This window comes from Lemur catta, chromosome 22 (genome assembly GCF_020740605.2).
Source record: "Lemur catta isolate mLemCat1 chromosome 22, mLemCat1.pri, whole genome shotgun sequence".
NCBI lineage: Eukaryota > Metazoa > Chordata > Mammalia > Primates > Lemuridae > Lemur > Lemur catta.
The window spans coordinates 3,948,838-4,020,926 of record NC_059149.1 but is presented as its reverse complement, the minus strand read 5'-3'; the positions used below and the strand labels follow the sequence as shown (position 1 = coordinate 4,020,926).

The window sequence follows — 72,089 nt, the reverse complement described above, 5'->3', positions numbered from 1 at the left end:
ACTAACATGGGATAGATTTCCCAAAGCAAGCTTGTTGGGTCAAAGGGCACGTGCATTTTTATTTTATCAGTTATTGTTTGTTTGTTTTCTAAATATTATAGCAATTTATACACTGACCATCAATGAAGGAAAGTACCTTTTTCCTTGAGTCGTTGCCAATATTGGATGTTGCTGTACTTAACATTTTTGTCATTCTAATAGTTGGTTGACTTATAGATTTAAAAAAAAAGGCTTTGCAATCCTCATTGCTTTGTAATCTAAAAGTCCCAACTACAGTATTATAGAATATTCTTTATTTTATTATTTTTATTTTTACAGATACATAATAGATGTCCATATTTCCAGGGTACCTGTGATATTTTGATATATTTGTATAATGTGTAAAGATCAAATCAGGGTAATTGGGATATTTGTCACCTTAAATACTAACATTTTCTTTATGCTAGGAACACTCACATTATTCGCTTCTGGCCGTTTTGAAATGCACAATAGATTATTGTTAAATATTCTTTGTTTTAAGTATAAATGTTTGCATATCCTTATTTTCCTGATCATATTTTTATTGCATTAACACTTTTATAACAGAACAGATATAGAAAGCAACCAACATCCCGTCATAAATATTTTTCAGATCTTGCTCCTATGCATTTGTGTTTTATAGATGTGGTTTTGGCACATTGCAATTTTGTGCTTTTAATTTTTACAAAACATTATAAGCACTTTCCCTCTAAATGGCTGCTTAATGTTTTATGGTTTGTATCTATACACTACGTACTAATTCATCTGCTTTTCAATAGGTTACTTTCTGGTTTAGTAATTAAAGATAACTGTGAAGTGAAAATATTCATAAATGCAAAATGATTCTTTGTTGAGCTGATTTTTCTTTGGATAAATTTCCAAGAACAGAATAGCATTAAGTGTATTAACAGATGTTGAGACGTATCACCAAATTATTTTCCAAAGGTGTTTGTACCTACTTATCCAGGCGCAAGCAAAGAATTAGACTTCTGAACGTCATTTAAAGATCTTTAAATAAAAACTCAGAAATCATTATTCTTAATGAGTGTTTCAACATTCTAAAACTATTCCATGCTACTAGAAACCAGTGGTTGTCCTTGTGGGTGGTAGTAATGAGAAGAGGAAGCAACAGAGTTCTGGGACCCTGGTCATTTTCTGCTTCTTAGGAACTGATTGCTGAGTGTGTTTAGTTTGTGAAGCTAAAAGAGCAGGACACTGAAGACTGGAGCACTCTCTCTATGTATGTTATATGTCAACAAATGTTCAAGAAATGCATTGTAGGAATTTCACAGGAACATCAGTCTCCCTGCAGGAAGACACACGAACAACCTGGAACATTTTGCCAAGCATCACTTGGTTGGAATTAGATGTCTACTTATGCTCACATATTTTTTTCATGTACGTCATCACAGCTGTTCCAAAGCACCAAGTCTGTGGATATTAGAAAATTAACCCAAGTCCAGGATGAACAACGTTCTTTGTTTTCTAAACTTTAGCAGCAATGGCACCATTAGGAAAGCGAGATCTATCAATTTGGAGTTTACTATTTCTCAGAATAAACTTATCTGGTGACAAGGCCCAGGGGGCGTCAAATGACTGGTCTAAGACACACTGCCAACTGGTGACAAGCTAGAACTAAACCCGGGTCCAGGAGTTACCATCACCAGGCTTTTTGCAACATAGCAGATTGCCTTGTCCCTGGTCTGAAATAAGCGTCCAAAAAATAGATATTCATTAAAGTCTTTCAGTGATTTCCTATCAGGCCAAGTTTAAGTTCTCTGATTCTGTTTTTCATTCTCTTCCCCAACGTGTTCCCAGCCCTATGTTTTTATTACTTCCCAACACACTTTCTCATCCTGGGAGAACTGCATACTTTTATGCTTTGCACCTGTTGCCTCTTTCACCTAAAACATCATCCCATGTTCAGTCTTTGTACATATTAACTTATTAGAAATAATACACACACTTAAAATAATACGCAGTCCTGCAAAGTCAGTTTTACAGATGAGGACTTGTTCAAGAGCATAGAGCTACTAAATTTTCATCCAGTTCAGTTGAATTTCAAAACCCATATTCTGAACCACTCCTCCTTGCCCTGCCTCTGTTCTTGTATCCATTGCAGGTGTCAACCTTGACAGTCACATGCACACTTGTCGGCAGTGAATCTCACATTTTCCCTCCCTTACAACTCCTTGAGCTGGATTTTTACCATTCCTGTTTACAGAAAGGTGAAATGACTAGCCTAAGGTCACACCTTGCTTACAGTCTATGCTGTGTAATTTAATACCCAATTCTCTGTTACCTATTGAGGACTTACTGAAGAACATTAAACTGGATGCTCTGGGCCTTAGAAATATCTTTCATGAATTGCTTCCTCTGCATGCATAAATTACTTCTGGTGGGTGTCTTCCATCTAGCTTGTAAGATCCACAAAAAAAGAGTTTGTCCTGTATTGCTTGTCAGCCTCTCATAGTGCTTAGTCCAGCCTTGGACCCAGAATTAGTAAATACACATTATTAGACTGATTACCTCAGGATCGTCTTGGTTTGGCTGCCAAGATAACCAGATGTCAATCAGCCACCAAACATTCTTATCCTGTGGTTTATTCCAAGGCCATTCATCTCCTGGGTACCCTTGATTCCCTTCTTGGAAAAAAAATTACTTTTAAAAAGGGTTTCTATTCAAACCAGCCCTAGGCAACAAGTATGAATTCCAACCTCCAAAAATGTATAAAAAATCATCTACTGGTTTGCCACCAGAAATCCTTTTCTAAGATGATAGTAAACACAAGTTCCAGGAAAAAAATACAACAATTTTTTAAGCATTAACAATTCAAAAATGTTTGCTATGTTATTTAAGAATAAAGTTCAATGACACCAAAAGCACAAATAAGAAAAACAGATATATTAGACTTCATCATAATTAAAAACTTTTATGCTTCAAAGGATACCACTGAGAAAGTGAAAGTACAACCTACAAAATGAGGAAAAAATTGCAAATTATATATCTCATAAGGGACAGGTATGTAGAATTTTGAATGTATTCTAATATCTACAATATGTAAAGAACTTCTACAATGTAATAATACAAAGATAAATAACCCAATTAAAAACTGGCCAAAAGATCTGCATGAACATTTCCCCAAAGAAGATATACCAATGGCTAATAAGCAGATGAGAAGATGGTCAACATTATTAGCCACCAGGGAATGCAAACCAAAATCATACTGAGATACCACCTCATACCCACAAGGATGGCTTTAAAAAAAAGTCAGATAATAACAAGTGTGATCGAAGTTGGGGAGAAATTGGAATTGTCGTGCATTGCCAAGTGGGAACATAAAATAGTGTGGCCACTTTGGACAATTGTTTCTAAATGTTAGGAACTGGAAGTTCCTAAAAATGTTAAGCATAGAGTTACCGTATGATCCAAAGATTCTATTCCTAGGTGTATACTCAAGACAATAAAAACTTATTTTCACATAAAACATTGTGATTGTTCATATTAACCAAAATGTGGAAACAATCCACACATCCATCAATTGACAAATGGTAACAAGTGGTATATCTATACAATGGAGTATTACTCAGCCATACAAAGGAATTAAGTACTAGCACATACTACAAAGTGGGAAAACCTCAAACACATTAGGTTAAGTGAAAGAAGCCATTTACAAAAATCCACATATTGTATGATTCTATTTACATGAAATGTCCCGAATAGACAAAACTATAGAAAATCAAGTAGATTAGTGGTTGCCTAGGAGAGGGCAGTGGGTGGTAGGGGGGAAGGGAGATTGAGAAAAATGGGCAGTGGCTGCTAAAGGGTATGGGATATCCTTTTGGGGTGAAAAAATGTTGTAAAATTGGTAGGGGTCATGGTTGAACAATTCTGTGAATACATGAAATACTATTGCGTTATATACTTTGAGTGCATTGTATGGAATGGGAATTAATTATATGTCAATAATGCACTTTTATAAAAAAATAAAAAGAATGAAATACAGTCTTAAAAACCTCAAAAATATTACAAGCAAATGTTTGATAACACATCTTTGCACTCAAAACAAGCTAAGGTATAATGAATGCACATCTTGCTTGTGGTTTATTTCTGTGAGTTTTTTCATATGTTATGTATGTGTGATATCTTCATTATCATCAGCAGACTAACATGACAAGAACTATAAACCAACCACTTGGAAATGGAATTAGAGAAAGTTGCCAGGTTCCCAGAATTGGAAAAACAGGTTGAATACACATTTGATATGTCACCAACCAAAGTTATGTATATTATTTCACTCATTGAAAGAAAAAAAAATATTCATTTGGAAAAGAATATGATATGACTAAGTGTGTCAGCAATATCTTCTGGAAATTTAACTCATCACAGTTACTGGATAACTGACACCCCAGTTAAAGGTCAAAACCCAGTTAATATACAACCCTATCTTTCCCGTCTGAATTGAGAGCGGACTCAATTCATCACAATGTGTGTGTCTGTGTGTGTGTGTGTGTGTGTGTATGTGTGTGTGAGTGAATGATTTAAGAAAAAGGAAACTTACTATGATGCTAGTAGTAATAATTTTAAGATTTTAGGAAATGAATGATATTTAACAATAAGAATAAACAAATTAATATTACACACAATATGGAAATGTCTCACAATCATAATATTGAACAAAAGAAGCCAGACATCCTGCAAGATTCCATTAATACAAAGTTGAAAAGAGGCCAGGCTAACCTCTGCTGTTGGAAGTCAGGATAGTAGCTCTCCTTTGGAAAACTGGGGCTGCAGGAGACAGGCTCGAAGTTCTGGGGTGCTAATGATGTTCTCTTTCTTGTTGGAACATAGTGTCCACATTTTCATTTGTACTGTGTCTGCAAATTACAAAGTTAGTCCTGCCCTTAGCTCTACTCATTGAACACACTTACAGGGTTTGGAAATCCAAGAAAAAAATATTTATAGCAGCTCTTCAAAGTGTCATGAAACAACAGTTAAAGATAGGGAGAAAAAAAAATCAATGGAAGTCAAACCAGTCTGAAGAGAGCAAGAATGCTTACGTACATAATAAGTACAGCAGTGCTGGAGCCATTTGAGTTTGAATCATAGCTGCCTTATGGTTCGGAAAGGTGAGAAAAAGCAAAATAAGATGAACTTGACCAACTTTGAACCTGAATACTAGTCTGTTATAAAACATTATCTTCTATGGTTTTCCTTTCCACCAAGCAGAAGAATAATTCATTTGATCACCAATTACTAATTAATCATGATGATTTATTTATTAGTTTTTAAAATAATGCTGTTCAAATATTTTGGTATAATGGGTGCTTTTAATTTTACAAGTCCATGCCTTGTCTCCATCTCTTCCACTAGATTGGTGATCATTAGCCTCTTAAATACCAAATATTCTTTTCTGCAACTGACATCCATATTCAACATCCTATAGCCTATCCTCTATATGATAAGGATGCAAACGTTGCTTTGAATTTTTGTTGTTGTTGGTTTGGTTTCTTTTTTTAATTATTATTATTATTTTTATTTCGCTCTTCATGGGGATACAAAAGCTCAGGTTATATACATTGTCCATGTCTCGCCCATCCCCCTGAGTCAGAGCCTCAAGCGTGTCTATTCTCCAGACAGTGTGCCTGGCACTCACCATGTAGTCATACCACCTTCCCCTCCCCCCACCCCCACCTCCCCAAGTCAGCACTTTCAAGCATGACCATTCCCCAGACAGTGCGCAACGCACTCATCATGTAGGCATACATCCATCCCCTGCCCCCACCCCCCATCTCAGTCTGATATCCAATTGGTATCCTTCCCTGATGTGCATTTAGGTGAGGATCAGGGAAACCAATTTTCTGGTGAGTACATGTGATACTTGTTTTTCCATTCTTTAGATACTTCACTTAATATAATGGGTTCCAACTCTCTCCAGGAGACCCAAAGAAATGTCGTATCACCGTTATTTCTTATAGCTGAGTAATACTCCATGGTATACATATACCACAGTTTACTAATCCATTCATGGATTGATGGGCATTTGGGTTGTTTCCACATTTTGCCATTGTGAATTGTGCTGCTACATACATTCGGGTACAGGTGTCTTTGTTATAGAATGACTTTTGTTCTTCTGGGTATATGCCCAATAATGGGATTGCTGGATCGAATGGTAGGTCTACTTGAATCTGTTTAAGGTATCTCCATAATGCTTTCCACAGGGGTTGCACTAGTTGGGAGTTTTTTTGTTTTGATTGTTTTATTTTGCTTTAAATTTAAACTTCCAAAGTTAACAGTTTGCCTTTCCTTAAAAAGGCTTAAAATCAGGAGCATAAGATCTTCCAATACTTTAATTTTTATAGGAAGACGATATAGTCTTCAGCAATTTAGACTTTCAAAATGATCCACAGTAATACAGTGGAGGCACAAGGGGTTGGAAGGAAGCTCGAAATTTATTGAAATCCAAGCTCTATTACTGAGTGCTTTTTAACTACCTTGAACTACAGCTAAAACATTCTTGAAACCTCAGCTTTAATGCATAAAGCCGAAATTTAATTACCTGTTATGGTGAAGACAATTATGAAGACTAAGTGAAATGTGGAAAAACCCCGAAAAACTATCTGGAATATGGGTCAAAAAGTGAATGAGAGTGGCCACTTAGACACCAAAGAATAGCTTATCCTATAAATGACTAATGCATAATATTCAAAAAATAAAAAACTTGACCTTCATATAAATATAAAATGAACAGATCAAACATTTCATTCAACTTATTAACTAATAAACAGTAATATGTAAAGACTAAGTCAAAGCAGAATCTGAGGAATAAATATAGATAGATGTAGATATATGTATATAGAGAGACAGGAATGAAGAAATGGATTTTGTAATATTAATAGATGTGAAGGTAGATACTGTACTCTTGCAAAATACAATATAATGGAATTAGGGTTATCCTGTCAAATTGACAGAAATCAATTGTACCTTTACCAGTAAAAATTCATTTGCATTGCTATCCACAAGAATAGTTTTCTACACATTATCTTTTATTCCTACAGAATTGTAAAATAGTCAACAGAAAAATCAATAAAATGTTGCATACTCCTATAGTATTTGATGATCCTCCAAGAGTTCAGTAGACTATGTTTTGTCCTCCACTGAAAGGACTCTTGCAATTTCATTCCCATTTCCAAGTTGTGGACAAATTTTTCCTACAAATTTATCTACTATGTATTTCAGCCTATGTGTCCATGTAGCTGAATAGAAACAATCTGAAATGTGAAGGCTCACACGCATCCACTTTAAATGCCATAGCAGGGCAATACGTTTGCTTGCTTTCTCTGTGTGTATGTGTTTGTGTGTTGTAAGGATGGATAGGTAGGTAGGTGAATTATTGTTGTAGAATATTATCGTAATATATCAAGTGGCGGGGATTATCACTTTCTCCTTCACCGCTTTTCCTTGCTGTTAAACTTTATTCTCATTCTACTAGGAGGTTGAAGTTACAGAGTAGAATATGGAGAAATAAAAAAATAGTACTAACCTCCTTGGACCTTTGTCTTCCAAAAGTGAAGCCTTTGAAGGAACATGGAGGCACCCATGAGTGACAGCAGCAGGCTTTAGGAGAAAGGGATTTTCCTGGGGAACTAGAAGAAAAGCTTCCAGGTTGTGAGGAGGGCAATCAGAAGAGAAGTCATGAGCAGAGGCACAGGTGGGCCGCAGTGCAGGGTCTTGCCCTGCTTCCCAGGCAGTGCCACTAAGAGGAGGGAGGCCCCCAGGCAAGGGGAAACAGCTGCAGAGGGAGTTTAGGTGGATGGGCTGTAGCCGGACATATAGGGATCTCTTATTCCTAGCCTGAGAAGGAGGGGGCAGAATGATCCCTTGCCTTCCCATGTGGCACAGGAAAAGCAGAGAGAAAGCTCCTACAGCTGAAAGGGGAAAGAGAGAACAATGAGAAGAAACAAATCTCAGTAACCACAGACATTGTCATTCTTCAAGCCTGCTGTTCCCAGAGCAGCCTGATTTCATGACGACTCCTGGTAACTAGACCAATGAACTGACATTATCTCAAGCACCTGGAGGAATGTCGGGGGGAGGGTGTGTCTTGAAAATTAAATTTGAAGACAAAATTATATTTTTTGCATATGAATTGTGGGCTGATTTATGTGTGTTACATTTAAGATTGCTGTGGCCAGAGAGATTCAGTCCCCCAGCAGACCCAATGCTTGTCACCTCTTATGGGCCACACTGCTGAACCTCTGTTATTGTCAATATCAGAAGGGCTTAGCCACAAGCCCTGGGAATCTTAGAAAATGTATTCTTCCCAGGACCCCAGAACAACCTCAAGATTTAACTCTGGGGTCAGGCCACCCTAGCATGGGTGGCATGAGGACTACAGCCCCTTGTGCCGAGCCCTCTGGGGCTCCCACCATCTGGAACCCATGCTACTCAGCATCACTTGGGCTCCTGGTCTGCTTTACAGCTGTGTGGCCCCAAGCAAATCACTTACCCTCTCTGGGTCTGACTCTTCTGAAACACGGGACTGAAGCTGCCCCCGACCCGGGCGTGGGAACTGGGTGTGGGCGTGACTGTACCGGCCCATGGGAGCAGAGCCCCAGCCCCTAGAGTCCAGCCCTGCACTGACAGTTCTCTTGAAGACCCCCGGGGCAGGGCGAGTCAGGATCTAGCGGAAATCTGGTCTTGCAGATCGCACAGAGGCACGGAGGTAACAAGCTGCACGGGGCCCTGAGCGCGGGCGGGGCCCAGGCCCACAACGTGCTCTGTGAACATTTGTGAGGCAAATGCAGTCCCCACATACAGCCCAGTTCACATCCCCAATTCTCCACGGTGGCAGCCAGGACAAGGACCTTGGCCTCCACTTTAAGGTGGGGAAACTGAGGTTCAGTAAGACGAATCCTCTGGCCCAAGGCACAGCCAGCTGAGAAGCAGGACCTGCATGCGGCTGCGGGGCCCCTTCCTTAGCTGTTCCCACCTCCACCCTGTGGCTCCCGCAAGGTGGCCACGACTAGCCCTTAAGCCCGAACTGGGACCCACCAGAGCTAACTCAAGTGCTATTGGGGGTAAGGAGGGGCCACCTCTCCTCAGCTCCTGGGACGTCTGCCTCTCACCGGCCAGCAGGCACCTCGTACACAGGCCCCAGCCCGCTGTGGTCAGCCTGAGTCACAGGCTGCCTGTCCAGGGTGGCCAGGGCCTGGCTGGGGGACGCTGCCAGTGTGAGGCTCCTGGGTGTGGCAGCCGCATGCCCAGGAACCCCCTCCCAGGGTCTCAGGTTCAGAGGTCACATTAACAGCCCCCTGGGGCAGGGTCCACCCCATGTCCAGGGCTCTCCGTGCATGCGTTTATTTTCGCACAGATTGCTGGCCCTCCCAAAACTCACAGATGGGGGCTGCGTCAGGGAGGGGAAACTGCCTGCACAGCCCCAAGGGCTGAGCCCCAGCCCGTCCACTCCGCTCACAGCCCCTGGGAACTCAGGATCATCTTCTAGCCCTGCCACTCAAGCAGAGCATAGGGAAGCCAGCCACAGAACCTGCTGTCCCCTCGAGCTTTGGCTTTCCCACCAGAGGTTCCCAGACTGACAATCTGCATGACCCAGGGGACCCCAGAGGAACCCCCAGGCCCACGCCCTCCCCCCTCCAGCAGGGGAGGACCCAGTGGGGTCAGCCGCTCCTCTGTGTTGCACAGAGCTCCCCATGCTGTGCAGGGGGAGAGGTGACTGGACACCAGCAGCCCCAGGTCAGGCCAGTGTCACCTCTCCCTGCTGTGGGACCTCTATCAGGCCACCTGTCCTCAAGCCTCTACTTGTCACCCACCTCCCTCTCTGTGCCTATTCCTGCGTCTCCCTTCCAAGATGCTCAGCTGGTCCCTGGCCTGGCCCAAGTGCACGTCCCCTAGGGAGCCCCCCAGCAGCCTTCTCCCACTCGGACCAAGCTGTCCCTGCCCGGGGCTCCAACACCACGCTGGCCCGCAGCGCTCACTCCACGTGGAGTTTATTCAGGCCACGTGTGCAGGTGTCTTCCATGTGCCCACCAGGCCAGCGCTGGGGACAAGCGGTCCAGCTGGGGCTGGGGGCAGGCAAGTGACCAGGGTGGCACAGAGAGGAAGCCCAGGGCTGAGGGAGGGGGTCTGGAGGTGCCTCACTCCAGGGCTGGAAGAGTCCACCAGGCAGGGGACAGCACCCAGGACTCACGGCTGGGCCCCAGTCAGCGGTGACTGCAGAGCCGCTGATTTGGCGGATTGGGGACAGGGACCAGCGGGAACGCAGCAAAGGGGAGGAGAGCGTGTCCCCGCCCCACAGCAGGGATTAGAACCGGCTGCAGCAGGTGCCTTCAGCCCGGGCCTCAGAGAGTCCAGCGCCAGGGCCGGGTGCGCTCCGGGCACGTCCCACCCAGCCCACGGGGCGACCTGGCCCGGGTCCCCCCACGGGGGGCGGCAGCGCTGACCCGGCCCCCCGGGCACGGGCTCTGCCTCGCAGCCTCCCGGGCACAATCTTCTTCCTAGCGCGGTCTCTCCAGAGGTCACTTAACATAGGTGACACTCGATTTTATGTGTGATGATTTAAAAAAAAAAAAACCCGTGAAGTGTTCAGAAGTCAAAGCCCGACAGGAAAACCCATCGAAACTGCTGCGCGGCGCTCCCTGGGGACAGCGGGGAAAGCGACAGGGGACTTTATCTCTCTTTTCATGGACTTGTGAAATTTTCTAGCACAGGTAAATCATATAGGGTACATCTGAGAAAAAAGAGAGAGAAACCGGGGAAGCAAAGGCAGCCTGGGGAGGGGCCGCCCGGCAGAGGCAGCGCGGCCGAGACTCCTCGGGCGGGAGGGGAGGAGCAAGTTCAAGGACGCTCTGCCGACTCCACCCGGCCCGGCACACAGTAGGTCTGCAGACACCCCCGGAAAGAAAGAGCGTCCTTCATCCTTCAACCAAGTCCCTAAGTGGCCCCACGAGAGCGAGTGGCCCATTTTACGGGCCAGGAAACTGAGGCTCGGAGACGAAGATCACTCACGGCGGAGGCAGGCTGTCACCACCCCAGGTCAGCTGGACTTCGGGCTTGGAGTGACCCCAGGCCCTGGGACACCCCCGCAGGCCCTGTCCCTTTAAATCAGCCCGTGGGGAGGGCCGTGCCGGTGTCCCCTGCGCTCCTCCCCGCTCAGATGAGTCACCCATGAGTCAGCGGAGGGCAAACAGGCTTCTCTTTCCACATGAAAACCCTGGGCCCCCGTGGCTGGCAAGCAGACTCTGTTTGTTTGGGGCTTTTTGACAACCCCCACGCCCACCCATCCTCCAGCCAAAGCTCTGAAGTCAACAGTCTCAACCAGATTCATCTGTGAACTTTTTTTTCCACCTTTTAAAATAAAATGTACTCTAAAGGCCCTGGGAGTCCTAGTCAGGGGAACTTGACACAGCAGCGAAGGCCAGGTGTCTGGTGGCACCTTCTGGGAGAGGAAGGGGCAGAGCCAGCATAGAGAAAGACTGGAAGAAAAGCTAGCAGGAAGAGAAGCCGGGTTTTGGGGCTCCACCTCCCACATTCCTGCCCAACAGGGCTTCCAGAAGTGCTGAAGGACAGTGGCAGGTCCTGAAGGAGGACTACACAGGGCTACCTTGTACCACTGCACAGGTTGTTCACTGTATGACTCTAGGACCATTATTGACAAAGATCACAACGTGGTCAGCTGCCCCTGGCATTGTGCAGTGTACAACCTGCCCAACTGTATGCATTAGTCCCTCCAGCAGATAATGGGCAGAGCCAGGCCTAAGACCCAGTTCTGTTCCTCTAACACTAAGATCACTGCCCCTTCTTTTATTGGCCCTGCTACCAGCAGACCCCTCGGTCGCCCAGTGGTCAGCTGTGAGCTAGGGATGGAGGAGCCATCAGTGGGTGCCCACAAGGTCCCAGGCTTTGCCAATCTGTTTGTAATGCTGGCCACAGTCTGCAGACCAGATGGCAGCCTCTTAGCAGGGTATTCAAGGCCCAGGCTGTCCTGGTCCCATTGACATCTGCAGCCGCGTGTACTCTCCCCTCTGCACGCCCGCTCTGGTTCCCTAAGCACACATGTGCCCAAATGTCACTGAGCCTTTGCACATGCAGTTCCTCTTCCAGGAATGCACTTCCCATCATCCCTCAAGGCCCAGGCCGACAGCACCTCCTCTGGGGAGCCCGCCCTGACTTTGCAGGCTTGGTGACCTATCTCTCCCTCCCAATGCTTGTCCCTCTGGACCATCCCCACGGCCCAGCACCCTTGAGCCGGGGCTGGCCTGGCCCACGCCAGGGGAGCGAGAGAGTGAATGACGAAGGAGGGAATGAATGTTCTCCAGAGACAGATGCAGCCCCAGCGGCCACCTCGACAGCTCCAGCCCCACCCTCCAAAGAGCCGGACTCTGAAACCCAGGAGCTGCCCCCAGGTCTAGTAAGTCCCCAGGGCAGCTCCCTATGTTTTCCTTCCTCTTGAAAACCTGCCTGTCCCCGAGTGAACCATGACCCCCCGGCCAAGAACATCAGCTTCAGATCCAGCTGTGGCTCCCCGCGGGTGGATGCTGCTGTCTGCCACCCTCCAGCCCAGAGTCCTGTCCCAGGAACACAGGAGGGGGCAGGCCAGCAGCCCAGGCCTAGAGCAGCTCGCTGCCTCCCCCCATGGCCACACCCAGCTGGCGGGCCAGGCTGGGCTCTGCGAGTCTGTGATCTCATTGAATTCTTGCAGCAATTCTGCAAGGCAGGAACCATTAGTCCATTTTACAGGCAAGGAAACCAGGTTCAGACAGACCAGGCGTTCTGCCCAGGGCATACAGCCAGGCCCCTTGACCCTGACCGTGGGCACCCCACAACCCCGTTGCTGCTCCTTGGCCAATAGGACTGGCTGTCCATCCCCAGGAGAGCCCAGCCTTGCCCCATCCTTGGTTTCTGGCTGTGAAATTCCATGCCCGGCTGCGCTGCAGCCAATCCCACTGAGGAGGCCACTCTGCCAGTATCTGGCTTATGCTTTATGAAGAGGGTGCTGGTCCTCTTGCAGGGTCCCGAGGGCCAGGCAGGGCTCTGCACTGCCCACTGGGCCATCCAAGCCCCTGGCCCTCCTCTTAGAGGAAGCCTTCCCTGACTTGACCAGGTCCAGTCAGTTGAGTGCTCAGGGCTCAGGCTCCTCAGTGCTGACATGAGGACTGAGCAGGGCCAGTGACACCAGGGCTGGCACCAGGCAGCTCCTCTCTGAATGCCACCTTCCAGCTCCTTCCGTGCCTTGACCACCTCTCCCTCACTCTCACGGCTCCATCTGTGTAAGTGCCCACATGCCAATATTTACATCCATTTGCACTAATGTCTCTTAGCCCTTACACCATGCAAAGCACTTTTAATTCATTATCCCATTGCATGTCCAGTGATCCAGTGAGGAGGGTACCGCTGTCATCACCATTCTGCACAGGTGAGGCAACTCAGAGCCCAGGAGACTTGTGGGGTCTTTCCATAGGAAGTGGCAGTGCTGGGACTCAGCCCTGAGCAGCCAGTCATGAGGAACAGAGCAGGGTCTCAGTCCTGGCTCTGCCAGTTTTTTGCTAGAGGAGGGGTAATGCACACAGTTGGGAAGGTTGTACACTGCACAACTCAAGGGAATTGCCTGCTACCCCTGCACTAGACCCGTGTTCAGGTTGGAGAACATACACACATGTCCTGGCCATGTTTTTGCTGCATCAAGAACAAGGGGTCTGTCATTTTATTCTATCTCAGCCACTATTCAACACCTTCAACAAAACCGAGCAGGGAGGTCACTGCCTTGGGGTGCTCTGGATGGAAAGCCAGGGGTGCCCGGGCTCAGGGCAGGGCCGTCCCTCTCTACCTGAGTGACCTGTGGCACCGCCCTGCACCTTTTCTTATAAAAAGCCATGACAAAAATACCCAGACCACAGGTTTAAGGCTTTGTAAGCCTGGAGCATAAGCCTAACGTGTCACCCTTGACCCTCATAAAACCTGGTGGCTTTTCTCTGTCAAAGCAGCCCTGGACAGGAGGTGCAGCCCACCTGGCAGGACCCTCTGGCCTGCTGGCAGGCCCCGGCCACTCCCTGCCCTGCACAGAACTCAGGCCTCCAGGAAGGCCCCGCAGAGCTCTGCTCGCCTCACCCGCCCCGAGCTCCCGGCAGCCTGGCGGCCTCCGTTCAGCCCCCAGTGGCCAGGTGGTCTCCTCTGGGTCCCCTTGGACGTGGACTTGAAGGAAGGGCGGCCTGAAACTGGGCCGGGCAGGGCGAGGCTCCACGGGCCTCGCACGGGAGGTTTCTGTCATCTGTCCCTCCCAGCGCGGGAGCGGGATTTCCCAGGGGATCCGCTGGCCATGGTGACCGCGGGCGAGAAGCAGAGGCCTGACCGCACTGAGCCTGCCAGCCACACCGGGAGTCTGTGCCTGGTCCTGAGGGCAGGGGACCTCTGCATCTCCTAAAGTCCCTGTGGGCCACTGGGCGGGGCTTCCGGGCAAGAAACCCCCGGGAAGACCTGCAGGAAGCTCCGCAGCACCTCCAGGTGTGGGCTCGGGGCGGTGAGGGTGCATTTCCTAGGCAAGCCCTGGTGAGGACAGGGCGGCTGCACAGCATCCCGGGTCCTGAGCCCCTCTCTGGCCGGACGCCTGGCTCTCAGCGGCCTTGGCCAAGGCTCTGGGCTGCCACCGCAGCCGGCACTGAGGCGGCACAGTCCTCAAGCCTCCAGATGCTGCAGCTCAGCCCTGCTGTCACAGGCGGGGCGCGCAGGGGTAGGGGAGGCGTCATCTTGCCTGGTTAGTCCTGAGTGCTGAATTCCAAGACATGTGCAGCCCCAGGAGGCTGCTAAGAGGATTAAAAATCAAAAGCCAACAAAACTCTCAAATAAATAGAACTGGATGATGCTGTCAGAACCTGCTTGGGATTGCACAATAAAAGCTGATTATTAAAATGCCACATTGTAAACTGCCCAGGGCTCTGAATTCTGAGGTAATGGCACACTTGCGGGCCTGTCTGTCTGCAGCTTAGCTGAGAGGCTGCAAGGTCACAGGGCGCTAGTTATATGCAAAGGGAAACCTCTTCCAAGTCAGATCCTCTGACACATATTTGTCTCCCTCTTCACTGTCCCACTGACGGCGATTTATCCACTCTGTGTGACAGCTCTGCCTCAGTGAGGAGAGGGGACTACGCAAGAGCTCCCTGGAGAAGGGGTGAGCCTCCACCTCGCAAGAAGAGCTGGGAGGGCTACAGGATGTTCACACTCCACAGGGGCGACCCACACATTTCACACCACCTACGGAGGCCAGGCCCCCGGCCAGGCTGCGCCCTGCGAGGCTCAGTCTGGGGAGCATGGCAATAACACAGACAAGTCAGGAAACAACACAGGGGCAGGGTGGGGCCAGAGGACACCCCGGGGTGCGCTTGGGAGGCTGCCAAAAGGCTTGCAGTCATGGTGGCCAGGGAGGGCAGCTCAGGGGTGTCAGGCACCCAGCCCGGAGCAGGATGAGGAAGCGACCATGTGAATGTGAGGGAAGGGAACCTCGGGCAGCGGGCACTGCATGTGCAAAGACCCTGAGGCAGAAGAAGGCAGGCGTGGCTTGGCACAGAGATGAGAAGATGGCATGAGACGGCATCAGAGGGGCGGGCAGAGGCCTTGAGGGCCAAGGTAAGTGTCGGGGCACCACTGGAAGGTGTCCTGCTGTCACGGGCAGGATGGATTGATCAAGGTCATCCTGGCTGCTGTGTGGAGAAGGCATGGAGTTGGTGAGGCCAGCGCTGCTGGGGCAAGGAAGAACCTGGGGACACTTCGAGGCTGAGCCAAGAGGACGCATGGTGACAGGAGGCAGCTGTGCGGGGTAGCAGAGGCTCACAGGGGACAAAGGCTTTCACCCAAGCACCGCGGGTGGTCCTCTGGGTTGGGCTGGGAGGGGTGGAGTTAGGGACCAAGGCAAGTCACCAGGCAGCTGACACGTGTCTCCAGCACAGGAGACACGGGGCTGGAGACGGCCCTGAGTCATCTGCACCTTGGTGGTGTTTGAAGGCAGAGGAGGGGGTCCCCTCCCACCCAGGAGCCCCTCCCACCTGTGGAAGTCAGGAGGGCAAGGGGGAGAGGGGCAAAAGGTACGGACCCCCATCGCACGGAGAGGGAGACACAGATGGCCCCGAGAGGCCACGGTCCTCTGGAAGGACTTCCTTCCAGAAATGCCCAGAGTGGGCAGCACCTTACGTGCCACCACGTGTAGACGTCACCAGCGACTTCTGGCCGGGCCCTGGGCAGGGCGAGCGGTGGGCACTGCCTGGGCCTCCGTGCGGGCTGAGGCCGGCGGAGCTGGAGCGGACCCCAGGCCTCGGGGGCCCTGTCCCGCCCCTGCAGAGGAAAGCCAGGGGCCCAAGAGGGCACGGCTTTCAAAGCCCCCAGACCGGGCCAGGCCTGGCCGTGTGACCTCAGACCCGTCACTTCACCCTTCCTGGCCTCAGTCTGCACGTCTGGGTGCCTGAGAAGGGACCCGACTTGCAGAGGGAGTTGAGATGGGCTGGCAAGAGGCCGGGCACCAGCAAGTCCCCCACACAGAGTGGATGCTGCACAAGCCCAGACCCGGGAGTCCGGGCTCCCTGTGCACCCGGCACCAGGGCCAGGGCTACACGGCACCCGCAACGTGTGCGTCACCCCTGGAGTTGGGCAGCAGCCCCAAGGAGCCCGTGTAAAGACAGGCAGCTGGCTGGCGTCAGATTCAAGGTCTCGGTATCTGGGACCCCATCCAGCCCTCCTTCCTGCGCCTGTGGCCCCCCTCCCTCTCAGGCGCAGCTCCCCACTCTCTCCCTGGCCCTTCAGGCTCCGGAGGCAGCCGGGGCTCTCAGGATCCTGTGCACCCACGTCTGCTCTGCCTGTGCCCTCCCCGTCCTCCCGGCTCTGCCCAGGGAGCTCCCACTCATGTTCCACAGCCCAGCACCGAGCACCTCCTCCGGGAGCCCGCCCTGACCTTGCACAAGGAGGCAGGGTTGGCAGCAGTCCCAGCTGCGGTACCAGCTTATGAAATGAGGCAGAGCTGCTCCTGGTCGCTCCCCAGGAGCCGGGCATGTGTCCGTGTGCCTTGAACAGCCTCCCCCTGGGTTCTGCTGTCCCCTGATTCCGTAGATGAGGAAACTGAGGGTCACTGAGTAGCCCAGCTGATGTCCCCCGATTGGTAAGAGGTGCGCTGGGGCTGCAGGTCTGGGAGCACAGAGCCCCCAGCCAAGACCTCCATGCTCACAGCCACGTCCTGCCTTTCGGAGCTACCGCTGCACCTGGCTGTGGCCGTCACCTGGTTTCCTCTTCTCGGCCTCCCTGTGTCTCTCCGATGGTGTGTCAGTCCTGAGGGCACAGGCAGGGGCTGCTTCACTGCCATGCCCCTGTCGCCAGCCCAGGGCCAGCCAGGCACACAGAAAAGGTGACTGTGGACTTCCTCCGCCTACGAGTGTGGCACCTCCAACCTTCCTGTCTGCCCCTGGGCCCTGGGGCTGGGGAGGCCCCTCCCGCCCCCAGCACAGCCAGACTGCAGGGGACAGCAAGGCCAAGATGGGCACACCAGGACCAAGCCCCCAACTGGGCAGGCTACCACAAGGTGCAGCGGGCAGTCATTAAGTTATGACGCCCAGTGCTGAGGCCTCGAGCCGCGCCACGCTCTCCAGCCCTCGGCCTCCGACCTCGTCCCCCTCACTCCTGCTGGGGTTTGAACGCGGCCCCTCCAAAATGCAGGTGTTGGCCGGGCGTGGTGGCTCCCGCCTGTCATCCCAGCACTCTGGGAGGCCGAGGCGGGTGGATCACTTGAGCCCAGGAGTTCAAGACCAGCCTGAGCAAGAGCGAGACCCCGTCTCTACTAAAAATAGAAAGAAATGATCTGGACAGCTAAAAATATACAGAAAAAATTAGCCAGGCATGGTGGCATGCTCCTGGGTCCCAGCTACTCAGGAGGCTGAGGCAGGAGGATCGCTTGAGCCCGGGAGTTTGAGGTTGCTGTGAGCGAGGCTGACTCCACAGCACTCTAGCCTGGGCAACAGAGTGAGACTCTGTCTCAAAAAAACAGAAACAAACAAAATGCAGGTGTCACCGATGTGACGGTGTTGAAAGATGGGCACTGTGAAGTGATTGGGCCATTCGGGCTCCTCCCCCTCGCAGATGGGATTAAGGCCCCAACAGGACGGGCTTCACACAGCATTTGGCCTTCCTTGGCTCTTGTCCTTCTGCCATGAGAGGCCTGCAGGCGCCTTGATCTTGGACTTCCCAAACTCCAGACCCGTGAGAAATAAACTTCAGTCCTTTCTAAGTTACCGAGTCTCAGGTAATCTGTCATAGCAGCACAAACGGCTGAGACCCTCCCATGACCCCCTGGCTGGCTCCCCCACATAATCATGCAGCATCGCATAGGATGCCCCCGGAGCCGCAGGGAGCCGGGGCAGGCCTTGTGTGCTGCCAGAAAAGAGGAGCTCTGCTGAAAATCTCAGGAAAGCCTGGGTTTTATCATTGGAGAAAACTGCAGGTTTCCTCTGCTCCTCTGACGGACCAACCTGTGAATCCCCACTACGGGGACAGTGTTCCGTTTTGCGCCCCTTTGGGCCCCAGGACCCCAACTGTGGGAAGCCTTGACCTGCAATGTCCAGTCTGAGCCCACTGGCATGACACTTATGGCCACTTATCGTCCAGTCCCTGCTGACCTGCCCAGCCTCGGGTGTCACTCCTGCCCCCACCCCCACCTAATCCCACACCAGCTGCTCAGAGTGACCCGCTCTTCTCAACACAGCAAAGCCCATATGCGTTTGCCCATGCTGTTCCCCTTCCCGGAATGCCTTTCCCGATTGCTGCTGGAAAACTTGTCCTCTCCGTCAAGATGAGGCCTGGACGTCCCTCTGGAGGCATCCCAGGCACCCTGGACACTTGATGCTCCCCGTGGTGGTCCCAGGGCTCCGCGGGGCCTGTCTTGGTGGCTACTGCATGTCCACCCCACTATCTGTGCACAGGACATGAGGGGCCTGACTCATATCCAGGAACCCGGGGCCCCGCACTGGGCATAAGGCAGCATCTGTCCGACCGACAGCAGAGCCTGCCTTCCTGAGAGGGCCCCCAAACAAGGAAAGGAACAGCAGGGTTTTCTAGCATTTTCCTCCATGCACAGAGTCAGCCTGGATGGCAAGATGCAACCCAGGACCAACTGCAGGTCGGGGAGGCTGTTCTCGGGTCTCAAGAGACTGAGGCATTTTCTACCCCCAACAGACTGTCCCTGTGGCACCCTAAGTAGTCCAGGGACCCACACAGTCGCTCTTCCCCAACAGTCCCCTGCAGACGTGCATTTTAGCCACAGAAAGAAAACACTGGTGTGGTCCAAGGGAGCATACCCGCTGGAGATTGAGGCCAGGAAAGTTCACTTTGCACCCACTACCCTGCCGGGGCAGGGACATGAGGCCCAGGGAACAGGGTTGCAGCAGACACAGACGCTGGAGAAATACAGATGAGGCCCTTCAGGGTGGTCAGGAGACCCCTGGACTTCACTTCCGACTCTAATTCTGTGACCTTGTGGACGGCGGTTCACTTTTCTGGGCCTCAGTTTCACCACCTGGAAGACCAAGAGCTGCTTAGAGATATCTAAGGGGCTGTCCAGTTGTGCCCAGGGAGTGGGGACCTCAGCGTGGCCCTAACTCTGAGCCTCAGTTTCCCCAGGAGAAGGCTTCTGTCCTCCCCGCTGAGCGCTTACCCGACGGGCAGGCGCCCTTCTGCGGCTGGCGCGGGGTGGCCGCCTGCAGGCGCGCACGCTGGCACGGCTGTGCCCGTCTGTGCCCGTCTGTGCCCGGGCCGCGCGCACCGAGGCTGTCCCCGCAGGGCTCGCCCTCGCCGGCGGCGCACACCAGACAGCAGCTGCAGAGGTCTGGCACGGAGCCCGGGGCACCGGGGCTGGGACACGCGACACGTCGCAGCGCGGGGCTCGGCGCCGCCGGGGGCTCCCGGGCCAGCGCCAGGAGCGGAGCCCGCGCTCGCGTGGGGGTCGGGCCGGAGCGGGCGGCGGCGAGGGGACCGGCCGGGGCCGGCGGGGACACCGATGCCGAGGGGCGCGGGGGCGTCGGGCCCGCAGGGGCGCGCCTGGGGGACGGGGACCGGGCACGGGAGGCAGAGGCCCCGCTCCCTCCTCTGGACACACGGTCCGCCGGCGCCGGCCCAGCGTGTTTGAAGGCGACTGGCGACCCGCCCTGCCGGACGACAGCGGAGTCCCCCCTCCTGCCCCGGCCCACCGGCCTCGGCTCGTCCTGCCCGGTCCGGGAAGCGGCGGCACAGACGGTGGTCCCCGCCCAGACCCCGGGGCGCACTCCTAGGCCCCCAGTCCCCCTAGGACCCATCGAGGCCGGACTGTACTCCCCGCTCCCGCCTCCGCCCCAGGGGAGGTGACAGCGCTTTCTGGCTTCCTAGCGCTGCTGGAACGACCGCCCGAGTCGGTGGCTGAGGGACGGTTCTGAGCCTTCCGGGCTTGGGCACAGCCGCCTGCGGGAGCAGGAGGCGTTTCCACTCTCACTGGTCCTCACGGTCTCTGAAGGACCCCCACAGACCCCGGGCCTGCCACCAGGGCTTGGAGTTTGGTGACAGTGACATCAAGTGACGAGTCAGAGGGGAGAGCAGACCCTCCAGAACAGCACGGGGTCGCATGGGGATGAGTCTCCTAAAGCACAGCCTGGAAACGTGTGAAGCGGTGGATCCTCCCGTGCTAGTCCGCACCTGCTTTGTTAGGTGGTGACTCACGAGACCCCGGGGTTCCGGCACCTGCAGTGAGTGCAGAGAGCCCTGCGCAGCCCTCGTGTCCCCGGGGCCGGAGCCACGGGCCCCGCTGCGGCTGCGCTGCCCGCACCGCCGAAGGAGTAAGTGCTGCACTCCGGCTGCAGTCGGTGTGGAAAACAAAGATTTTTTTCATTCACGTTCACAGACACCGAGGCTAGGAACTGAGGTCCCCCTCTGGCCCAGAGGAGGGGGCAGCTGGGGTAAAGGGTCTGGAGGGGTCTGATCCGCAGGGCCCCGGTGTCCAGAGGGCCTGGGCACTGCCGAAGGGTCAAGCCGGGGAGTGGCCCTGTCAGACAGGTGTGTCTGGGGAGGTCAGAGGAGGCAGGAGGTGGGGACCTCAGGTGTGAGCACCCATGGGGCCCAGAGAGCACGTGGAGTTGAAGGGCCATGGGGGGTGGGAGGTGGGGAGTGAAGGGGGCTGCGGCCTCCCCTGCTAAAAGGCCCTTTGACAAAGGGCTACAGGACCTGCATTTTGCCTCTAAAACTTTTTAAAGTGCATTTTGCTTTGAAGACGTGGAGAATTTCAGGCCATTTCTGGAAACCACCCACAATGCCAGGGGTTGGGGATCCCGGGGCTGGTCTGGACTGGGCCAACCTCAGCCCTGACCAGGGCTCCTGGTTCACACCTCTGCAGGGTGGGCTCAGGCCTGAGGGGCAGGGGAGCTGTTCACATGCCCAAGACACCTGCCCCTGGAGTGTGCCTGGGTGGGGCAGGCTCCCTGGGGGCCCTGTGTCATCCTACAGACACCCAGCCCTGAAAGCCAACACATTTCCGTCTCTGGATTCTCCAGGGCACAGAAAATCAGAGACCCAGGAAGGGCCAGAGCTATCATTTCTAACCCTTCATGTACAGTAGGGAAACTGAGTCTCAGAGAGGGTCGAGGACCGGTAGCTGCTGCAGACCAGTTTGCACAGCCCACTACAGTCTCCGTGACAGTAACTGCGGATTCCGGGGCTGTGAGGCAGTTGAGGTGCACTGCACACAGGACTCGACTCAATGTTCACTACGGCCTTGAGAGAGGGGTGTTGTGACCCATAGAGTAAGCTGGGGGGGTAGAAGGTCAGAGTGCACGGCAGGTTGGCCTCAGATCCAGGTCCACCTGCAGGTCACATCTGTGCTCCTCTCTCAAGACCACGCTACCCCCAACAGCCACCTGATTTGATGTGTGCGACCCCTGTGCAAGGGGGTTCAGTCTCCTTATACACGAGGGAAAGTGAGGCCGAGTGAAAGGATCCGTATGCAGTTTCCCTTCTCTGCTCCACAGCCGGGATGCCGTCCCCTGGGGTGGCCTCGATCTTTCCCTGGAAGGGGCAGGCCGGGCTCACTGCGGCCCAGTGACCGTGGCTGGTGCAGGCCCAGCACCCATCTCAGGAGAGAAGCTTTGCAGATGGCAGGGCCAGCGGCGCCCTCTGTCGTCCCCGCCCCGTACCGCCTCATGCCTAGCAGAGGGGACACCTCAGGGGCCCCCTTCCCACCTGGCGGAGCTGCTGCCCCACCCTCCCAAATCCAGCTGCCCCACCCTCCCAAATCTCTCCCTAGTCTCTCCTGGAGCCTCTGCCCCTGCAGGCCAGCGGCGCTCGAAGGCCTGGGGGCCCCGGGCAGTGCTCTAGGGAGGTGGGAGCCCTCCGACTCTCCGGACACAAGGTGCACAACCCCCTGCGGTCGGTCCAGGGTGCAGGCACTGGGCCAGCCCGCTCTCGTGCTATCTCAGCCCACTCTCCAACAACGCTGGGGGCGCCCTTAATTCACATAGAGCCATCTTTCATTTATTTACATTACCCCGGCCCCAATACTGAAAGTTCTCCACAAACAAGAATAAAACGGACTGTCACCTATGCTGAATGGAATGGAACCAACTCCCTCCAGCTGGGCCTCCTGCCAGGGCCCCCTCGTGCCCTGGACCCCAAGGCCCCATCCACCCCTCTGCCTCTGCCCAGGGCCAGACAGGGTACCAGGCCTGGGCCTCCAGGTGAGCTCTCCGGCTGCAGCCAGGCCTTGCCCTTCACCCTGGCCCCGGCCTGAGCCAGGCTTCTCCTCAGATGAGGTCGGAGCTCACGTCACTCAGGGGCCTTGCAGACCCTCGAGGGCCAACCTCAGCCTGCATTAGGACTCATCAGCCCCTGAGAGTGCCTGACTCGGAGGGTGGGCCCTGCTCAGACTAGGGTGGGGGGCTGTGACATGGGACACACTTTCTGCAGCCCCCTCCCCTGACACTCCCAACACTGGGGCCAGCTCTGCCCCTCCTCAGGGTGTTTCCGTCAGCTCTGGGAACAGCCCCACTAGGGGGATGGTATTAGACCCATTGCATGGACATGGGAAACTGAGCCAGGGGAGCTTACATGACTTGCCAAGGCCCCTAAGTCATTAGGTCATGGACCCAGGATTAGAAAACAGTTGGGTCTGACCCCAAAGTGTATGTTCTTTCCCCAATACCACACTGCTGTTCCAACCCATTTTATGGAAGGAAAAACTGAGGCCCAAGGAAGGGAAGCAGGTTGCTGAGACAACCTGGCTAATTGCCACATTGAGGGAGCCTCTGCTGTGCATTATGCACCTGTCCGGTACAGCCACCTCTAGAGAAGGTATTCATCATTTAACAGAGGAAGAAAGCAAGGCACAGAGAGGTTCAATCACATGTCCAAGGCCACACAGCGAGTGAGCAGCAGAATAGGATCGGAACCCAGGCAGGAGGATTCATGCAAAAGCTGGTTTGGAACCAGCTGAGGTTCCCACGAGGAGAGCTGAGAGCAGACAGAGGGCCCAGGATCAGCCCTGGCTGATGAAATGAGGGACCAAGCTGCCAGCCAAGCAAGGGTCCATCTTTTCCCTTCTTATAAGACAATGCTCTTCGGCTTTCACTATCTTCTGCCCACACCCCTCTTGGGAACCACCCTGACCCCACCCAGCCCCCATGGGAGGAGTCGCACTGAACCTCTTCCTGGACCAGAGTGAGCTCTCCCCCGCTGGGAGGGGACTTCCTGTCCAGCGAGGCGGCCACCCAGGCCGGCCAGTCCCTGCTACCTGGAGGACGGGGCCGCTGTCCCGCATGCCACGCGGCCTCCGTCCACTCTCTGAGGAGCCGCTAGCCCGGCAGCATCTGAGGCCCTTCATGCTCCTGGCAGGAGCTGGGGGTGGGTTGGGGGCCTGCACAGCTGCTCTGGCCACCCCGGCTGGCAGGAATAGGGAAGCTTGTCAGGGAGGTGGGCTGGGGTCTGGAGCCTTTCCCCCCACCCCAGGCCACACTGCTCTTCAGTGGGGGCAGGGCCCCCTGAGCCGTGTTCGCAGGGTCTCAGGGGCCTGGGGGACTGCAGACGGGCCGGGAAGGTGGTGCTTCAACACTGACGGGCGAGGAGGCCGCCTGTGACCCTCTGGGGCTCCCCTCAAAGTTTTAATGCTGCTCGTGGGGAACACGCCGCCCCTCCACAGTGCAAATGCCAAGCCTTCAAGCCACGTCCGGTGCAGCTTAATCCCGTGGGCACTCCCACGTCGCAGGGAAGGATGCTGAGGTTCAGAGAGGTGAAGCAACTGTCCCAGGCCCCACAGGCAGAGGCAGCAGACCTGGGCCCAGCCTCCAGACCCCTGGGTTTGCGGGGCAAGCAAAGCGAGGCGCCCAGTTGGAGGCTGGGGTCACATGCTCGGGGCTGGAGGGGACTACAGAGGGCATTTCACTCCATGCCCCATGAGAGGCTGGAGGCCCCATGAACATCCTCCCAATGGGCTTGCACACCTGCAGTGATGGGGAGCTCCCTCCCATGTTTCTCCTGCCACACTGGGCCACCTCTGTCGCTCAGCCTGGGCCCGGGGCAGGTCCTCCTGGTGCCTCCCCATGGCCACATCAAGTTCCGGAGGAAGCTCCTGGGGCCTTCCTAGAACAACTTTCCACTTTCCCAGCCCATAGGAGCCTGGTTCAGGAAATCCTTGGGACTGGACCCAGCTCTATTCAAGGGTGGACTCTGCTGATCTGTCAGCATACCCTGCCCTCCTTCCACAGCGATGGCTCCTTTAAGGAATGGGAGCCAATGCCACCTAAGGAGACATTTGTTGGCATTGTCTAGAGAGATGTTTCCTTCTCCTGCCCAGACAGACTCTTTCCGTCAGCATGAGAACCAGGGACAGCTGAGACCGGAAGTCATCTGATGACCTTGAGGGGAGACTTTGCCTGGGTGTGAAGCCACCTGAAGAGCGGAACTGAAAAGAGAAAGCAGCCGGGTCTTGAGCCTGGATCATGCTGTGCCTGAAGCTGTTATTCCGTGATTGACCCCGTAAATCCCCTATAATGTCGAAGTCAGCTTGAGTTGGATTTCCTGTGGCTACCTGAAATTTAGACTGCATACAGGGGCACTGTGCCCAGCCAAACCCTGACAATAAACACAGATTCATGAGGAAGACTCGGCCGGGAGTTTTGAGGGGCACCTGCTGCTTGTAGAGTGCCTGCTACGCCCTGGGAACTGTCACTGTACACCTATTTGAGTGTCCCCATTTTACAGGTGAGCTCACTGAGACTAAGAAGAGTGAAGTGACTCGCCGAAGGCCACACACCTGCTGCATGTGCCCTGCAGCCCAGACCCTGCCACCCAGGACAGCCAGAACTGGGGAGGCCACAGGGCACTCTGGGGCCTGGGACGGCGTCGAGGGGGAGCTCCCCCAGCTCCCACCTTACTGGGGAGCCCACTCTGCGCTGCCAGCCTGGCCAGCCCCCTGGCGTTCTCTGGGCAGCATGTGTCGGGAGGCCTCTGGGGGGCACTGGGTGTCCCTGCAGAGGCCCCGCCGTGGCTGAGGCCTGCTTTGGGGGGAACACGTGGTCTGACGGGCTCTGCTGCACACCAGGCCCTGAGCTGGGAGTCCCAGTTCTGCCAGCTTCACGGTGCAGCCGGCTCCAAACCCCGAGGGGTCAGCCTCAGCCACGTCCAGCTGTGTGATGTTGTCGGTGCCCATTCACCACCGGGACCCTCAGTTTCCTCCTCCTCAAAATTGGCCCGTGCAGCCCCTGCCCTGCCGTGCACCGCGTCTCTCTCAGCTGCCACCAGGCAACTGCTGACCGGGACGTGAAGAGCCTGGGCCCCCCCACCGCCTCTCAGCCCCAAATACCACACCTTAGGCCCCTCAGGGTGAAATGCCCTCAGCTCACATCCCTGTGGACTGTGGCCTCCTTCTTAAACACACAGCCCTGCACGCTTCTGTCACCCACTCCCCTGCCCCAGCCCTCCCCGCCCTCCCAAGCCCTGGGAGTCAGCCCCACCCTCACCTTACTGACCCCCAGAAGAGGCTGTTCCGGGTCCCCCCTGCAGGGACTTCCTCCTCCCTGGGCTCCCGGGCCCAGCTCCAGCTTGCCAGGAGCTGCCCCAACCCCCGATCCCCGTTTCCAACACAATCCCCCTCCCGAGTTTTAAAAATACAACAGTTCTTTTGAGACAAAATTCGTATACCATATAATTCATCCTTTTATGTGTATCGTTCAGTAGTTTTTAGTACATCCACAGATAAATGTAACTTTAAAACATTTAGCTTTAAAACATTTCCATCACTCCAGAAAGAAATTCCACAGCCATTATCAGCTCCATGTCTACTCCCTGTTCCCCTCGTCCAGCCCCAGGGGCCACTAATCTACTTTCTTCTGTCTCTGTGGATTTGCCTGTAGCAAACTTTGCATATAAATGGAATCTTACATGTGGTCATTGTGTGTCCGGCTTCTTTCACTTAGAGTAATGTCTTGGAGTTTCATCCATGCGGTAGCAGGTGTCAGCCCTTCATTCCTTTCTGTGGCTGAATAACATTGCATTGGTCCAAAACGGATAGAGCAGGTTTTGTTCATCCACTCATCCATTAATGAACTCTGGGGCTGTTTCCACTTTTTGGCTATTATGAATAACGTTGCTATTCATAATACAAGTGTTCATGTGAACATTAGGTTCTCAACTCTCTTGAGCACACACCTAGGAGTGGAACTGCTGGGTCATGTGGTCACTCAGTGTTTAACCATTTGAGGAGCTGACAGGCTATTTTCCAAAATGGTCAAACCATTTTGCAACACATGAGGGTCTGATTTGTCTACACTCGGGCTATCTCTTGGTGTTTTCCATTAAAATAAACTATTATTCTAGCCATCCTTGTGGATATGAGGAGGTGTCTTGTGGTTTGGATTTGCATTTCCCTAATGGCTAGTGGAGGTGAGCGTCCTTCCCCTGTTGACTGGCCACTTGCACGTCTGTCTGGGAGAGATGTCTATTCGGATTCTTTGCCTGTTTAAATTGGCTTACTTGTCTTTTTATTATTGCACTGTAAGAGTTCTTTATATATTCTGGATCAAAGCCCCTAAACAAATTGATACGGTTTGGATGTCTGTCCCCACCAAATCTCATGTTGAAATTTGATCCCCAGTGTTGAAGGTGGGGCCTGGTGGGAGGTGTTTGGGTCACAGGGGTGGAGCCCCAGAAGTGGCTTAGTGCCCTCCCCTCAGTGAGTGAGTTCTTGCCCTACTGGTTCACACAAGAGCTGGTTGTTTGAAGGAGCCCGGCACCCCCTCCTCCCTATGTCGCTCCCTCTCACGCCCCCTCCACCTCTGCCTGGACTGGGAGCTCCCTGTCACCCTCACCAGCAGCAGATGCTGGTGCGATGCTTCGTGTGCAGCCTGCAGAACTGCGGGCCAAATAAACCTCTTCTCTTTATAAATTATCCAGTTTCAGGCATGTTCCTTATAGCAACACAAATGGACTAAGACACAAACATATGAATTGCAACATTTTCTCCCATTCTGCTGGTAGCCTTTGAAGCACAAAAGCTTGATTTTGATGGAGTTCAGTTTATCTAGTTTTTGTTTTGTTGCTTGCACTTTTGATGTCATATCTAAGAAGGCTTTGCCCAACCCAAAGTCACAAAGATTTAATCCTACGATTTCTTCTGAGAGATTTATAAACTTAGCTCATACATTTAGGGCTAAGAGCCATTCTGAGTTAATATCTGTGCATGGTGTAAGGCTGGGCAACTTCCCGGAGTCTCAGGTAACTGGAACTTCATTTATTTGCATGTGGAACTCCTGTGGTCCCAGCACTGCTTGGTGAAGAGACAGCTCTTTCCACTTTGAATGGTCTCGACGCCCCCCATTACTGTGTTTTGTCCCTCCACTGTCCTGCTCTGTGTCCCTCTGCAACGATTCTGGTCCTTTCACTTCCTGGAGATGCCAGGCCTGGGCCTCCACTTTGTCCAGCCATCCGTCCTCAGCGGGCTTCTCTCCCTCCCCGGGCGGCTCATCCTCCCTTCTTCAAGCAGTTCTTGCAAATCTGTCCTCTCTTCCTCCTCCTCCTCCAGCTCTCCCTTCTCTCTCCCTCTGCCCATCCTGATCATCTGCAAACACCTGGGGAACCTGCACAGCAACTTCGTCTTCTCTCACCCCAGGGACTGGACCTTGCAAGAGTCTCCTGGCATAGCTTGACCTTGACGGCCACCGGCCTCGCAGGCAGCCCTGCGCATCCCTGGTGTGGCCCCTCCTGCTCCGCAGTGGCCTCCTAGAATCTTCTCCCGACTGCTTGCTCGCTCGGCTGGGGACCCTGCCTCATGCTTTGCTTAGAAAACTGGAGCCTTTGGCACCTCTGGGCCAGCCCTGCGCGTCTCCCCGCTCCCTCCCGGTGCCTCCCCAGGGGCTCCTGCCAAAGGGACCCTGTTACTGCTCCAGCCTGCTCTGCAGGCCCCTCGGGCCCAACCCCGCTGGGCGCTGTGGGCGGGCCCTGCCGGCTGCGTGGTCGCCCTGGCACAGAGGTGGCCCCGGTCTCCCCTCCCCTGCACGGGTGAGGCTCCCGGCCGCTCTCACCACGTCTCCCTCCGAGGTGCCCCTCCTGCCGCCTGTCCTGAGCTGTTTATTGTGAGGCCCAATAATTACAGTTACAGAAAAGTTGTGAAAGTGCCAAAGAATGCCACCTTCCGCACAGTGCCCAAATGTGCACCTTCTATCACATCTGCTGTGTCCTTCTCTGTCTCCCTCCGTCTCCCTCTCTCTCCCCTCCTTGTCCCTGTGTCTCCCTGCGTCTCTTGTCTCTCTCCCCGCTTGCTTCTCTGTCTGTCTCTCTCTGTCTCTTTGTGTCCGTGTCTCTCTCTCTCTCTCTCTGTCTCTTTGTGTCCCTGTCTCTCTCTCTCTCTCTCTGTCTCTTTGTGTCCCTGTCTCTCTCTCTCTCTCTGTCTCTTTGTGTCCCTGTCTCTCTCTCTCTCTCTCATGCACACACACACACAGAGACATGTATACTTTTTCCTGAGTTGTTTCAGGGTGAGTTGCAGACATCGTGCCCTCCATTCTTGAACCCTGTCGTGTGTGTCCCCCTCCTGGGAACGGGGTGACAGGGCCACGCTAAGAGGGAGAGGGGCTCGAATCACTTGCCGGTAACTCTTCGTGTCCCGGTGGGCCCAGGAGCGGGCAGTGAGGGGGGCTGGAGAGGGCACCCAGGCCGAGGATGTGGCCCTGGCAAGGGTTTGGATTTGATGCGACATGTGGCATGGCCCCGAGCGCTGGGGCATCAGCCACCTTGTGGGTGGGTGGACGAGGGTGGAGGGGGGTGGGGGGTAGCAGCGGGGGCTGAGAGATGGCGGTGGCATCCACCAGGGCTACGTCCCCAGCCGGCATTTCTGTGGCACCCGGAGGTGCAGAGGATGCCCCTTTCCCCTTAAATACCCAGTGGGGTGTATCACATTCCCCACCGTGGATGTGTCCCACGACAAGCCCGTCAAGCCGTGGCACCCAGAGGCTGCGGAGGAAGCGCTGGTCACCCAGGTGGCAGGCCTGTGCCCCCCACCCGTGGTAAGGGCCCCCGTAATCTTCCCGTACGGCGGGCAGGAAGCCCAGTCACCGAGGCTTCTCTGCCTGTGGCTTCCGGGCCTGAGGGTCCCCTGCCGCACTGTGCCTGTTGGAGTCTGGGTCACCAGAGGTCACGGCGTCCTTGCGGACTGAGCACTTCTGGTCCCCGGCGTCACCCCCAGGCATCCCCCTCCCTAGCACCCTTCCCACAGTCAGGGGCTGAGGTCTGCGGCCAGCCTGGCCCGGCCCGTGTTCCTTGGGCGGGAGCTAAGGCCCCTCGTTTGTCTCCTGTGGCTCCCCAGCCCCCAGTTCGCTCCTTCCCCCCTCCCCGGGATGCCCTTTTCACTTGTGTTTGCCTGGAAAGTTCTTCCCCACCTTTCCATGGGCATCGCCCCCCCCCCGGGCTGAGTCAGGCATCCCCTCTGCACTCACTCTGCCCCTGGGCCTCCCCTGAGCACCCCACGTGGCCTGTGGCACCTGCATTTTCCCTGCCACTGCAGCCCGGACTAAAGCACAGCCCCAGTGTCCCTGACCCCAACTCCGTGTTTGCCCTGAGCTCCGCCGCTGGGAGTGTCGGGCCCAAGGCAGGCGTGCTCGCAACAGGGACACGGAAATGGTCCCATGGGATGGGAAGAGGAGCTGCAGCCTGGCCACCTGGGCTCGACATCCCACTGGACACGTGGGCAGATGGGGACTTTCTCTTTGCCGGGGCAAAGGCTCCTGATTCCCAGGGAGGAGCCGGGTCGCTGCTGCACCACAGGGCAGTGAGGGCTTCGTCCGGGAGCTGGGGACTTCCTGGGGTGCCTCTTGGCACTCACATGTCCTGTAATGAAAGTTACTGCAAACATACGACGGAAAAGGTAGGACCACGGCAGACTGAGAGCCTTTGGGACCGGGGCGGGGCTGCGTCCCCTGAGCAGCACCTCCCGCCACGGCACCTGGAGCAATGTCCCACAGAATGCCCTGGAAGGACGCCATCCATCCGCCCTCTTCGGCTCTTCCCGAGCCCCTCACCCCACAGTCCGGGTCGGGGGTCCCTCGTCATGCACCTGCCTCGCGTCCGGGCCAGAAGCAGCCGGGGTGGGTCGCAGGCACCGCCAGCGGGAGGCCGCGTGGACGCCGCGGGTGTGCCCGGGCGCGACCCCCCAGCACCCCTGGCCCCCGCCCCGGGCTGGGCGCCGTCGGGGCGGCCGGGGAGAGCCGGCGGAGAGGCGGGAGAGACCCTCCGGCAACTGAGGGCGACGCTGCTCCCGACCAGGAATTCATCCCCGAGACTGTGCTCGAGGCTGGGCACAAACGCTCAGCCGCAGGCCGGGCCGCCGCGCTGTTCGTGGCACCGAGGGACCGAAACAGCTTACGTGCCTCGTGGGGGGTGTCTGAGGAAGCCGTGTCCTGAGTGTCCCATGGTGCTGCATGGGTGGCATGAAAGCTCAGCCCCAGTCACCACGTGAGACTGTGCCACAGGGCACGTGTCGAGTCACGGTATGTCCTCGAGTGAAGAAAGTAAGTGACAAACCCACAGGGGTCACACAATGCCAGTTTTATAAAAATTAAAAAGGACACATGCTATATGTCCTTCAAGCTAAATCTGGAAAAATATTCTCCAAAATGTGCACCGTGGTGGTGGGATTCTGGGTGGGTTCTTTTATTGATTGCTTTTTCTACATGAACACGTACTGAGGGTGTAAGTTCTAATAGTTATTTTATGTTGTTATTATTATATATTTATTATTTTATATTAACTATTTATTAATATATATTATTATTTATTATATGTTATTTTTTTCAGAGACAGGGTCTCACTCTATTGCCCAGGCTGGAGTTTAGTGGCATCATCATAGCTCACTGCAGCCTCCAACTCCTGGGCTCAAGCGATTCTCCTGCCTCAGCCTCCCAAGTAGCTGGGATTACAGGCACACACGACCATGCTTGGCTAATTTTTAAAAATTTTTTTGAATGGGTGGGGTCTTAATATGTTCCCCACACTGGTCTCAAACTCCTGGCCTCAAGTGACCCTCCCACCTCAGCCTCCCAAAGTGCTGACATTACAGGCAGGAGCCACTGCACCCAGCCTATATATTTTACATATAAAATAATTATGATATTAAGTTATTACAGTAATTTTTGTGAAACCATGGATAAGTAAAAAATTCGTGTTATTTTTGACTGTGAATTCCATATTCAAAACCAATGTGGCACAGACAGCTCGAAATATCAACAAAGTGTTTGGGAAGGATGTGGCTAATGAATGCACAGGTGGTCAATAGTTTGAGAAGTTTCATTCTGGTGATTTTTCATCTTGAAAATGAGCCACTTGGGAGACCTGAGACCAAGGTGGGTAATGATGAGCTGAAAGCTGTAGTGGAAGCGAATCTATCTCCACCTACACGTGAATTAGCAGCAAGGTTTGATGTTACTATTCCAACAATGTGAGGCATTTGAAACAAATCTGCAAGGTAAATAAGCTGGATAGATGGGTACTGCACGAATTAAATGAACATCAGAAGAGAAGTTGTCTCCAAGCTCACCTTTCTTTGCTGTCACGACATAAAGGTGAATCATTTCTACACCGTATTGCTACGTGTGATGAAAATGGATTCTTGTTGACAATTGCAAGAGTTCGGCACAATGTTTGGATAAAGATGAAGTGCTGAAACACAGTCCAAAACTGAATATTCATCAAAAAATACTAATGGTGTCTATTTGGTGGACCAGCACTGGTATTGTCCGCTACAGCTTTGTGAAACCTGGTCAATTGATGACAGCAGATGTCTACTGCAACCAATTGGATGAAATGATGAGGATGAGATTAAGCAGCCGAGATTGGTCAATAGAGACAGGCCAGTCCTCTCGCAGGACAATGCTTGACCACATGTTGCACAAACACTGCTCAAACTACAGAGGCTGGACTTGGAAACTCTCTGTCATCCACCGTATTCACCAGACCTTGCACCCACTGACTACCACTTCTTCCAGGCTTTGGACTACTTCTTGCAAGGAAAAATATTCCATTCTCAACAAACTGTGGAAAACGCCTTTTGGGATTTCATCACCACTCGCTCTCTGGGCTCCTTCACTGCCGGCATAAACCAGCTACTGTTAAGATGGCAAAACTGTGTGGATAGTTCAGGTGCATCCTTTGGTTAATTTTACTGCTTCTTATTTGAGATACAATAAACTACGCTTTTGATTCAAAATCGGACATTTCATATTTAGTGACTTAATAGTTATGTTAAAGTCATGAGTGTGTATGTCATGTGTGTATGTGTGTATGTGCAACATGTGTATGTGTGTGGCATGCATGTTTATGTGGTATGCAAGTGTATATTGCTTTGTCTCAGTGTTCGCAAGCATGTGTATTGTGTGTGCATATGCAAGCATATGGGTGCCTGCATGTGCAGTGTGTGCATGCGTGGTGTGTGTGTCCGCATGTGTAGGCATATCATGTGGGGGGTATGTATGTGCATGCCTGTGTGGTGTATGTGCACATGCACACATGGTGTGGCTATGCATGCATGTGTGTGTTCATTGTGTGGGTACATGTGTGTGTATTACACACATCTCTGTGTTGTGTGTGTGTCCATGTGGTACATATGTATTGTTTTGGGTGTGTGCATGCCTGCACATGTGTATGCATGTGTGAGTATGTGTGTGCATGCCTGTGTGGTGTGTGCATGCATGCATGTGTGTGTGTGTGTGTGTGTGTGTGTGTGTGTGTGTGTGTGCTGCTCTGTCTGGGAGTGTACTAGCATCTCCACGTCCATCACTGTCTCAACTGGGCAAACAGTCCTGGTCCCTGAGGCCCATTTACAGGGCCTGGGTGAGAGTTTGTCCCAGACTTGCTGGCCTGGTTTGTTCTAGAGGGAAAGGGGATGGGGAGGTGGGTTGCCTTTAGCTGGGCCCGGGGGTGGGGGGTGGCCTGGGATGCTGGGAGCTGGGAGCTAATTTACAGTTCCGGGAAGGCTGGGCTGCCGATGAGCCAGGGGCAAGAAAACTTGCTTTTCCATTTATCACCCCAGCTCGGAGGAGCAGAGCATGGAAGGGCCTCAGACAGCATGCACCTCTACTGTGCAGATGGCGAAGCGGGGGCCCAGAGAGGGCATGAAACTTGGCCCATCATAGAGAGAGCAAGTGACACTGTGGGACATCTAAATATATATATTGTGTGTATATATATATATACACATAAAAAAGGTCTTAAAGTTTTCATTTTAGAATTTTAGTCATGAGATAGTAAAACATATAAACTCACCAGTTTATAAAAACCAGTTGGATCTAAATCATTTTTTCTGACAAAATGGCATAAGGTTAAGATTTTTTTAGTAGGCCATCTTATAAAGTCTGTGAACCCAATTTTGAGTAAAGCAGTTTGATTCAGTTATCAATATACTGGATTGTACAAACAACAGTTAACTGTGAAAATGTGACTGAAATATGTGAGAAGGCTGAAAACTTATGAGTTTAGAACGCTTATGAGTTCTTCTAACAAGGTCTGACAGTAGTTTCTTGGACTCATTCTTTGTCCTTGAAGATAATAATGTCACCATTTCCTTTAGTATAGGGAGGGTGTCTTTATAGGAATTTTATACTTTACTTTTTAAAAAAGTATGAATGGAAAAAATATTTCTTAAAAAAAAATCTGCTGGTTTTCAAGAGGGTTTATGTTTTTGATAAGCAGTCTGCCAGAATAGCTAAGGATTTTGTAAAAAGAAGAGGTTAGCTAAGGGAACGATTAAGAGGAGGAATTGTAAAAGGGGAAGAAGAAAGTTCCAGAAATAAGAGCCCAAGCTTGCTTTGAGATATTTTGTGGCCAGGCAATCTTTGGGTCTTGACTGATTTTTTTTTTTCAGCTTCAAGGTATCAATGAGATGTGCGTATCTTATTTAGAGTCTACAATTTTATAGCCATGGTCAGCAGAGAGAGACCAAAAAGCCACAGGAGTGTACCCCTGTCAGTTCCCTGTGACCCTTCCTATATGACAAACACCAGGTCAGGGACTTTAACCAGACCCAGGCCCAAATGCCATCACCCAACAATGAGAAAGCTGTCTATTGTTCCGAATCTTGGAGGATCATATTTTATTCTACCTCTCCACTGACAGCCTCTTTTCCCACCACTCATAATGAAAGGTAATTGTCTGCACCAGCTTTAGGTATTCAAAACAAAAACACATTTTCTGATATAAAGATTTGGAAAAATAGACAGCTTTATTTAGAGTCTATAATTTTATAGGCATGGTCAGCAGAGAATTCAGGTGGCTGGGAACCCACAGGCCCAGGGGTGCCACCCTCAGAGAGCCTGAGGCAGCCCCGGGGTGAGCTCCGCCAGCCCACGTAGGGGCCCGAGTTGCAGCCACACATGCCGGCCACGTGGCAGCAGGGACAGAACAGCCCCGAGTGGCGCGTTCTGGAGTGTGTCACCAAAGGGGGGAGGGGGAGGGGTGGGCGGTTTCCCGCTGGCAGTTGTGCGCATGCGCAGTAACGGCTCATTCTCATGCGCACGTGAGCAGTTGCTTTAACGGTTCTGGCGGTGCCTGTGGTCGCTTGGCTGTGCTTGGCGCTGCCTGGCCATTTACAGCTGTCAGAAGTTGGAGACCGGGATTTCCCTTGTTGGAGGTCGTGGTCATATCGGGTTGTCTTCACTGCACTGGACTCCCGAGGCGGGGAATAGGCAGGGGTGGGCTGGGGTGGGGTGTGGGGTGAGGGTGGGCTGAGGTTCCCCCGAAGCCGGCAGCCGCCACCATGAGGAAGATCTTCTGCTTTGGGGCAGAAAAGGGTGGGCCGCCCTCCGGCCCCTCCAGCCACCGTGGCCAGACCAGAGAGGGCCTGGAAGGCGAGGCTGGTGACAGCGCCTTCCTGCAGCCACGGTACCACATCCGGAAGAAAGATCTCGGCCAAATCCACCAAGCTGCCAGCGCCGGTGACATCGCGAAAGTGGAGCAGATCATTTCGCTGAAGAAAAAGGTCTTGGATGCCAGAGATAAAAAGAAGAGGTAAGGGAGTGGCCATCTCGGGTTGGGGGCCAGGCGGGTGCTGGGGAGATGCCTTTCCCAGACTGGCGGGAGCCCGGGGTCCTGTTGGCGAGGGCGCCCGGCTGTCCTCTCTGCGGGGTCTGCAGCGCCTGGGATGTGGAACCTGGGAGGGGTCCAGTGCCAAGGCCAGCTTCATGGGCAGCAGCACAAAAACAGGACTTCAGCTGCTTCCCCGTCCACTCATGAATCCCCTTCTAGGACAGCTTCTTGCCAATTTTAGCTACTTAACTAGCACAAGTATACAGGGTGTTTTATTGTTAATGTACACATTTTAAATCATTATGTTATATACCTTATAGAAAGGTACATAGTGAGAGGAATAATAAGTATACTATAAATAATTCTGTGCTAAAACATCTTAGCAAGAAGTTCAATATCCATTTCATGCCACTGTACACCTATGAAAATGTGTTCTTTACTCAGGGAACTTAGAAGGAAAATTTGAAGTGGCTGTATGGTACCATAGTCTTCAATAGGAAGACTCATTTTTCTGAAAATATGAGCTCTTTCTATTTTAGCAGTTTTACATGAGCTAAATAAAAGTTATAAGGCTTCCAAATTTTTTAGTTAACACACGCTGTCTCACTTTTACTATTGTGATGACATGAAGAAAAATTTTGTAATGGAGTAAGACTTGCTCTCCTAGACATCCAAATGTGCTATGAATTTCCACAAATTAATCATTTATTAGCTGTTGAAGAGATAGATAAATGAATGGAACAGAATAGAAAATCTAGAAACACCCAAATGTATGAAAGAATTTAAAATTTGATGTTGGTGACAAATCAAACAAGATAAAAACTGACGCCTAATGTAAAATTGGGCAAAGTACTTTTTTTGCAGATCTACAAGTGACCTACAAACATAAGAAAAAATATTAAGTGTCCCTGCTAAGAGAAGGATTTTAAGTTAAAAGAGAAATGAGATAATGTTAATCTATCCACAAAGTTTGTCAGAATGAAGACATTAAATACTAATATTAAACATGGAAAATACTTATACTGGTGCTTACAGTTTATGTTGCTGATTTCTTTTCAAATAGACAACTTGGTGGTAACTACATACAAATGAGACTGACACGCTGCCTGCCTACTGCACTAAGGAGGCAACTGGAACTACACATTTAAAAATTGTATATGCCCTTTACCCATCAATTCCATTATAGTAAAATATCCTCAAGAAATAGAGATCATACAATTTGTTTTTCTCAGCACTTAAAATAATAAGGTTTTAAGAGGAATGCATATGATGGATTTATAAATCAATATGATTGTGTCCATAGATGGAATAATATGTCACCAGAGAAGGTGGCATAGATACATATGTGTGCTGATATGTAAAGAGTATTTAGGCATATCAAGTAAGAATAAAAGTCAATTTGATCATTATACATATACACACACACTGTGGTCTTGTGTTAGCTTAAAATATGTACACAATGTGATAAAATTTGTTATTTCTGGGCAATTAGCGTGTACGATTTAAAAGTTCTAGCAAAAGTTTGTCATCAAGGATAAAATCCCTGGGAAGAGCAGTAATATGAATCTTGCACAGACAGAAGTAATTTCTTAATTTCTATGAATTTATTTTAAAATTATTTTGTGGATTGGAATATTCCACCAACTTTTATTCCTTCAGAAGTAAAGGGAATCTTTTCATCTGTGCTTGAACATTTTATTACATACACAGTTTTTTAATGTGCATCTGTTTTGTTATATAATTTATTACTTACATGCAAAAATTTTAGATGAATCATTATAATTTAGGTGTATCATTATGAAAACGAAAAATAGGAAATATAAATGTTACTATTACAAAGGTATTACTTTATAGGGGTTTTCTTTCAAAATATTTAACTCTTGTACTCTGTTTTCTCAATGCATTTATTCATCAAACATACTATGAAGACCTGTTATGTAGCGGACGTATTCTATTAACTTTCAGGACACATCCATCCTTAAAACTTATTTACCTGACCAGGCTGAACAATTTGAGAAATTTAAAATTGGAGGATTAGGACTTAATTTCAGTTAAAGTCATTGTTCACTCCTTTCAGACAAAACCATTTGTGAAGGTAGACAATTGTAAAAGATGACTTTAACTGCCCTTTTAAAATTTGTAACAGTATTAATTATTAACATTAAACGTTCAAAATATCTGATTCTCACACAGTGTATAAATCTATCTATTGAACAAATGAGGCATACCTATTCATTCGAGTCCTGAGTTTCTTTTGCTCTGAAGTTATTTGAAAATCAAAGTAAAAATTATTTGGTTTTAAAAATTTTGTTATTTCAACCTTCTTTTTCCATAGTACTTTTAAGAACTGAAACTTACATAAATGCCAGTGATATAACTAGAACTTCCATAGACCTACTGTATATGTCCTATTTCCCATAATGTAAGGCAGCATTGATTTTGTGATGTCCCCTTATTTTGCTTATCAATGAGATAATTTTTCTATGCTGCCCATTGTAGTTGAAATAAATCATGAATAAAAGGTGCTGTTCCAGTATCAGTGATGTTAAAATGTGAGAAAATGAGCACCCTAGCAGCACTGAAATACAATGTTATCTCTAGTCTTTAAATGAACCACAAAATAGGTATAATTGCATTATTTTGCTTAATTAAAATGTTATCTTTGTTAAGCAGTAGTAATAATTACATTATGTAACAGTCATTGAGCTGTTATTTGCATTAGGAACTGTTCCACATACTTCGTACAGATTCTCATTTGAGCATCACAGTGATGTCCTATGAGATAGCTACTATTTTTTTTTTTGCCTATTTTATTGAAGAGGAAATTGAGGCACAGAAGGGCTAAGTGATACATAATAAGTTTTTTTTTTTTTTTTTTTTGAGGCAGAGTCTCACTCTGTTGCCCAGGCTAGAGTGCCGTGGCATCAGCCTAGCTCACAGCAACCTCAAACTCCTGGGCTCAAGCAATCCTTCTGCCCTGCCTCAGCCTCCTGAGTAGCTGGGACTACAGGCATGTGCCACCATGCCCAGCTAATTTTTTCTATATATTTGTAGTTGTCCAGCTAATTTCTTTCCATTTTTAGTAGAGACAGGGTCTCGCTCTTGCTCAAGCTGGTCTCGAACTCCTGAGTTCAAATGATCCACCTGCCTTGGCCTCCCAGAGTGCTAGGATTACAGGCATGAGCCACCGTGCCTGGTCAATAGCTCATAATTGATAGAGCTTAAAGTAGGATGCAAATCCAAGTTGAACTGATACCAAAAGCCAATCTCTTTCTATTAAAATAGGCTGCTCTTTTATTAATCTAGTGAGGAATAGCAGCTAATAAATATTGTACTTTCTTCACAAGAAAATTAAATATTTGCTTTAAAGGTAGAAGAAAACATGCTGTTTAATATTTATAATTACATGAATCATTGTATATTTTAAGGTAGTGCACTACAATTTCCTAAAAATCTCTCTCACTTTCATAGGACTGCTCTCCATTTGGCCTGTGCCAGTGGCCATCCAGAAGTAGTTACTGTCCTGGTGGACGGAAAATGCAAGCTCAATGTCCCCGACAGTGAAAAAAGGACAGCTCTGATTAAGGTATATAGCAGCCACCTATTGCAGCATGAGACGGATTTCATTTCAATATACACAATAAAAACAAATTTGTTTCATTTAAATGTAACTAGTCGGTGGAATCTTTGGAATGTTTCTTTTGAACTCTTAGAATTTATGATCTATTTCTTGATCTGATACTGATAGGCGGTACAATGCCTGGAAGAGGAGTGTGCCACCATCCTGTTAGAACATGGTGCCGATCTGAATCACAGTGACGTGTATGGCAACACAGCTCTTCACTATGCTGTCTATGGCGACAACCCATCGATCGCAGCAAAGCTCCTTTCACATGGCGCAAATAAAGAAGCCATAAACAAGGTAGAGGTCAATGAACTGTATTTGAAAAATATCAAACGCTGACATATGTAACTATCAATTTTCCATATTTGGAAGCTCAAACATTCCGTGAATGAAAATATTTTGAAATACCTTAATTGTCTTAAAATTTTACTTAAAATGTTTATACATTTAAAGAAGCATTAGAAGATGCAGTTTTCTTTTCTACATTCATGGTTAATATTTGTGAAAACCCTGCATTTGTTAAAGGAAAACTTGTTAACTTTTTTTTCAAACAAGTGTTGTTTTTTTTTTGTTTGTTTGTTTGTTTTTTCTATTTAGTATAAAACAACCCAGGGGAGCCAAATTTGCCCTGGAAATACACTTTATCTTAAAATTGATAACTAAAGCATTATATAGTAAATGGAATTCTTGCTGCTGCTGCAAGTTCCTTAGAAATGCAATTTATATCAAAGTGACTTATCTCTAATTGGCAAGTCGTAAGAGAGAGAAATGGAAAGGGAAAAAGAGAACAGTCAGAAATATGCTGGCCATTTGGAAATTAGGTAATTTGGGGAAATACAATGAAGAGTTTTTTGTGTATTTACTTCTCTGTTTGTTCTCAGTTTATATGTTTAGACAAAGTGCTCTTCAGTTTTACGGAAAGTAATTCTTAGTTTGGGAAAGAGTGTTAGAGAGTTGTAAACTTGCCCAGAAATCAGTGTCAGGAGGACTCTGAGGAAAGCAGATTGGCAGTGAATAGGTGGTGAGGATGTGGGAAAGACTTGAGAAGAGGGAAGAATATCCTGCTCTTGCCCAAACAGCCACTTATCCTCCTCTTGCAGAAACAGCCACTTCGACAAGACTCTACTAGAATTTCTTGTTGGGAAGGTGGAAGGTACAAAACTTATAAATAGCAAAATCAAGTTGCATTTTGAGTTTCTTAGTCCCTGTTCAAACCCTGTGCAGCAAGACTAAATGGAGTTTTCAGCAAATGACTCCATCTCTCACTATTTCCTGTTTTGGGCCAGATCTCCAAGTGATAAAGGGCCTTGGCCATGTGAGAGAAACAGGACACTGAAGTGACTGCCTGCTCTGCTAGTGCTCAGCTAGAGCCGTGTCACAGTGACCGGGGAAAATTTTTTAACAATCTAGAAGTCTAGGCTCAGCCCTGCAGATTTTAATTTAGTAAATCTAAGAAGGCCTGGATATGTATATTGAAACATTTCCTCAAAGCTGGGTGCAGAAGCGTGTGCTTATTGTCCCAGCTAGTCTGGAGGGTTGAGGCAGGAGGATCACTTGAGCCCAGGAGTTTGAGTCCACCTGTGCAACATAGTCAGATCCTCTCTCTAGCCAATAAAAATACTTTTCTTGAGATTCTGATGCATTCCTATTTAAGAACCACTGAATAAACAAATATAATATAGAAATTCCCATGTTTCAAAAACATAAGAAATCTCCAGAAGAATTGGAGTTTGATAGATGCTACTTCCTTCAAATCTCTCCTTTCTAATAATATTAGCCTGACTTTATCTGCCTCTCTCCAGCTCTGTGGTTGAGCAGTTCCAAAGAATATTATTGGCAACATCTATCAGCTTATGGAATAACACCCTTTTCCTGCTGTTTAGCAATCATTCACTGCCAGTCAGAGGGTCTTTAGAAATCTGCTTATGGACAGTCTTTCAATAAGTAGTAACGGGCCCTTTCGGGATTTCACATTTCTTTGTTATCATTCAGGGGATTAGTTCAACAAATGTTTAGTACAAGCAAGGCGTTCTCAATTAGCACAGTAGCAAATCTTGAATCTTTTATTCAGGTACAGCTGTATTATGGACTATCTCTGTATGTCTGTTAAGTTCATACAGCTTTGACGTAATGAGGATGGCAGTTTTAAACACTTAAAAGCATGAAGTTTCCAAGAACATAGAGAGGAATTCTTTTAATAATTTAGTTTTAGCAGTCCTATGAACTAGTTAACAATTTGGGTAACAATCTGGGAAAAATAAACACAAGTAGATACTAAACGAATAGATGTTTGAAAAATTCTTGTTGTGGGTATTATAAATCTTAATAGCAATTTTTATTCCATATTGGGGCTTGATATTTTGGTAAAACCTATGACACTAAAGAAAACAAAGATTTCACATGCAAGTACTTGCTTTATACATGACTATTTGGAAACATCATTAGTGAATTTTAGAACATGAGACTATAGTCAAAATGCAGCCCATAAGTAGGTTTACTTTGCCTCGATAAATTGAGTCCGCATGTAACATTTGGGAGACATGAAGGAACCTGGGTTTCAGGCTTCCCTAAAGAGTCAAGCCTATTGTCCCTTGAGCTCATATGTTTGCTGTGCTGTGCAGAATCTTCCCCCTTTATACAAGGTGTATGTTCTCCAGTTTGCTACTGTGCCTATCTAGGTATTTCACAGGCTCAGGACATCTACTTGCCTACCTAAGCATTTGAGAGGACAAAGCTTGTTTTTTAGTATTTTTTGAAATAATTTCAAGGTTTTCAAGACAGTTTATACTTGTTTAGAATGTATGTCATCTATATTATAATATACATTTATCCATTAGTAATAGGTTGGATTTTAGAATATAGAAATTTTTTTTAAAAATCAGTTTTTTATTATATATACCATAAAAAAATCATCATCCTATTGGAATACCTATAAGCTTTTTAGGTTACCCATGGTGAGAATGCCGAATCCTAACCACTAGACCACCAGGGAACTTTACCCATGGTTATAGTTGGCTAGGCTGTGTGTAATGAAGACAGCATTATATCTTTCTCCTCAGCATAAACTCTATAAAATGCAAATGATTTAGTGGCTTCCATTGTGCTAGCAATAATCCATATAGATCAGTATTAGAACTCTAATTGATAAGCCATTATATTTTTATTTCTGATTTATATTTTGCATGAAGTAAAAACCAACTCGAGTACCAATTAAAATAGAAATCAGAATACAAGTGGATTAAAATAAAGCAGATAGGCATTAGCATCCCAGGATCATCAGGATAATTGAGGAAAAAAATCATAGTGAGCCTTCTAATAACTAAGATAAAAATCTGTCACCTTGTCACAGGAGAAACAACATGGACCATGAAATAATGAGTTGAAATTCATTTGAAACCTCTCTCTTTTATTCAGAGCCCATTTCCTTAGTGACCCCTTGGAGAAGGAGTACCTGACATTGGTACCCTGGGGTCCTACGCTACTGTTAGAAGAGAATCACATGAGTTTGTATCACCTGGAGGAAACCTCCACATTCACTGGAAAGTTGTTAAAACTGTATCTCTAAAGATTTAATTCTTCACATGTTGTTTACCAAAAAAACTAAATAATAATAATACTTGTCAAATAGAGATCAGGCAAAGCTTGAGAGATTTCTTTAATACTGGACATACGATGCACAGTTTTGCACTACTTCTCTAGCCTGGATGGTCATGGAATCTTCCTTTTGGGGTACAGTGTTTAACTTATGGTATCTAAATACTCTTTGGAATATCATTTAAAAAACGTTGCTGTAGGTACAATAATTGATATTAATTCAATAAAAATCCTTGAAGCATTTATTACTACATCTTAGGGTTTGGGAATATGGAGATAAAAGATACAGCCCCTGCCCCCAAGAAGCTCTTGGTTTAGATGGAAAACAATAAATTAAGTACAGCATATCATGGTAAATGTTGTGATAGAAACAAAGATTCTTAGAACCTGGAAACGTTTGAAATGAGTTTTGGAGATGGCAGGAGTTAGCCTGGAGAGGCAGAGGAGGGGAGTTTCTAAGGGAAGCAGCAGAACAGATGGGTGAGTGGATGAAACTACCTTTCATTTACTTTCTGTATGATACATTTAAGTTCATAGGCTCTTACATCAAATGTTCAGTTCAGTTGAGAAATATGAAATTTTTTGAATGATAAATTGATTTTTCTGTATTACAGGATCACCTCACTCCACTTCTACTTGCTGTAAGTGGAACTAAAGAGGAAATGGTAGAATTTTTGATACAGAAGAATGCAGATATAAATGCAGTAGATAAAATGAACAGGTATAGTATTTAGTGCTTTTTTTTTAAATGTGAATGTTATTTTAGGGTAGTAAGAGTCACTGAAGTCAGAATTATTAAATGAATGAGAAGATTAACATAATTGTTGAGAGGATAGAGTGACAAATATCAACACAAATCATCACTTAGGTAGAAAAGCAATTATTTGGACTCTGGAAGCTAAAGAACAATATGCAGTGGGATTCATCATCTCTTATGATACTGACTGATATTTGTTATTTGTAATCTGATGTTTTTGATCATGTGATCTTATATCACCTAAAGAGGTTCCATATTAGTTTTATTGAAGTGTGGATTTTAACTTTTAGATCACTTTATGACTCAATATTGACCTTCTTAATACTTTTATAGTATTTTTTTAACTTCTTCTTATAGAGTTTTCCTTCAAAAATGCTATATGAAACATAAATAGAAGTTGAAAATCATTTTTTCTTTGGGACCACTCTTTTGCCTTAAGTGCTTTCTTTGAAAAATATTGATGTTAGGTGATCTGTAAAGGATTATTAATTGCTATAACTAGATACTGTGAGTTCATCAGTTGTTTTCCTTTTTCATTTCTAATGTATTTTGATTTTTTCTTTTTAATTGTTATGAGAAAAGGGAGAAAGACCACTTTAAGTGGATAAAATTTTTCTTTAATGAAGACAAGTCATAAGTGGATGATAAAGGGAAGAGACAGCTTTTCATTCATATAAAACCGGGTTTAAATTCTCGCTTTCCCACTTGCTAGGCGTGTGACCTTGGGAACACCACTTCCCACCAAATGTGTATTCTAATATGAGAAGGAGAATAACACTATGCCCTTCCAGGGTGGTTGTGTACAAGTAAGATTATATATAGAACATTGAATTTAGTCCCCAGCACATGCTCATCAACATCATTAACCGAAACTACTATGGCTACTATTTTCACCATTACTACTAATGTTATTGTTTAAGCCTGCAGATAGCTCTTACTTAACTGACCCCTAGTTGACTCTGAATTACAGTCCAATATGTCAAAATAGGGAAGACATGGAGCATACTTCATGCAATGCTTTGCTTACTTTAGATAAGTGATCTCAGCAGAGAATGACCAACTTCTACTATGTCATACCTTAATGGGACAAGAAGCTACGTTTTTGTCCCTTCCTTTTAACCTAGGTGGTAATTTACAAAGAGGCACGCTTGAGCACCCAGGATGCTTGTGTCTGTTAGTACATATAAAAGGCTAATTCTATACTGATAGGCAAAATATTCAGCTGGCAATGTATATCAAATTAGCATTTTAAATAACTTTATTAAAGTTCCCAAGGGTGAGGTTATCTCTTTGTTATTTTAGAACGGCCCTCATGCTTGCTGAACATCACAACTCACCAAGTATACTACACCTTCTTGAGGAAGGTATGGATGTTTTTTCTGAAGATATCTCTGGAAGGACTGTTAAGGATTATGCCACTACTAGTGGTTTTAATACGTAAGTATTTACATTAAAAGACCAGTGAACACTAAATCAAGGTTTAAAATAATTTCAAATTTTGTATCTTATACATCAGGTGAGATTTCATAGTGTGTTTCAGGTAGTGTTGGAATGGCAGTGAATTAGTCGAATTCATCAGCCAGAAATCAAACAAAAGGCTAAACGAGTTAGAAGTAGTAATGGGCACAGAATTCATCATCTCAAGACTTTCAAGAAACCTTTATCATTAGGGATGGTATCAGCATCATCCATTTCATTTGAAGAATAACTCTTGTGCATGGGATAATATGCCACATGTTTGATCCTTCTAATTCGTTATTTGGGTCTTGAAATGTCTACTTGACAGATAATGTTGTAGTGTCTTCTAGGGGCTATTTCCTATAGCCTCCTCCTTGAATTTTTCAGGAAATGAAATGGTTCTCTAAATGCAAAGAAGACAGTTCTTTTTACAAGTCTGAGAGAGGGGAATGAAAGGACACTTCAATCATTCTATTGTTTCATTTATTCTGTTATTCCATTTGACACTGGTCTTGCTGTCTGGAAATGATTGACCTTTGCAACCAGGATGCCCTTACAGATTCAGATCCCTCAGTCTTCATATGGTGATCCATATTTAGACTTCAAGGCTACATACACATTTTTTGAGTTCGTGCACATATGCTCAACCATTGTTCCTAAACCACCAGTACCCTGCTCTGGCAGCTGGGCCTCCTAGCTAGAGCCACACACATAGTGAGCAAAATGGCCCTCCTCCACACTCCAAACCTTATGTGGAACCCTCATCTCAGCCTAGACTTAGCGTAGGTCTTTATGGTAAGTTATCCTTTGATGCCCCTGATTGTCTTCCCTCTAGCAAATAGTTGAGATTGTTCTAAACTGTCAGAGAGTTTCAAATATCATTGTAGGAAGACATTAGAACTTCCTTTTTTCTTTGCTACCAATTTGTATGCCAAGGCTCCTTTTGCCTGTGTTTAGTGCCTTTTTTTTAAGTATTGGAAAGTCACATTTCATCCTTCTGCAGAGTAATGGTCACTAACTTGTATCTGGTCTCTCAAGTGATGTGTTTTCCATAATAATGAAAATCTCCCAAGCTACTTGGACCTGTACCTGAGGTTTCTTAAATTCTTTCAAATTCTACCTCTTAGGGAAACCATTCATCAGAATTCTCTGAGCTAAAGGTAGGTTAATTGTTTGGCTCTTCTGTTAATACAATACATATATACATACATACATACATACATACATACATACAGGAGGTTGATTGGATTTAACAGGGCCAAACCTCATCCCTGACTCATCAGTGTCCATATAGGGCTTTGTGCTTGCTTCATCAACACATATACGAAAATTGAAAGAATATAAAGAAAATTACCACGGTCCGTGCCCAAGGATGACATGAAAATTTATGAAGCATTCCATATTCTGTGCAGTCCTGTGAACATCATTTGACTATTTGCTGACTAGCTCTGAGGAAACAGTGTATGTCAAAGCAAAACAGGTATGACCTAATATTAAGATTGTGAGTTTCACTAACAAGAAATTTGTGTAAAGTGATGTATGAAATGACAGTGGAGTTGAGTGTTGAGCAACATGTATAATGTCATATGCAAATATGTTGTTGGTACTGGTCTCAGACATGAGAAAATATGAACCAGAATCTCCTTCATTGAATCTAGTAAAAATAAAAGTAAGGTTTTGCCTTCCCCATCACTTGGAGAGAACATGGAGATTAAGCATCTTGCTAACGAAGATCTGCTGGTTCAGAGTTTGAGTAGGTAGAGAAGGAATAGTAGCAGTCCAAGGCAGGTCTTGACATTTGTTGATTATTCTGCCTTTGGTGTGATTGATTAGCTCAGTAATGGGGGTAGAGTTATGTTATCTAATTTAATGAGATAATATATTTATTAATAAATTTTGTCACAAATTATGAAATAGCTGAGATACCCTGAATTACAAGCCACAAAGAATAGGACAACTAATAATCAAAATTAGGACTTAATAACATTTTCTTGAAACTTCAACATTTCATTTAATATTGCAGTCTAGGGAAAAATGCAGAATGGGTTGTATTTGGGATTCTAAAATAATTTCAGCAATTAAATTAAAGAACAAAGTAATCCATTACTTGACTATTTCTTCAAGCATTGTAAAAATGTTATAGTATTAATATTAAATATTTATAAAAATGTCTATTAAGAGTGACACAAGGAAGAAAAATCGTCATGTTTTGAAGACATTGAGCCTAAGACAAGCAACTTTTCCATGAACAAATAGCTGTTGGTCATAGCGCCTAAGACTTCTTTTAAGTTCAGGACACTTTTTGTGATGTCAAGCGTACTCTAGTTTGTTGACTGAACTATGCTGCTCACACTTCATGAGGACTTCACCTTAGTTTTTTATTCTTTAAATCAAAGCATAATAAGTTTGCAGTGCTTACAGATTTGAAGTGTGTGGGCTAATTAAAGTTCTGATATTAGCCCTGATTTTGTTGAAATACTCTGAGAATTTCACATATTTGGTAAATGTTTTCATATCAGCATTAAAATAGTAATATTACTTATTACATTTTTATACATAGCATTCACCACCAAATTTCAGAATATAAAGAAGAAAAGATACCTGACGATCTTTCTGAAAACAGCAATCCAGGTAAGACTTCTGATAGTGAATTACTCTTGGTCGTTCTACCATGGATAAAAAAATAAAGAGTAAGGAAGTTTTGAGCACAAAAAGGGCAGTTAAAAAGTCAATGTGTAAATTGTGTGCATATTTTAAAAATTTGTTTCTTAGTAATCTAGAATTCGGAATTATGTAAGAAGTTAATTGTAGGGAGTTTATAATCACAAACAGTATTGTCTAAAAAAAGTCTTCATTTAATTATGGTCCCTAAAATGCTCTATGATATTTTTGTATAAATAATAAAATAGGTTTTAAAGTTAGTATGTTATATGTTTCCTCTGTGGTGACATTATAATCAATTGGATTTCTTATTAAAATGAGTTATTTATATTTTATAATAAATGTTTCTGTCTAGGAAATGAATATTAATTAGAGTTGACCTGAACATTGAAGGGGTTAGGGGCACCAATTTCCTGTGTGGTGAAAAATTTGCGTGTAACTACTGGCTCCCCCAAAACTTTACTAACAGCCTACTGCTGAGCAGAAGCCCTACTGTTAACTTAAGCAGTCAGTTAAAACGTTGTGTATATGTATCATATACTATATTCTTACAATAAAGAAAACTAGAGAAAATAAACCATTATTAAGAAAATCATAAGGAAGAAAAACTATTTACTATTCATAAAGTGGAGGTGGATCATAAGAAAGGTGTTCATTCTCATCATATTCACACAAGGTAGGCTGAGGAGGAGGAATAGAAGTTGGTGTTGTTGCTTCTGTGTGGCAGAGGCAGAAGAAAATATGCATATGAGTTGCTCCCTATAGTTCAAATCCTTGTTGTTCAGTGATCAAGGGTATTACATAGTGTTTCCTGTCACTAAGGAAGTAATTATCTTTAATACTGGCAATTCAAAAATAGCTTTCTGGTGTGAACAAATAGCAATAAGAACTGTAAAAAGTAGCCAGTGTGCAGTAGTGTCATAGGAAGATTCTTTTTTGAAGATACTGAGTACAAAAGTCAGATATTCCTTGTTGAGAAGCACAAGTTATCTTACATATTTTTATACTAACGTGGTCTCACTATTATCGACCTCATCCCAAATAAATTGAAACTGCATGAGATATATTTACTTTGTTAAAACAAGATATATATTCTTCTATCTGCCAGATAACTATCATGATAACAGTAATTTTATTAGAATAGGATACCCTGTTACCATTAGGCAAAAGATTACCATAGTCAGTATTCCAACAGACTTACTTTGGGCTCAACAAATTGTAATAAAAGTACACAAACATTTCACAATAGCAAAAATGGTACTATTCTCCCTAGGTGTGACAACTTAAGCACCTGCTAATCTGAAGTGTACGAGACACCTTTAATTTAGTACGTCTTTAAGAAAGAGCCTTTATAAGTTAGGTTTTGCAAGTTGCAGTAGACAATGATAGATGTAGTTTCAGTCCTTAGGGTTCTCATAATAAAATAGAGCTGTCCTAGGAAGTAATGTCTGTGTTTTTTCAACAGAATTGTCAAAAATCATTTTCAATCATTTACTTTCTTGACCAATTGACAAATAACGCTCAAGAGTCTTTTAGGCAATAAGCATTTTTGTTATGTTACCAAATACAAATGTCAAGAAATACACTCAAAAGCTTTATATTTTTATTGTCATTTTTATTATTTATTACTTTATTCAGTGCTTGCTATGTGTCTGATGCCCTCTGTGAGCTCATAACTACCATTTCTAATGTACTTACCATGTTACATATGTGCAAGGCAGTTCAAGTCCACAGCAAGGAATTCATGCTTTAAAAAATTGGGTAACATGTCAAGTAAGCATGCCAGGTAGAGTGGCAGAAGAATGATGCTTGGCAGAAGGAACAGCTGACAAGATTGCATGTTTGGAAGAAGGATCAGCAAGTGCAAAATCTGAGATCCATGTGTGAACTTTGCAGGGTGTGTGCGCAGTTCAGTTTTGCTTGTGCAAAAAGCATAAAATTGTAATGGTTGGGAATGAGATGAACACTTAGCTAAGACAAGATTGTGGAAGGCTTTTTAATGCTTCCACACTAAAAAGTAGAAATGGAGAGATCTTATTTTTTAGGCCATGGGAAATTTCTCAGGTTGAATGCATTTGGCTGCAAATAATAGATGACCTAAGGAACAGAGGCTGAAACAATAGGAACCAAGTTGTTTTGGTGGTTCCGTAATGCCACCAGGATCCACTTTTTTGTCCCTCTTTCAGGGGTGCTCTTGGCACTGTTGTGCTTATGGCTCCTTTCCTGGTTGGCTCATTAGCACCAGTTCCAAACACAATGTTCTTACAAGACACTATCTAAAGGTGGGAAGGGCTGCTTTTCTTCATATGTTTTTTGTAACTCAGGAGAAAAGTGGGAAGGATGCAGTGGTCTCCCTGTAACATTTTATCAGGTGGGTCACACCATATGCTCATTTTTAAATCAGTCACTGGGAAACAGATGTAATTACTGTGATTAGCTTAGAATAATTATTTCTCTTTTTGGAGCCAGGGAGGGGTATTAAAATGATAAATATTGAAATAGAATTGTGTTTCTCCAGCAAGAGACAAGAAGGAATGGCTACTGGGTAGGGAGCCATTAAAGTTTGTTGTAGTGATTCATTGAAGAATATTGAGCAGGGGAGTCTTAAGGTGGGATTTCAGTTTTAGGGCATTTTGTATATGGTCTAAATCAGGCATGGGCAAGCTTTGTCTGTAAAGGATCTAGTATTAAATATTTAAGGCTGTGTTATCTCTTTCACATCTACTCAACCCTGCCATTGTAGTGTGAAAGCAGTCAGAAAATATGTAAGCAGATGGGCATGACTGTGCTCCAGTAACATTTTGTTTTACAAACGATATGGCAGGCTTGATTTGACCTGTGGGCTATAGTTTGCTGACCCTTCATACAGAGGATCCATAGAAGTTAATCTGGGAGACAAGGCAGCTTTTGCAGTAGTCCAAACCATAGTTTCCTGGTTACCAATCCTTACACTAGTATGAACCTATTATGAGGCTTTCACCTGCCCCTGGTGAAGTAGTTAGCAAGGTGGGTTTATTCATTTTAAAATGTTGTATTTTTACTGGTATTAGACCTTTTTCATTTGTTTTGCTTAAAATATTTTTTTCATGTAAGAAATAGTAATAATTGTTTCTGGTTTTGGTTCTTCTTTTCCCTGTGAAAGCCATCAGTTAAGAACCCATGCTTAACCTGGAACTATAAACATAAAATGAAGTTAATTAAAACTTAAGAAGTATGATTTAACTTATATTTGTCATGGCAGTGAAAATATAAAGCAGACACAGAAGGGAGGTACAGTTAATATGATTTAGTGATTACTGAATGTAAAAGTTAGGGGGTGGAGAGAAATCTCAGATGAGGCATAGGTTTCCGGGTTGGGCATTAACATTTAAACTGGATATGAGGAAGGAGTAAGAATTGTCAGGTGCATAGAGAAGAGCAGCAGATCAACAAGGAAGATCAACACTTTTCTATAAATGTTGAGTTTCATGGATATTCATATAGAGTCTTTTTAGTGTTTTCCAGACTCCCAGAAGTAAAGCTGCTCTTCAGAGTAAGTCACATTGTTTATACGAAGAGTTTTTAGGCACAGTGTGCCTCTCTTTTCACTTAGGGAATGGTGGGAACCCTCTCAAGGCCAATGTCCCGGATCCCAGCCATGGGCCAGCCTTGCAAGCAGGCCTTTCTAAGGATGGCAGTCTCATCCTTGCTGTATAAAATCTGTTCTGCACAGCAGTTACACCCCAACTTAATTTTTGGTGGTTTTAAAATTTTATTTAATAGCAGATAATATAATGATATAGCATAACATGGTAGTTGTTTTAGTTGCATGATCCATATTAAGTTGCAATGCTGTTTACTTTTTTTTTTTTTTACTGTTAATGAATGTTTAACAGATATTTGCACATAAGTTACTATGGCAATTCAGGCACTTATTTTCTGTCCTTTTCATCTGATTAACATTTCAGTAAAATTTTAGGTAACATAAGTATAATGATTTCAGATTTAACATTAGAATAAAAATTCTCTTTTATGTTAACTATAGGAATGGTCCAGGTTCAATACATCTTATATGAATTCATTGTTTATAATTATTTTATTATTTATTGTCTTGCCTAAGTTACAATTAAAGTTATTTGATTTATGTATTTTTGCATATTTCAACTTGGGAGGTGATACACATATTCTGTAACTTTGATGATTAAATATCCCGAATTTTCAAGGTGACTACATTTTGCTACAATATTAATATATGGTAATAGCTGGTTCACTGAATCTTTTTTTTTGTTTTTCAAATAAATGAGTTTATGTTAATAACACCTCTAGGTTCACAGCAAAACTGAGAGGAAGGTACAGACATTACCCATATACTACAGCCTCCTCCATTACCAATATCCCTCCCAGAGTTGCACATTTGTTACAATTGATGAATCTACATTGACACGTCATTGTCATCCAAAGTCTATAGATTATATTGGGATTCACTCTTGGTGCTGTGCATTGTATAGTGTTAGACAGATGTATAATGTCATGTATCTCCGTTGTTGTGTCATATACAGAATAGTTTCATGGCCCTAAAAATCCCGTATGTTGTGCCTTTTTCTCCCTCCCCCTTTCTTCCTTATGAACCCCTGGCAACCACTGATCTTTTTGCTGTCTCCATAGTTTTGCTCTTCCCAAAATAGTCACATATTTTTCAATAATACCTTAGATATCTTTTTGAATTTTTCAAAAAGTAAAATTCCATGGTAATTAAAGGTATTCACTTAAGATAATTCTTTGTTTCTGATTCCTACCATTTTTTTTTTGTCGTTGTTCATCAGTATGGGTTCTGATGACATATGCTTTATGTACTGAAAAAGCATGATTTTTATAGGCATTTGTCACATAATGGGGAGGGTTGAGAAGAATGACATCATGCAGTACTAATAGCACTAACGGGACCATCTTGCTGTATGAAGTGGGTTCAGATAGACTCTAGCAATGGAAGACGGCAATCTCACAAGGTTGTATTTTAGAAAACTGGGAAGACAAAGTACTTCGTACTTACCATGGAATTGGAAATGAGACCCAACAGTGAATACTACAGGTGAATAAATATGTTCCTCCCTGATTCTCTTCCTTTGAGGGATGAGTTTGACAACAGTCTACATAATTATATCATGGCTCACAAACTAGATTATCAGTTATGAGGAATGCCAAGAGTGTCACACTGTTTAGCTTTACTTGTAGTGAAAAAGCACTTCTTTTCCTCCCACTATGGAGTTGGACAATGGTTGGCCCATTTTTGGAGTTTCAGCAAGTTAACAATTTTAGCTACATATATATTTTTTCACATCAGAGAGTACTCCTTGACAACTTACCATCACCTCCCCAGTATTTTGTCTTAAGCTTTCCTCTGAGTATGAGATACAGCTCAGAGTGGATAAGCTCTTGCTTGAGGGAGTGATCAATCCGGTGGTTCTTTCGATGAGAGATAAAATGGCAGTTGAATTTGAGCCTTGCTTGCAACATACATAGGGCAGATAGATAGCTAGAACTAAGTATAAACTTACCAGCATCTGCCTCAGAGTAAGATTAGTGAGAGCAAGTACATTGATTTCTCTTGAGAATTTTTCCACTAGCAGCTGAAAAGTCTTTCAAGGGTCCTTGTCCCAGGCTTGTTTCCTGTTTTGCCTTGCAGAGGAGGTACCATGTTCCTATCCCTAGCTTTCCCTCAGTGGGGTGTTTTATCCTAAACTGAACAGTTTGAACTGAATCTGGAGAGCCTGTGTTGTGTGATAACAAAATACGTACTGTAGTCCACCCTTATCTGTGGATATGTTCTAAGACTCCCAGTGAATGCTTGAAACTTTGAATTGTACCAAACCCTATATATACAATGATTTTCCTATATATATACACATACGTGATATATCCACACACATATATCATAAAGTTTAATTTCTAAATTAGGCACAGTAAGAGATTAACAATGATAACAATAAAATAGAACAATTACATGATAGTCTGTGCTGTTATAAAGCCATGGAAATGTGGTCTCTCAAATTATCTCCTTGTACATACCCTTCTTCTTCTAGTGATATGTGAGATGATACAATGATACAATGCCTACATGTTGAGATGAATTAAGTTGAGTAACATAGCAGTTTTAGGCTACAATTGACGTTCTGACATCAGAAAGATGAGCATCTGCTTTGGATGATCCTGAATCGGGAAGCTGCAATCATATTGATATTTGGATCTTAGGAGCAGAGCATTTTGATGACTATTAGGTGGATAGAACATCGAGTTTGGATACACTGGTCAAGTGAATGATTCAGGTCCTAGACAGGATGGAGTGGGATGGCTGAAGTTTTCAAGATGCTACTTAGAATGGCATGATGAATGGCATCTGCATTCCACATTTCAAAAATTTTCCACCTAACGTTTTGGAACCATGATTGGCCATGGGTAACTGATACCACAGAAATGAAAACAGGGGATGTGATATTGTGAAATATATATGTGGTCTTTGATCTGGTTTCCTGGCATGCAACTCCTAAAATTTTTGTACTCTCCAAAGTGATTATCTTTTTTGTGAAGGATTGACTGATGGCTGGCAGCCACCAGGTAGCTGCAGGATGGAGGCTGGTCATCACAGACCAAGGCATGATTAGGGGGCTGGGACTTCCACCCTATCTCCAACCTCCAGGGAGGAGAGTGGGGCTTAAGATAATGTGATTTTCAATGGCCCATGATTTAATTTGTCATATCTCTGTAATGAAGCTTTCATAAATAGCCAAAGACTGAGTTCAGAGAGCTTCCAGATAGCTGAATATGTGGAAGTTGTTCTAGGGCAGTGCCCCAGGAGGGTATGGAATTGCTCTACCCCATCCCCTATACCTTATCCTATGCATCTCTTCATCCATATCTTTTGCAACATGTTTGCCTGAGTTCTGTGAGCCATTCTGACAAATTAGTGGAACCCAAAGAGGGTATTACAGGAACCTGGATTGAATCTGATCATTCAGAAGTTCTGGAGGCCCACATTTGCTACTGGTGTGGGAAAAAGCCAGCCTTGGGGACTGAGCCCCAACCTGTGGGATCTGAAGATAGTGATGGAACTGGATTGGAGGACTCTCAACAGGCGTCTCCAGCAGAATGAATTGCTTAATTGTTTATGGGGAGCCCCTGAACCACCACCACATTTGGTCAAAGAAGTCCTTTGTGTTCATAATTGCTGTTGTGGTGTGAGAACATATAGCAGCAAGGGGGACTGCTGTATACTCTGTGATTACATCTCCCAGTCTGTTCGTCCAGAAATCATGCTGTTTAAGTTTGACACTGTCTTCTTACAATACTGACTCTACTAGTGAGACCATTTTCTGTCACTCTGGTACGTTTCAGTTGGGATTATGATGATTGTACACAGCGGTTCACCTGTAGGTATCAGATTTTGAAAAATTCCAGTCTCCCTTGCATTTGATAAATCAAAGGAGGGGAGGCAACTGTTACTAATGTATTGATTGCCTGCCAATAGTGTCAATAATATTAATACTAGTATAGTCCTCAGGTATGACCCCAAAAGAATCCTTTGTAACAAAGCATGAGTCTTTTTCTTATTTTGGTCCAAAATCTAAAACATATACAAAAGTGTGCATTAATTATTTATTTTTTGTGAAGGTGGAGTCTTGCTGTGTCACTCAGGCTGGTCTTATTTTCGAACCCTTCAAAGGATCCTCTTGCCCCAGCCTCTCGAGTAGCTGAACTTAATGCAGGTGCCATTCATCATGCCATTCTAAGTAGCATCTTGAAATCTTCAGCCATCCCACTCCATCCTGTCTAGGACCTGAATCATTCACTTGACCAGTGTATCCAAACTCGATGTTCTATCCACCTAATAGTCATCAAAATGCTCTGCTCCTAAGATCCAAATATCAATATGATTGCAGCTTCCCGATTCAGGATCATCCAAAGCAGATGCTCATCTTTCTGATGTCAGAACGTCAATTGTAGCCTAAAACTGCTATGTTACTCAACTTAATTCATCTCAACATGTAGGCATTGTATCATTGTATCATCTCACATATCACTAGAAGAAGAAGGGTATGTACAAGGAGATAATTTGAGAGACCACATTTCCATGGCTTTATAACAGCACAGACTATCATGTAATTGTTCTATTTTATTGTTATCATTGTTAATCTCTTAGAACACCATACTCTTCAATGCTTTTAATATTCTATATTTGTCTGTTGTTGATTTAAAAATACTTTGCTTTTTTTTTAATAGTGGATGGAATATCTGAAGACTCTACAATCAGGTAGGGTTTTGCAGATTTTAAAAAATTGTATGTTAACTAAGGGAATGCAGAGAAAATAACCTAACTTTTCAGTGTTCTATTCTGGGCTGCAGATCACATTATGTGCTTAACATTTCATATCTTCTATAGTCATCACAACTGCTTCTCAAAGAATCCATGCTATTACTTTTTACTGATTAAGTAACTGTGGTTCCAACAAGTTAATTAATTGCTCCATGATCCCATAGTTTGATTATCAGCCTGACTGGCTCCCAAATGTGTTTGCTTGTCCTGTAGCATAGATCAAGAGAAACCTGTGCAGTATTGTATCAAGGTACAGGTACAAATTAGATCAATTTAGAAAGTCAGATTTAGTTATATATTAATTCTCATCAAGAGTTCTTCTTATAAATCTGGTTATTCCAAGAGCATGTCCTGATGTATTTGAGAATGACAGTGGTCCTTCCTTTTAACATCAAAGGTTTTAGGACAGATCTCACTTTGCTGTGGTTGTAGGACCAGAGGTTTACATAAGCAAGACCAGGCAAGTCCTAGAGAGGAATTGTTTTACTTTAAGTGAAGGTTATCTACATATAGGCTATGTTATGTTAATTATTTATCAGCTATTTAGAATTTCTTTCTAATTGATTTTTCTACTTAATGACTTACCAGTTTAGTTTTCCCATTAGGCTGGTATCCTTGCCTAATCCCATGAAAGTTTTTTTTTTTTTCTAGAATCTTTTTTTTCTCCCATGATTTTCTGTAATTTTGTCTTAATATTTTTTTACTTTCTACTTTGCATTTCTTGGTTTTTTATTGTTTTTTTTTTCTTCCAGTTAAATATTCCCTGCTTTTCTAAACAGAGAATGCAAAGCACATAGAAATTCATGATTTTAAGGAATCTTAGGGACTAATAAAAATATCCTCTGGTACTTTAATCTGTGTTTAACATCCTGGTCAAGTAGTTGTTTAGATAGCATACCTGAAACTTTTTACTTTGGTAAATAACAAAGGATTGAAACCCAAGATATTTAAGTGATTTATTTGAATATAGTCAGAGGCAAAAATGAGATTTGAACTCGTGTTTCTTCATTCAAGCCCAGTACTGTTCCTTTTTCATCATCTTTGTAGGTCAGTGTTTTAATAATAGAAATGGAGAGTAGATCTAGGGAACCCAAAGGAAGAGAATAAGAATGAAATTATCTGCTGAACCCAGTGGCAGTGGATAAGAGTGGAATTAGCATTGGAAGGCCAATTTTGAAGAAGAACAATGCTGGGTTGGAGAGAAATACAGGTTTAAGAAAAGAGATCAGAATATTGGGGCTTCTGACAAGTGTGATAAAGAGAAATCATATGAATGAATCAAAAGGATGTTGGGATTTATCTAGAAAGGCACATTAAAATAGAAGGTTTGAGGGAGTTCTGAACAGGTTGCTGTGTTTTCGTTTGTTTAATTGGAGGAACTGGCAAACTTGAAATTTCTGTCAAAAGATGTTAAAAGAATTTGAGCCACTGGGAAGAGTCTCTGTAGCAGATAGGAATGTGGTATCATCTACTTCCACTCCAACCTACACAGGGGTGGCTTAGAGCCCCTTGAGTACTAGGGGGCTAGCGGTTGCTGAATTACATAGGTCTGTGGCCCATGGCACGTGTCCCCTCACCTCTGTCTTTTTTCCCAGTTCACTGATGTCTTTCCCATGTACATGTAGAGTAGAGACGGGGTAAGATTTGCTGGGAAATCAGTCATGGAGCTGGGGTAGCTGGTAATGTGCCTATCCTGGGAGAGGATGACTGAGACTCATTTAGCCTGCTTATCAGGATGAGGGAAATAGAGGGTTTCTGCTCTTGGTCATTTGAGCCTATTTTTCAGGAACCTGTGCTGTATTAGACTGAAGATGAAAAGTTTGAAGACTGCCATGGAGTCCTCCAGAAGAAGGATCTGGAATCAGGAGCCCATAAGAAGGTATTTAGATAGTACTTTGGGAAATAGAAGTATGACTACCAGGATTCTCCTTTTCCAGTAGTCTCTCTCCTTGAGTATCTGAGTGTCTATGAAGGTTTTTAAGGGCTTCCTAGTTTATATAGAACTGAATAAGGAATGACCTGTATGGGCAAAATAATCGGGTAATATAATTTTTAATTTTGTACTTTTTCTTGGAAGAATATCCCCAATAACAACATATAATTTTTTTTTTCCTTTTGTACATTTGTCTTTCAAACATTTCAGATGTTTCCTGGAACTCCCTGTATGGTTTTAGAGTAAAGGGTAGATATAGGGCCTTCTTAGGTGCTTTCCTTCCTGAAGAAGCAAGCCTCCCGATTTTCTGAGTTACACAGATTAGTCTTTGAAACAGAGACATGTAATGGAGAAAGGACAGCAGATTTTTTTACCTTGTTTTAGGTTATCAGGTTTCTTCCAGTTCAGGTAACAAAAGTCATATCAGTCACTAAGTGAACAGACAATTTGTGAAGACATATTATACTTGGGATTTGCTAATATATTGGCGGTCGATATCTGTTATGAAGCTAAAAGTAAGTCTTCATTGACTACTTCATAGACTGTGAGAGGTGGAGACAGAAGTAAGTAACTAGAATATGTCTTAAAACAGAGACCAAATTTTACTAATAATTATATCAAGAAACATCATTTAATATCTAGATAGCTGACCTTTCATGTTATTTAAATTATTCTGGGTGGGTGCACCTAGATAGAACCCTGTAGATGTTTTTATTTTAAGGAGATAACCTCATTTATTTTTGTTGTATATTTTTTCTCTAAAGGATGTCCACCTACCCAACTATTGATGATTTAAGCAGTGTCGATACCAAGGTAAAGTGGTTTCTTGTGAAATTAATTTTACTACTCTGAATCTCCTTTTGTATAGTATTTTCTCTTAAAATTTAGCTTTGGTTTACATATGACTTTATAACAGAAAATTGGTCAGAGAAAACCATTCCACATAAGTTTGATGAAACCCTTGTGTTACCTCTGACCTGTTGTCTTCATCTTCACCTCTTCCCAATGGAGTGTAGGGAGTTTGGTCCCCCAGCTTAAGCTTCAAGCTTGTGGACTGTACTTGTGGGTACGAATCCACTGCTCCTTACTAGCTTGAGATGGAAGGAACTGTGTTTAGCTATGGGGTTGTTCCTGCTGTCATTGATTTTAGTTTGTGTGGAGGAGCCAGTTACTGAGGTAATCCTTTGTACCCACGGTAGGCTCTGGTCCACCAGGTGGGGTATACGAATGCCTTAAGCTTTGGGAGGGGCTGTTAGCTTCCAGGTGTTGCTTGGACCCTGCTCTCTTCTTAAGTAGGGGGCGGAGCAAGATGGATCACAGCTGGGGTGCAATAGCCTGGTTGTGTGGGCTTCCATGGGGCTCAGAGGTTGCTTATCTGGCCATTAGGGGGAGCCACTGATACAGAGTTGAGAGTGGTCTCTGGAAGATTAGAGGGCTGCTCCTGATGGCAGGTGCCTACTCATGTGATTGCTGAGGCCTCTGGCCAGATTTTCCATTCCTATCCACAAACCTGGTCACTTTCCCCTCTGATTGGTCCACCTTTGTTTCCTCTTCACCCAAGGTGGGCTCTCAAGCTTCCCCACAGTTTGTGTATCTGGCCTGTTGGCATGTGTCTCTGCACGTCACTGGCAGATAGGGGGATCTCCAATTGTACACTGCTTTTCTGCCACTAGACCCCAACACAAGGTGGGTGGGCCTCTCTACCCCCCAAAGTCACCACTAAAGTGATGCTCCCACTGGGAGAATAATGGCAGCTAAAGGAAATTTTGGTTCAAGCTTAACTCTCTATTAAAGTGAGTGGGGATAGGGACAGTTGCTCTGATTCAGCCTGTGGCACTCAAGGCATTTGGTTTCCACAGGAACCAGTACTTATGCAAATTGCGTCCCAATGGCACAGCCAACTCCAATATGGCACTTCTCAGTGGGGAAGGGGGCATGGGGCTCACCCATAGAACCCTGCTCTCTTGTGCTCCTCCACACCCTCCCAATGGGGATGGGTTCTCACTTGCCACCTGAACTTAGAACTGGATCTCTCCCCCATGGCCCCTGCCCTTCTGTCTGCACAATGAGCAGCTGAACACACCAAGCACCTGTAGGCAGGAAGATCACAAACTGAGGGCTGTGGGTGGAAAAGTGCCCCTGGCACTGAAGCGTGCTACTGAGCACAGAGAACTCCAGGGCTGCTATGGTTTGGGGAAGGGGCTGTGGACTTCCTGCACCACTCTGAAGTTTGGAGTGGCACCTGTCTGTCTGCCTCTCTGAGCCCTGGTGGCAGCTCTGCTGACCCAGGCAGGCTCAGCTTGGCATGGGCTCTGGGAGTGCGCTTCTCTGGCCCAAGGCAGGCTCAGCTGGGAGTGTGTTGTTGTGTGGAACCAAGTCACTCAGTACAAGGTGCTTTGGTGGTTACTATGGGGTGGGTGCAGCCACATGGCTAGGAGTTGCTTGAGCCAAAATTACTTCCTGTGATGCCAGGAGTCGGGGAGTGCAGAGGAGATGGCATCTGGATGCAGAGATGCCAACTCCCTTGTCTCTTCTGGCCCTCCCCTATTGGATGAGAACCCTGCATCTCGTTGCTGCCCTGAAGCCCCTGGGTGGGGGAGGGGAAAACAAAACCCTTACCATTTCCCTGGGCTCCAGGACTCCCTGGAAGTAGTTCATGCCCATAACTCCCTTCTGTCTTCCTCTCTCAGCAGCTCAGTTCTTCTTGGTGGTGTTCCTGGACTCCAGTGATATCTATCCCTGAAGTCTACTTTCAAGCGGTAATCACTCTCTGCTCTCCTCAGTCCAATCCTCAACTGTTCTGCTGGGATGGTCCAGCAAGCTTTTTCTCTAGTCAGCTATTTTGGCTTTCTCCCCAAGGACTCCTATGACTCTTATGTTAGGCCTTTTACAGAATCCCATATTTCTTGTAGGCTTTGCTTGTTCCTCTTGCTTATCTGCTCTATCTCTTGACTGACTTGTTCAATTAACAAGTGTTGTCTTCAAGTACTGAGAATCTTTCCTCTGCCTGATCTAACCTATTCTTAAGGTCTTCCACTGTGTTTTGTAATTCCTTGAATGATTTTTTCATTTCCAGAAATTCTGTTTGATTTTTTTCTTTAATATTTCAGTCTCCTTGGTGTTTTTTTCATTCATTTTTTGCATTGTTTTGGTCCTTTCTTTGTGTTGGGTTTCCTTGTTATCTTCTATTTCATTGAGCTTCCTTATAATCCATGTTCAAAATTCTTTATGTGTCATTTCAATATTCTGGTTTTGGTTGTTACCCATTGCCAGAGATGTGGTGTCCCCTTTTGGGGGTGTCCTTTTGCTTTGATTCTTCATACTTCTGGAGTTCTGTCTCATATTCCTTCTCATCTGGAGCAGGTATTGCTTCTTACTTTTGGATTTTCTTTTGTTTAGAGAATGACATGCCCAGTTTATTCTCTGAACCAGTAGGTGGTGCTTGGAGGTGAGCATCAATTACAGCCCATATGATGAGTCAGTAAATGCAGTAAAAAGATGTACAAATTGACTTCACTGTTAGTAGGTGGTGCTTGCCAGAAGGAACAAGCTGCAATGCTTTTTTGAGGGGTCATGTGACCAAGTCTAGTCCCTCAGGAAAAGCACTCTCATGCCTCCAGTGGTTGGAGGAACCCTGGGACTTCCAAGTGTGCCCTTACTTTCTACCACAGCAGTTGTGGGTGGGGGACTGAGGCTGGGCATGTTTGGCTTGGGTGGTGAACTTGCCATCAAGATGAAAAATGCTATTAACAGGGGTTGAAGATCTGCTCCCTACCTCTGGACAAAGCTGCCAGGGAGGGGCTCAAGTGGCCCCATTCAACCAGAAAGTCTGTGTGAGGAGGCAGGGCTATCTGAGTCCCTCAATCTGGCAGTCTAGAGCATACCTCACTCCTTTCCACCCTCCTTTACTACATGGTTTCTCCCAGGCCTCTGCCATTAAGCCCTCAAACCAGCCAAGCTCCCCTACAACTGTTGTGCAAGCCAGGATGTTCCCTTCCCAGGATCCTGGCCTCAGCTGGAGTGTGGTCCTCCCATGTAAGAAGGGGTGCCCTTAGAGCACACTACATCTAGGACCCACACAGCACTCTCCTCCTTGTCTGTCCCTGCAGGCACCCACATTTCATGACACTTATTCACAAATATTACTTCTGTGCCTCCAGGCAATATGATTGAGACCTGGGCATACATGATCTGGCATGTGGGCCCATCCCTGGGATCGAGTTCTTGACCATACCAGGGATGTGGATGCTGTTCACAAGTCATCCATGGGGTACCCAAGCTGATTCTATGTCCCCCCACCTTTGGTAGTTCCGTGCTTTGCTGGAGTTGCTGGGGAAATATCACCAGGGATGGCTGGCAGACAGGGAGCTCATGGTCTGTGTTACCCCTCTGTCCACTGCAGGACCAATAAGGAAAAGTGTGCACCCTGTTTCCTGTAGAGGCCTCCATGTGGTGGCCCAATTGTTTCTCTTGGCAGCGATGGGTTGGGGAGGGAAAGGAGAGAAGAAGAGTTTGGCTGGAGGAAATCCACTCTGGTCATCTCCAGCCCTCTCTCCAGGAGGCAGTCTGTCCAGAATGATGGGGATGCAGATTCATGCAGATCACCTGGGACCCACAGGACCCCTGTGGCTCCTGTAGTCTGGGACAAAGTTGAACAATGTCTATGTGGGGGTGAGTAATATGCAATCTGAGGGGTTGAAGCCCTCTAGGGAGGACAAAGGTGTCTGGTGGTAGAGAAGAAATATGGCACCTACTGTCCAGCTCAGATCTGTGGGGTGTTGTTGGAATACAGAATTAAGAGACATGGAAAGTTGCAGGAGTTTTTCAGGGCTTTGCTTGAAGGAAACTGAGCATATTAGTTCACATACAAGAAGCTGCTTAGCAACAAGGGAGGCATTCCACTGACCAGGGGCGACTGCAAGGCTATGCTTGTCTCGAGGCCTGCAGGCCAGCACCTGGAGCTTGTGTAAGGCGGAGCTCGGCATAGGGTCACAGGTTAAGGAATTGATCAAAGGACGCCAGCCCAGCAGGCACCTGTAGCTAAAGCTAATTAGCCTCATGGACAGTTCCTGCTTCACTCTGGACCACATGTCTCAGTTAATGACAAACTAGATAAAGAAATACATGGTCTCTATATTTCTGTTTTAGCTTTATTGCTAATTGGTAATTTTATCTTTAACTTGTATACTCAGCTAGGTCTATTCTTAACTTAGTGCTTAAGAAGTTTATCTTAGAAAAATTTTGTAACATTTGCTCACGTAGATAGAATTAATTAAAGGATCTCTTGAAACCTTTGGGGAGCCTTTAAACCTAAATGAATGATCTGTACACATATATCTGTAACCGCTAACAGCTAATTGCTGTGCCAATAAATACTGATGCAGGATTTCACTCAGTGACTCCTGGCTCACGGGAATGCTGGAGGACCTCTGCCTCCCCCATCATTTTAAACTACACTTTATCTCTGTCTCTATTATTTCCAAATGTCTTGCGAGGATCCTGCTTGGAACCTGTATTTCTTGGAGAATAGCTGACTCCCAGCAGGGCAGGAGGTGTCCTGGGGGGCTGGGAGCCTGGTTTCCTGTTTTTAAGAAGCTCCTTGCTCACTGGTGGCAACATTCTCTGGGCTTAGGTGGGCAGAAGGACACTCCAGCAGCTCTGGAGCCCACTGACAGTCTGAGATGTGAGGGAGGGGAATGTTAACTCCTCCTCCACCTACCCTTCTTGTAGGTTTCCAAGCCTCTCATGGCTTAATTCCCACTGATGCATTTCTCCTTCCAGTGGTGTTTAGCAGCCTCTTCCTGTGGAGTCTCCTGTAGGATCAGGAACCCTTCCTTTAGACTGTCACTCAATCTGTGTTCGTTTGTCTGTTTGTTCTTTCTCTTTCATCTAAAGCTCCTCCTTCTTACAGAGATGCTCTGGCTAGTGGTGCCTCTGGTTCACCATCTTGCAGTTATTTATTTTAAACTTCTTGATCTGGGCTCCATTTAACATGACCTTCTTGGGAAGGCTTTCCAGATATTCAAAAGAAATTGAGTGTTGTTAAGTAACTTGTTGGTTACTACAGGTGAATCAGCACAGGGGGAACCCCACGTCCAGTAATGATATGACAATTGCTAAATCCTTGTAGTACTGGCTTGGTGGAGTTGGGAATGATATAGGAGAATTTCCTGGATTACAAGGAAAATTTCTCATTCTCTTTCCTCACTCTGTGTGTTGAGTTGGTGGAGGAGCAATGTGGGCATTCCCTCATGGTCACCATAGCTAAGACTTTGCTTAGGTCACACTGGAACCCAGCCAATCTCAACAAAAGCCCTTGGTGACTGTTGCCTGGCTCCCTCTGATGTTTATGCTAGCCCAAGGGCTCCTTAGTCAGTGAGTTGTGAATCCTGCCAGGACTGGGTCTTTCCTTTAATAGCAGAGCGTATCTTTCTGGCTCAAGGTGATTCCAGGAGTGTAATTCATGGACTATGTTCTTAAATCCAGGGCCTTAGGAGTCTGCTATGTACTTTATTTTGCTGTTGGCATGCAAGTTGCAAAACAAAGTCTTCTGAATTTTTTCCTTTCCTTCCCCAAATGGAAGAAGACTCTCCCTGAGCTGCACTGCCAGGGTTTGTGGGAAGGGTGACATAAGCACTGTCTTGGCCACCACCATTAGTGTATCTCTGGGTCATGTGTACCTCAAGCCCACTGGATCGGAGCCAGCACAGGCACAGGAACTACCCAAGGATGGCGTCCTTTGTGAAATCACTGCCTTATGAATTTATTTTAGGCCCCAGGCTGCTTTTTCTCAGCCAGTTGATGGACGTAGCCAGAACTAAGGTTTCAGGACAGAAAATTTCTCTTTGGCTGGGAGGGTCCAAATGCTCCCTCTGTGGGCACTGGCAGTATTCTGACCTGTGCTATGTTCCTCAGAAATTCAATACAAAGTCCCACAATCACTTCATTCTCTCTGACTCAGGGAAATGTATTCTCTTTGCTTGATGTGCTGGTGTGGCACTGCCTGTGGATGGAGAAGGGATAGTGTGCAAGGCTCTTTACTGCCCCAGTCAATGCCTCTTTCATTGATTGAATGTGAAACCTGGTACTGAGATCACTCACATGATTTTTGGTTTTCCTGAAGGTGCTTCCTTGCGTGTCTAGTTGTTGAATTTGGTGTTCATGTGGAGGGATGATTGCTGCAGGTTTCTATTTGGTCATCTTGCTCTTCTCAGATCTCCTACAGGTGTCCTTTTTATAATATGACTTCTTTTCCTTTGGGTAGATCACCAGTTGTGATATTGATGAATCCAATGGTATGTCTACTTTTAGTTCTTTGAGAAATCTCCATATAGTTTCCATAGAGATTGTTGTAATTTATTCTCCTACCAAAAGTGTATAAGCCTCTTCTTTTCACCACCTCCCCACTAGCATCTATTGGTTTGACTGTTTAATAACAACTATTCTGACAAGGGTAAGGTGGTATCGCATTGTGGTTTGGATTTGCATTTCTCTAATGAATAGTGATGTACAATGAATAGTGATGTGTTTTCATATGTTTGTTAGTCATTTGTTTCTTTTCTTTGGAAAAATGTTCATTTATTTTGCCTACTTTTGATGGTTTTGTTTCTTTTTTCGTGTTGATTTGAGTTATTTATAGATTCTGGGTATTAGGCCTTTTTCAGATACGGAGCTTGTGCATACTTTCTGTAGGTTGTTTATCCTGTTGATTACATCTTTTGCTATGTAAAAGCATTTTAGTTAACTTAATTTCAATTTATTTATTTTTGATTGTATTGTATTTGCTTTTTGGGTCATAGACATGAATTCTTTACCTAACCCTATGTTGAGGATAGTTTTTTCTAGTATTTTTTTTCTAAATTTTTTTTTATGGTTTCAGGTCTTACATTTAAGTCTTAAATCCATCTTGATTTAATTTTTGTATATGGTGAGAGATTGAAATCAAGTTTTTTTCTTCTGTATATGAATATCCAATTTTCCTAGCACTATTTATTGAATAGGGTTTCCTTTCCCTAATCTATGGTTTTGTCTGCTTGGTGAATGATCAGTTGGTTGTAGGTATTTGGCTTTATTCCTGGGTTCTCTATTTTGCTCTATTGGTGTATGTATCTACTTTTATTTTAGTAGTGTGATTTATTGGTTAATATTGCCTTATAGTGTAAATTAACATCATATAATGTGATGCCACCTGATTTCTTTTTTCCTTAACATTGCTTTGGCTGTTTGTACTCTTTTCTGGTATCATATGATTTTTTTGGTTTGTTTTTTCTAATTCTGTGAAAAAAGTGACATGGGTGTTTTGGTATAAATTGCATTGCATCTGTAGATTACTTTGACAATGTTGACATTTCCACAACATTTATTCTTCTAATCCATAATCCTGAGATACTTTCCCAATTTTTTGTATCATCTAGGACATTTTTAAAGTAGTATTTTGTAGTTCTTCTTGTGGAGATGATTCACAATCTTGGTTAAGTATATCCCAGATTATTTATTTATTTATTTGTTTATTTTGAGGCTGTTATCAATGAGATTGAGTTGCTGATATTATTCTTACCTTGTTTGTTGTTAATGCATACAAATGCTAGTGATGTGTATACATTGAATTTGTAACCTGAGACTTTACTGAATTTATTTATCAATTTCAGGAATGTCTTGGAGGTGTCTTTATGTTTTTCTTTGTATAAGATCATATCCTCAACCAACAAGGATAGTTCGACTTCAATTTTTTCTAATTTGAATACGCTTTATCTCTCTTTTTCCTCATTGTTCTGGCTAGGACTTCCAGTAGTGTGTTAAATTGAAGTGGTGAAAGTGGGCATCCTTGTCCATTCCAATTCTTAAAGGGAATGCTTTCAGATGTTCCCCATTCAGTATGATGTTGGCAGTGAGTTTTTTATATATGGTTTTCATTATTTTGAGTCATGTTCTTCCTATGCCTAGTGTCTTGGGGGTTTTTGTCATGAAAGGGGTATTGGATTTTGTTGGATGTTTTTTCTGCATGTATTGAGATTAGGCTTTGGTTTTGTTTTTAATTCTTTTCATGTGGTGAATTACAGTTATGGACTTTTGTATGTTGAACCACATTTGCCTCCCTCAGGTGAAACCCACTTGATCATGGTAAATTATATTGTTGATGTGTTTTTTGCTAGGTTTTCTTTGTTTGTTTGTTTTTGAGGAATTTTTAAATCTATTTTCATCAAGGACATGGGCCTATAGTTTTCTTTTTTTGTTGTTGTGTCCTTACCTGGCTCTGTTATCAGGATGATATTGGTTTTGTCAGGTGAGTAAGGGAGGATTCCCTCCTTGTTGTAGCACAATTTCTGTAGGATAGTACAAGTTCTTTTCTGTAGCTCTGGTAAAATATACCTGTGAATCCATCTCACCCTAGGCTTTTTTTTCCATGGGAGTTTTCTTGTTAATGACTCAATGTTATTATTCATTATTGGTCCATCCAGGATTTCTATTTTATCCTGATTCAAGCAGCGGACTTTGCATTTTTCCAAAAAATGTGTCCACTTCCTCTAGATGTTCTAGTTGATGTGCATAGAGGTGTTTGTAGTAATCTCAGATTTTCTTTTAAAATATGTTTCCTTTTCCATTTTGGAATGAGTTTATTTGAATCATCTCTTTTCTTGGCTAATCTGGCTCATGGTCTGTCAATGGTTTTATCTTTTCAAAGAATGAATTTTGCATTTCATTGACACTTTGTATTTTCTTTTTGGTTTTACTTTTGTTTAGTTTTGCTTGGCTATTTGTTATTTCTTGTCTCCTGCTAGATTTGGCATTGGTTTGTTTTCATTTTTTCTAGTTTCCTGCGGTGTGATATTGGGTTATTAATTTGTTATCTTTCTCATGTAGATATTTTGTGCTCTTATAAACTTCCCTCTTGTTACTACTTTTTCTGCATTTTACAAAATTTTATAGCTTTTGTTGCCATTGTCATTCAATCGAAAAATATTTTTTCATTTCTGTCGTGTTTTCATCTTTGGCCCAAAGATCATTTCACAGGAAGTGGTTTAATTTCTATATATTTGTACAATTTTGAGAGTTCCTCTTGGAATTGTTTCTCATTTTATTCCACTGTAGTATGAGACAATAAATACATGATATGATCTTGATTTTTTAAAGCTTTTCTGAGATGTGTTTTGTGGTTTAGAATAAGTTCTATCTTGGAGAATGTTCCATGTGCTGATGAGAAGAATGTGCATTCTGCAGTTTCTTTGGCAGAATATTCTGCGAATGTCTCTTAGGTGCATGTGTTCTACCATCTTAAATCCATTGTTTCCTTGTTGATTTTTCTGCCTCAGTGATTTATCTAGTTCTGTCAGTAGAGTGTTAGGGTCCCCCACTATAATTATGCCCCTATTGATTTCTTTTCCTGGCTGTAGTAGCATTTGTTTTATGAATTGGGGAGCTCTGGTGTTAGGTACATATATATTTAGATTTGTTAAATCTTCTTATTGAATTGATCTCTTAATCATTATATAATAACCATTTTTGTATTGTCATTATTGTTGTTTTAGAATCTATTTTACCTGGTAGAAGATTAACTACTCTTGCTTGCTTTATATATCCATTTGCATCGAATACTTTTCCAGACCTTCACTTTGATTCTGTGAGAATCTTTATGAATTAAATGTATTTTTTTGAGACATGATATTTTTGGGTTTTGTTTTTTCATCCATGCCACCAATTGATATCTTTCAGTGGGATATTTAGAAGGTTTACATTGAATGTTAATATTGATTAGTGAAATACTGTTTCAGTCTTGTTGATTTTTACCGGTAGCTTTGTATTCTCACTTAATTTACTATTTTGTAAGAATTTTGAGTTTTAACTTCTGCTTATTTTTACACTGTATTGACTGCACTCTGATTTTTAGAGCACTTTTGAGCATTTTCTGTAGAATGTAGCATTTTCTGCTCTGTAGAGCAGGTCCAGTGCTGTGAGTCAGGGGAGAAGAATCTGAATGGAGGAGAGCTGGCACTCTGGTCCTCTTTTTCCCAAGGTGTACCCTGCAAGGGATGCACTTTCCTCTTACTTGAAGGGAGCTCACCCTGTATGTCCAAGCTCTGGGATCACACAGTTCCCTCAAGACCCACCAGTGCCCTGTGGCTACTGCAATCTGACTGAGTATTAGAGAATATTTGTGTGGGTTCCAGTGTCAAGAAATGTAAAATGCTCAATTCCCCTGGGCAGGGCAAAGGCACACAATAGCTGGAAAAGCAGTATGACAACTTCTGCCTCACCTTGGGTCTGTGGTAAGTGTGAGTGAGAACCATTGAGCTAGAAGCCTGGTGCTGTATTGTCAAGAAGCTCTCAGTTCACTGAGGGCAGCAGTGCTGGGCTTATGAGGCTACAGGGTCTACCCAATAGTTTGGAGCCTTAGGACTGCCAGAGGTGTGAAAGGAGGAAAATCAAACACACCCACCTACCCTTTCCATGGGGCCACTAATTCCCTGGGGGTTCATTTCTTCTAAAATCTTGTTCCTTCTTGTTATTTCCTGTGACTTCTTTCCTTGGTGTCCCTGTCAGGTTCTGGCACTCTTCCTGCAGAATTACACCTGGGCTATGATTTCATCTGAAACTTTCTCTTCTTTCTGAGATGATCTGGCTTCTGATGTCTCTAGTCAGCCATCTAATCTATATCCACTCCATGTTTTTCCTAGTTATTTAAATAATAATTTTATAACTCCTGTATTACTATGAGTTACTACAGTTTAGGAAACATATTTATGTGTGTGTTAGAGTACGGAGAATGTAATCTGGCATGTATAAAATGTTTTAATGTATTTTAATGGGAATAAATGAATAGATAAATGAATTTTAGTGCAAAGAAATGTTAGAATATTAAGGTTATAATGGAATGTTAAAAGTAACAATATCCATAATATAATTAATAATTAAATCTATTGAATTTTTAAAATATAATTTAAATTTATGTTCCCCTTTAATAATTAGAATGTATAACTTCAGGAGAGTTATTATGAGAAAATATTTCATAAAAATGAACAAATTAGCAACATATCATAAGTAGGAAAGAGAACTATGGTATCTTTTCTAGTATCATCCAATTGGAAGTTTAGATTAGGATTTCAGATTAAAATTTCTTAAGTGTTCCTTATCTTCAACCGAAGTTCTATTAAAAAATGTCTTTTTAAGCAATACATTAATCTTTATAATTCTAATTACTAATTTTTTTCTCCAAGTACAAAAGAGATGGAATATTTCTTTTTCTGATTTTTTTTATCTCTGTAGCAATAGTGTCACAGCTTCCACATAGTGGAAGATGATTATGTTTCAATAATTTATTGTTTTTTGGTAATTAAATTAAATTGTTTCCTAAAGAAGTATATAGGAAAATAAATTGTAGAGTAAATATTAATCAATTATCAGTTTTATCATGGATATACTGTAAACTAAAGTCTCTGTTTTATTCTCATATTTCTCCATGTACCTTATCATACAGAATATTTTTCCTTTTCTTCCATGGTTTAATCACATATTAGGTGGAGTGGTCATGTCTCTTTTTGTTTGTTTGTTTTTTCCTCCTCTTCCACCTTGCAAAAATGCTTTTCCCCAATCTAAATATTTCCTTGCAGAATGCATTTCCTCAGTGTGTACCCTGTCAGTGCCTCTTTGTTTTCATTGTCATCATATTTAGTGAAAGCTTTCTACTGAGTAGCTCTTTGTGGCTTTCATTCTTCAATGATTGCCCCACAAGGTTTATTATTGTTTTCTGTCTTTCTTGGGAGAACCTGAATCTATACAATAATTTATCTTTAGAATTTTGACAAACATAATAGAAGTGATTGATAATATTTGCAAAGCCAACCCATTAAAATAAGTTATTAGTAAAACCTAAACTCTCCCATTTTCCCTGGCAAGAGATAGTTAATCCAAATGTAAATCATGCAAACACATTTCACAATGTAACACAAAATTGATTAATTTAAGTATCTTAATGATAGTTACTTTAATAATCCTGTAAGCTGACTAGGTCCATTTTTGTCTCAGGCTATTTTGGCTAAGAATATAATCTAATGGATATTATAGCATTTGTAGAATAATCAATTATGGGCAAAGGGAGTAACAGTCTTAGGACATCTGTACCATCTCTCCTAATCTTCACCCCATGAGAAGATGTAAATTAGTAAATGACAGAATTGAGGTTGAATCTACATCTGAGTGACTCCAAAACCTCTTTTCTTTGCATTAAGTCATACGGTAATGGTGAATATTATAATTATTTTACCACTTTGATACTTGTTATTCTTAAAGCTATTGTTTTTTGTTCTAGGATGTTTCTGAACCAAACTTAACAAACTTAACTACTGCTTCTCAGCAATCCAGGAAAAATTGTAAGCTCTTTAAAGATTGCCTATTTTTGTGTTATCCACTGATTCTTCATTACAAATATCTTTATATATTATTTACTTTCTTTTTACTGTAGTAGAAGCAAAATATGCTACTGTGAGAACAGGTAAGGGAAACGTGTTTGAGGACAAGATTTCTGATCATCCAAAGGAAGATGTGTTTGAATGCTTTCCCACAACATCAGGCAAAGTCCAGGGCTTTTTAAATCCTTCCTTTCCACCACCTGAGCTCAGCGGAAACCTTCCTCCGGGTCATTGGAAAATTGTGGTCTTACAAAGGCAAGTTATTATTTGAAAAACTTTTCTCCCCCATATTTTTATGTACCCCTCCCCCGTCCTCATAATGCTGACAAAAATACTGCAAAGAAATGGACCTCCTCAAGGCCATAGTAGAAAACAAATGTAATAACAAAATGAAGGATGGACAGGATTGAGATTTGTAAAAGTGGAGGGGAGTAAACAATTCTTAGGTTAGAAATTGTAGAAGGAAAGAATTAGAAAGCAACCCAAAGGAGCAGCTCACAAATGTGGAAATGAAGAGGGGGATGACAGGGAAGAATTCATGGAGGAAGGGCAAGATAAATACAAAGTTTGATTAAGAGAGTCAAGATCACACAAATTATTATGAAAAGATAACAGAAATAGTGGAGATAAATGATAGTGGGAACTCTCTGTATTGTAAGGCATGTTAGAAATTGTTTTCATGCAAATCAAGAAAAGAAAGGCAATGAAAAAGAGGCTGATATTCTTTTAAAAAATTA

General features: G+C 45.1%; 1 protein-coding gene and 1 non-coding gene across 2 annotated transcripts; both read left to right on the top strand.

Moving 5' to 3' along the window:
* Positions 1-36,217: 36,217 nt before the first annotated feature.
* LOC123626720 (putative ankyrin repeat domain-containing protein 19) lies at positions 36,218-71,623 on the top strand. The gene is made up of 11 exons (XM_045535953.1): positions 36,218-36,222; positions 39,046-39,160; positions 39,323-39,496; positions 43,408-43,514; positions 44,853-44,987; positions 47,569-47,639; positions 55,923-55,953; positions 57,803-57,895; positions 58,714-58,762; positions 71,253-71,313; positions 71,406-71,623. Exons 1-11 carry the CDS (start codon positions 36,218-36,220, stop codon positions 71,621-71,623), a joined length of 1,059 nt encoding a protein of 352 aa, XP_045391909.1.
* LOC123626749 lies at positions 46,309-46,415 on the top strand. The gene has a single exon (XR_006730990.1). It is a non-coding gene; the product is annotated as a U6 spliceosomal RNA (small nuclear RNA).
* Positions 71,624-72,089: the final 466 nt, after the last annotated feature.

Bases quoted from the DNA above. Each gene is read 5' to 3' on its own strand.
- LOC123626720 (XM_045535953.1), top strand. The intron at 44,988-47,568 runs GTAAGTATTTAC...TTTTATACATAG, and splicing joins ACTACTAGTGGTTTTAATAC to CATTCACCACCAAATTTCAG. The intron at 58,763-71,252 runs GTAAAGTGGTTT...TTTTTGTTCTAG, and splicing joins TAAGCAGTGTCGATACCAAG to GATGTTTCTGAACCAAACTT.